At 37.5% G+C, this 72089-nt stretch overlaps 2 protein-coding genes and 4 pseudogenes across 2 annotated transcripts; 4 read left to right on the plus strand and 2 right to left on the minus strand.

Moving 5' to 3' along the window:
• Window positions 1-15144: 15144 nt before the first annotated feature.
• LOC113743879 (amino acid transporter AVT3B-like) lies at window positions 15145-16467 on the plus strand (annotated as a pseudogene).
• Window positions 16468-17428: 961 nt separating this feature from the next.
• LOC113743613 (large ribosomal subunit protein uL11m-like) lies at window positions 17429-17881 on the minus strand. The gene has a single exon (XM_027271662.1). It carries the CDS (start codon window positions 17879-17881, stop codon window positions 17429-17431), a length of 453 nt encoding a protein of 150 aa, XP_027127463.1.
• An 11579-nt stretch (window positions 17882-29460) lies between these two features.
• On the plus strand, window positions 29461-30621 carry LOC113689183 (uncharacterized). Its single transcript, XM_072049589.1, has 2 exons — window positions 29461-30275; window positions 30336-30621. The coding sequence occupies exons 1-2, from the start codon at window positions 29461-29463 to the stop codon at window positions 30619-30621; spliced, it is 1101 nt and encodes a 366-aa protein (XP_071905690.1).
• A 9837-nt stretch (window positions 30622-40458) lies between these two features.
• LOC113743878 (ATP-dependent zinc metalloprotease FTSH 12, chloroplastic-like) lies at window positions 40459-50212 on the plus strand (annotated as a pseudogene).
• Window positions 50213-50241: 29 nt separating this feature from the next.
• On the plus strand, window positions 50242-55772 carry LOC113743877 (amino acid transporter AVT3B-like; annotated as a pseudogene).
• A 949-nt stretch (window positions 55773-56721) lies between these two features.
• On the minus strand, window positions 56722-57189 carry LOC113687879 (large ribosomal subunit protein uL11m-like; annotated as a pseudogene).
• Between the last annotated feature and the right edge of the window lie 14900 nt (window positions 57190-72089).

Genomic DNA, 72089 nt, shown 5'->3' on the forward strand with positions numbered 1-72089 from the left:
CATCATTTCCACTATCTCAAGCATCACAAACCATACTTAGCTTTGCATAGGAACTTTCTTACCTCCAGATGAAGGTTGTATGATGACTAATGAACTCAACCCAACTCCAAGATGGATTCTTTATGCTTTAAGATGAAGATCTATAGCAGAAATTTGGTTGAACTTTGCAAAATTTCCCTTGGTGTTTCTTCTTCTCCCTCACGGCTTTCTCTCTCTCTCACTCTCTTGGTTTGTTTTGTTTTGTCCAACTAATGACTTAGTTATGGCCCTTGAGACTAATATGTGGTGCAAGACCACTTAGGAGAGATATTTATTAAGCTAACCAATCACACAAGAGTGCTTTATTTGCTTTTTAGCCCTTGCACTTCAACTTTGCATTTGATCAACTCTTGCCCTCAAACATTTGGAACTCTTTCAATTAACTCCATAGGTCATAACTTAATCTAGTCCAAAACATGTAATCACACTTAATTGCTTCACTAATCACCTTCCTATCTTAATCACCTATACTTAAACATACTTTATCCCACATAAAAGTAATTAAATAACAACCTTTTTGTCAAGGGTGAAATTAGGGTTTTAAACCCAACTTAAACTTCTAATACATCATCACACTAAAGGTTTTGCTAGCTTAGGGTTTTTGCTAACTTTTAAACTCACTTAACCTATATAAAATGGATCAAATCCTATACTTATCTATACTAAAACACACACTAACTTTAATCACTACTCGAACTTATGATTAATACAAAACTAGGGTTTCAATCCTAACCCCAACTTAGGGTTTTCGAATTAGTCCCAAAACCTAATGTTACCGTACAAATAATGAATATAACCTAATATCAAACTTAAGAACGGACTGGGGCCTCACAATACTTTTGTTACAGAGTATGATGTAAATGTATATGAGATGAATTTAAAGTGCGGGATTTAAAGTGCGGTATAGACTACAATGCATGCTTGAATTGTCCAAAGAGAGTGAATTTTGAGTGACTAGGGTTTTGGCTGAAAATTGGGATTTGTGGGGTGGTTGGCAGTTGGAGGAAGTTATGAGGGCTAATGGACGCGCAAAAGAAATGTAATGGTGTTGGACAGATCAATTTCTTGGGACTTGTTCAAAAGAGAGATGAATTTTTGAAATTTGAAAGTGGAAGAAGAGGAAGGGTTGCGTCTGAGACAACGGTTAAAAATGAACTGAATGAATGAGAGAACTGCTTTATAACACGCATCTTTAGAGTGTCCGACGGCCGAACGAAAAGAAGTGTCCGACACACCCATTCGAACCAAAATTTTTTTGGAAAAATGACCAAGAACACTGTGGAACGTCCGTTCTTATGCATCGGACGTCCGATAAAGTGTGACTAGAGAATTTTTTAGAGAATCTTTTCTAAGATGCCTAATTTTGTTCTCAAAAACACAAATTGGTCAAGTGATAAGATTTTTGTAAGAATATTAGCAATTTGATCTTTTGAGCAAACATATTGTACACAAATTTCACCCTTTTGGACAAGATCACGAATGAAATGATGTTTTATGTCTATATAATTTGTCCTAGAATGTTGAATGGGATTTTTTGTCAAATTTATGACACTTTTATTATCACAAAACACAGGCACATAGTCATATTCCAATCCAAAATCATTTAAGGTACTTTTTATCCACATCAATTGAGCACAACATGCACCGATGACAACATATTTCGCTTCGGCCGTAGACAAGGAGATAGCATTTTGTTGCTTACTAAGCCATGACACTAGACAATTACCAAGAAAGTGACATGTACCACTTGTACTTTTTCTATCTATCCTACATCCCCCAAAATCAGCATCCGAGAACCCACATAGAGGAAATTCACGACATCTTGGATACCAAAGACTATAATTTAAAGTTCCTTTCAATTATCTAAAGATTCTTTTCACAGCAATCAAGTGAGATTCTTTTGGACAAGATTAGAAACGGGTACACAAGTAAATAGAAAATATAATATCAGGTCTACTTGCGATTAAATAAAGTAAACTGCCTATCATATCTCTATACTTCTTTTCACCAACATTTATGCCTTCTTCACCTTTGTCAATCTTGGTAGATGTACACATTGGTGTTCCAACTTGCTTTGAATCCTTCATTTCAAACCTTTTGAGCAATTCCTTGGTGTATTTAGCTTGATTGAAGAACGTACCTTCTTGAGTTTGAACCACTTGTAACCCAAGGAAGAAATTCAATTCTCCCATCATACTCATCTCAAACTCTTTTTGTCTAATAGTGGAAAACTCCTTGCACAAACACTCATTAATAGCACCAAAGATAATATCATCAACATATATTTGTACAATTAGGAGATCATTAGAACTTTGTTTAGTGAAAAGAGTGATGCCCACAATGCCCCTTTTAAAACCATTCTCAATCAAAAAATCACTTAACCGTTCATACCAAACTTTTGGAGCTTGTTTTTATCTATACAAAACTTTTGAAAGTTTAAACACATGATTTGGAAATGTTTCATTCTCAAAACCGGGAAGTTGGTCAACATAAACCTCTTAATCAATAAAACCGTTTAAGAAAGTACTTTTAACATCCATTTACAATAATTTAAAATCCTTGAAACATGCAAATGGCAAAAGCATTCTAATTGACTCTAGCCTAGCTACGAGAGTAAATGTTTCATCAAAGTCTATTTTTTCTTCTTGAGCATACCCCTTAACTGCAAGTCTAGCCTTATTTCTCATAACTTCACCTTTGTCATTCATTTTATTTTTAAAAATTCATTTTGTGCCAATAATAGGATGATTTTGAGGTCTTCCAACTGGTGTCCAAACCTTACTCCTCTCAAATTGATTTAGTTCCTCTTCCATGGCCAAAATCTAGTTTTCATCTTTCAAGGCATCAACAATATTTTTGGGTTCAAAATGTGAGACAAGGTAAAATTATCCATCAATTGCTTAGTGAAGGAACGAGTTTTAACCTTCATGAATAGATTACCAATGATAAGCTCCTTGGGATGATTTTGAGCAAACTTTCAAACTCTTGGAAGATCCCTAGGTGTACCATCATTCTTGACATTTTCTTTCAAAGTTTGATCATCTTTTGAATTGTCTTTTGGTAGAGCATTGTCTTGATCATAAATTGTGAGTTTCTTGAGTCTCTCTTGAACACCTACATCATCATCCTCACAACAACGCTTGAAAATATCATCACTAGATTCATCAAATGTGACATATATGGCTTTCTCTATAACAAGAGTTCTTCTATTATAGATTTTAAAACCTCTTTTGTTTTCACAATAACCCAAGAAGATCCCTTCATCAGATTTCTCATCAAATTTTTCAAGGTGTTCCTTGATATTTAAAATAACATATATGCAACCAAAAACTTTGAAATATCCAATAATTGGCTTTTTATCAAACATTAACTCATAAGAGATTTTGTTCAAAATTGGTTTCAAAAGAACTTTATTCATAGAATAACAAGTTGTATTTACGGTTTCGGTCTAAAAATATTTTGACAAATTGCATTCACTTAACATAGTTCTTGCGGCTTCTTGAATAGTTCTATTTTTTCTTTCAACAACACCATTTTGTTGTGGAGTTCTTGCAATACAAAATTCATAAGTGATTCCATTATGATCACAAAATTTGGAAAAATCATAAAATTTAAATTTCGAGCCATTATCACTTCTAATTTTAACAATTTTCAACCCAATCAGATTTTGAATTTTTGCAAACAGGGAAACAAAATTTTTGAAAGTATCATCTTTCTGGGCAAGAAACATCACCCAAGTGTATCTAGAATAATCATCAACAATAACCAAACAATATCTCTTACCACCCAAACTAGTAATTTGAGTAGGACCAAACAAATCAAGATGTAAAAGTTCCAAGGATTTTAAAGTAGAAACATATTTTTTGATTTTAAAAAAACTTTTACTTGCTCACCAAACTGACAAGCATCATAAATTTTATCTTTTTCAAAATTAATTTTTGGCAAACCTCTAACAAGATCTTTTTTGAAAATTTCTTTTAACAAATCCATGTTGAAATGACAAAACTTTCTATGCCACAACCAAGGGTCTTCATTTTTAACTTTAAGACATTTAAAGTTAGAGGAATCAATATTTTCAAGAATAACTACATCGATGTCATTTATCTTTTTTCCCTTGAAGATAATATTAAATTTAGAGTCAAGAACAAGACATTTATGCTTTTGAATAATACTAATAGATTTCTATCACACAATTGACTAATACTTAATAAGTTATAGCTCAAATTATCAACTAGACGGACATTATGAACAAAGGTTTGGCCATTCTTACCAACATCTCCTATTCCAACTATTTTGGCTTTGTTATCATTCCCAAATGTTACTTTTACACTTGATTTTGACTTGAGTTTTATGAATTGTGATGGATCACCGGTCATGTGCCTTAAACATTCACTATCAATGAACCATTTTGATTCATTAATGATGTTCACCAAATTTACCTACACAAAAGTTCACAAGATAATATTTAACACCCTTTACTTTTTGGGCCCTTGAGAGTTAGTATTATGTCTAATTATCCACATGTATTTCATATCATTTCTCATAGCAATTACTCTTCATGTGACCAATTTGGCAACAAAAACTACACAGTCAACGAATTACTTGTATGAACAGGTTTAATGAATCTAACTTGTTTTTTTCCTATAAATGGTAAATTCGTTTGCACTAGAATTCAATCTTTTCTCATGAGATTTTGATTCGTTCCTTTGAAAATAGTTTTGTTTCTTGTGTTGAAGCAAATCATTTAGACAATCCATTCTTTTTTTTTAAGTCACTTTGTTCTTTTCAAACAAATCACAAAGTTTTGTTTTTCTATCAAGTTCAAAAAGTAAAACAGTTTCATTCTTTTTGAAGTGGTCATTTTCATCTTTCAGATTCTTGTTTTGTCGAAAAAGGTTTACATTGTCTTGAATAAGAAAATTGATCTTTTGTTTTAGTTGCTTGTTTCTAGCACAAGATTCTTTCAAACTATCATGCAGTCTCTCAATGAAGGAATTAACATCTTCATCAGATTCATCATCACTATTAAGTTGAGAGTTGCAAATAGTTACCTCATCATCACCAATGGTCATGAAAGCCATTTGAACAGATTCTTCTTCCTCTTCAACATCACTGTCCGAGTTGCAATCATTCTAGGTGATTTGAAAGTTGTTGAATCAAGGTTTTCGTTCAACATTTCCTTCTCTCTTCTTTTTCATTGGGCACTTATTCATGTAATGTCCTAGTTAGCCGCACTCAAAGTACTTGTCAGCTTGTTTCTTATTAGTCTCTTGCTTTTCTTTATTTCTTGCATTGTTGAACTGATTTGAAGATGAATTGGTGGGTCCTCCATTTCTGAATCTTCTCTTGTTGAGGATTCTTTTGAAACTTCTTGTGATAAGAGCAAGATCATTGTCGTTAACTTCGACATCATCTCCATTCAAGGAAGCTGAGTTTTCTTTATTTTGAGATGCTTTTAGAACAATGCTCATTCTCACATTTGCATCCTCTTCTTCTTGTACTTTGGTCTTAAGCTTCAGCTTATAAGAGATTAGAGAATTAATAAGAGATTCAATAGGTATAAAATTCAGATCTTTAGCCTCTTCAATAGCAGTCACCTTACTTTCCCAATCTTTGATCAAGACATTCAAGATTTTTCTGTTTTTCTCACCTAGAGAATATTCCTTTTCCAGAATTTCTAGGTCCTTAATGAGGTCATTGAATCTATAATACATCTTGTCGATGTTTTCATAAGGTTCCATCTTGAATGATTCATACTTGGTAACTAGGATAAACTTCTTTTGTTCTCTCATATTCTCACTCCATTCGTGGATTTATCTAAATTTATCCCAAATCTCTTTAGCAGACCTACACCCTTTGACTCTAATGGATTCATTTAAATTCAAAGCACTATACAACACATTCATAGCCTTGATATTCAAAGTAAGGTGGGTTCTATCATCACCAGTCAACTCATTTATGGTTTTTGGTCTTGATCTATGAGTAATTTCATCTATTATAGAGGCATCATATAGACGTTCATTAACAATACACCACAGTTCAATATCAATAGATTGCAAGAAAATAATCATTCTCTCTTTCCAACTCACATAATTGGATCCATTAAACATTGGAGTTCTAGTGATAGATTGACCTTCAAAAAACATGACATTGTTGGTTGTCATTTTTATTCTAAAGTCGATTGAGCTTAATCTCTAGGAGACCAAGCTCTGATATTAATTGTAAGGATCGAAGACAACCTAAAAGGGGGTGAATTAAGTTGATTAAAAACTAATCAAGTTATGAGACACTTTTTGGCTTGATATGAAATTTACCCTCCTTTCTAGATGACCACACAATGAATAATTGATTAAGAAAGAAAGATTGCTTAGGAGTAAAAGAGATAATCAATTTATGTTAGCAAGATAGTAAGTAAAAGGAAAAGAATAGCAAACCAAATATTTTTAAACTCCTCTTAAGTTTGAGTATCACTTTATAGAACAAGTCTCTTCAAGTTGATCTGTGAGAGCCCGTATTTCCCTAATATTTTTTTCCTAGGGTTTTCCCCTTTAATGGCATGTTTTCTGCATTTTCTGGCTAGAAATATTTTCTTGGGGAAATTTTATGAGCAATTATAGTTTTTAGATAATTTTTCTAGTATTGGAGAATTTTTAGAAAATTAAGAATATATATTGGATGTGGGACCCACTAGTGCGAAAAGTTCGGAAAAATTCGGCCAATAAGATTAAGTTTCGGATACTGTGAAAAATTTATCGGGTGTTAAGAGATAAGTAGTGTGTGTGAAGTGATTGAGGTAAGAGAGAAAAGAAAGATAAGAATGCATTTAATGAGGACAAGTGTCATCTTCTCATTAGTTGGACTTTAAGAAACACTATTCACTTTTTGACTTTTTTTTTTTTGACCAAAGGATTAAATATCAAAAAATTGCACAAAATGCACCATTTTTCTCTCCTTGTGGCCGGTTCTCCTTGAGCAAAGAAGGAAGGAAATTCTTCAACTTTCAAGCTTCCATATGCTTCAATCTTCTACAAACAAAAGCCTAGATTAGATTCTACTCCATAAAAACCTTTCTTCTAGTGATAGTAAGTGTATTAGTGAAGTTTGTTTGAAGCTCTAAGGTGGCCAACATCTCTCTCTCTCTTGTTACTTGGTAAGTGATGCTAGAACACTCTACTACACCTAATGATGTTTATGTTATGCTTAGAAGTAGCTTGAGTGATGGAATATGTGATTTATTTCTTGATTTGAAGAGTTTTGGTGAAGTTTTCCATTTTATGATGAATTTTCTGGTTTCATATGATTTTGATGTTGTGGACTAGTATGATGGTTGGTAATAAGGGGCTTTGGCTCTAGTGGGTGTGAATTGTTGATAAATGCAATCAATTTTGGGTTTGGAATGAAATGTGAAAAGTTAGGGTTCATGAACCCCTAATCTGTCCGAAATTTTAGGTCATAGATAGAGGCCGAATTGGACTTTGCTCAAAACATGAAAGTTGTAGGTATTGATGAGTATGAAGTGCCTGCAACATTTCAGGGCATTTGGAGTAGTATAGAGTGAGTTATGCCGTTTTTACTGTTGCTGTTTTTGGTGAACAGAATGTCCGAACTGCGATAGGAATTGTCTGTTTTGACTGGAATTGGTTTGGATTCTGTTGTTGGTGTCTTCTTATTAAATGTAGCTGGATATCTTAGCTTTCATGTGCCTTTGGAATCAATGCAATTGGACCTGTGTAGACTGAGATAGACGTATTACAGTTTTGTGTGATTTGGGAACCTGTAATTGCGGTTCTGGCTGGGTTTTCTGCATTTTTGACCTGGTTGTGCAAGGATTTGGACTGAGAGACCTTCTACATTGTTGTAGCCCTGTTTCATAGCTTCGAAATGGTGGGTCTTACACCCCCAACCGATAATTGTAGTGAGAGTTGTGCCATTACCGCATTATGACGTCAAAACCGGTTTTCTTATCAAGGCCTACATTAAAGCCCTTTCTTAATTTCTGGTTGCCTATGATGCTTATTTATGCATATGAAACCCTATTAGGGTTAAGATTGGTATGGCTTTATGACTCGTTATCGAGTCTCCATGTTTTTGTTTGCATGTTTAGGGCTCGCTCTCATTCCGGTCTTTTCCTAGCTAACTTTTGTACTTGTACTACTTTGAGCCTAGTGAGCGGCTTTTGGGAAATGAGATGACTTTTGTGTGAAATGTTGGGACTGATTGGAGGAAATAATGAAGCCTTAATGGCTGGAAAAGTAAGAATTTTAGGGACGGTGCTGCCCGATTTTCTAGGCCGTTTGGTTCCTTAAAGTAGATTTGCCTTTTGGTGGAAATGAAAGGCTTTTGGGTTGTTTGCGCCTAAGTCTTCATGTTACCTTTTTGTTTCCAAGAAAATCATGTTTTCCACCCTTGCATTAGTAATTATTTTGGCGAGGCATACGACTAGTAGTCGAGCCTCATGTGCATTGTGTTTACCCGATTCTGGAAGTAAAACCTTCAATTGGTTTATTTTGATTATTTTAGGGTTTCTTGGCGATTAAAGCCAATCTGAAGTGAAAACTTTTGAAGTTAAGCCGGTGAGTGTACCACTCCCCTCCATTGCTATTTAACTTGATTTCTGCTCTGAAATCTGTTTATTTGTTCGAGACGAGGGTGTACTTTATCACACTCGTTCTCTAGTCTGTTCATATGCCAATTTACTATGCAAAATTTGAATCTGTTATCTGTGTCTGCATCTGTTCGGATTTCTATGACCTATGAGCTCAATCCTGTGGTTAAGTTATTCAAGTCGGGCCGGCAAGGGCCTGGACGATTAGATAACGAACCACGGTAGTCTGTTTTGGGATCTTTGGGTATTGAGACCCTTGATTCCGGGTATACTCGAGTATTACCATTTCTGTTCGATTACGGTGAGCGGGCCCGGTAAAGGGGTGTTTGGTGGACGGAATTCGGTGTAAAGAGGGGTCTACGGACGCGTTGGTTCTATATACGTTGACGGAGAGTCAACCGGTTTGGATCAAGTACTGCGCTGGGAAAATTTGGCTCCTGAGAGCCACCCGTATCCTTCTGATTTGAATTATTGGTTCTTTTGTTTTACCTCTGACATGTGTACCTGATTTGTTAAATGTGAAATGCCATGCTTTTAATGCTATCTGTTTGGTATCTCATTGAGCGCAAGCTCACCCCTTTCTGTTCCTTTTGTTTTCCTTACAGGAAAATAAACCCCTTTTGGTCTGGCTTTGACAAATGGCTGCCAAATTGAGCTAGTTGAACATATCTTTTGTATAGCTCATGTATTAAAAACCTAAGTGTACTTTTGGGGCGTTTTCTCTTTTGATTTGGCAAATTTGAAAACTTTTGTATGTCATTTTGATTTGTAAACGCTAAAGTTCAGATGTGAATGTTTGTTGGCTATTTCGGTTGGGTTCTGACGGGTCGGTTGCTATCATGGCCGACTCCGGATGTCATTTTCTTATTTTGGGTTATGTTGCCATTTTGACTTGGTTGCGCGCATTGGTAAGTTCCGGAACGTATTAGATTGACGTAAACGGATCTGTAGTCCTGGCGAGAGCTGGGCAGGCAGTCCGCTAACCCCTTTGGTTCGCCTTAGGGGAAGGTGGGGCTGTTACAGGTGGTATCAGAGCCTGCTTCGCGTGGTCTCTGCGCGGAGTGAGCTTGGGCCAAGTGGTGTATGGTCCTGATTTCATGAATATGTCTAAGTGCTCGTTTGAGCGTAAGTTATGAACCGGGCATGTGATAAGTGTGCGAATCATTATCATGGGACTTGAGGAAACTAGGTATGTATGTCGGGTAGGAATCTTTAATAAGGATGGTTTACTCTTGGGACCGGCCGGCTCGAGTTGTGAATTATCTTAGATGGGATTCTTGCGCCCGGATACGAAAGATGTGAGGGCCTAGGTTAGAAAGGATTTGGTGAACTAGAAAGGCCTTTCCTCGGTGGATCGTCTATGTTTGTACTTGACTTAACTGGCTGTATGTATGTGTGCGGCCTAATTTTGACTGGCTTGTGTATATATGCTTTGATCTTGTTTGGAATGTATACATGTGTGTTATCATAAAAGTTTTGAGTGTTACTTACATGCATCGTGCTTATTTTGGTTTAGTATTATTGCCTAGACCAAGTAAAACTCATGGAAGGTACACGGAGTGGACGGGGCCGTGGGCATGGAAATAGGCAACCTACACCTGAAAGGGGTACTGGGGAAACCTCATCTGGACCAAACCCTGAACTTAGGGTTGATCCCAATGTCCAAATAGCTGCTGCCATATAGCAAATGACTGCTTTGCTAGCCCAAGTGGTGCACCAACAAGGTCAAAACCCTAACCCTAGCCCTAGGAATCCTGGTAATCACATGGAGGGCGAGGATAGAGCCCTTCAGAGATTTCAGAAGTTCTCCCCACCCAAATTTCTTGGAGGGCCTGATCCTGACGTAGCTGAGAAATGGCTGGAGAAGATGATCGATATTTTCGCTGCCTTACACTATACCGAGGAGAGACAGGTGACATTTGCTGTCTTTCAACTAGAGGGAGCCGCCCGTTCCTGGTGGAATGTTATTCGAATGAAATGGGAAAGAGAACAAACCCCGAGGATGTGGGCGAACTTTATGAGAGAATTTAATGCCAAGTTTTTCCCTCCTCTCATTCAAGAAAAGAAGGAAGATGAATTCATTCGGCTTCGCCAGGGAACACAAATCGTAGCCGAGTATGAGAGTCAATTCACTCGGTTGTCTAAGTTTGCGCCTGAACTGATCATAACCGAACAAAGACGGATAAGGCATTTTATTCAGGGGCTAAACGTTGAGATTCAAAAGGATTTGGCTGTAGCTCAACTTAGTACCTTTAGTGACGCTGTGGAGAAAGCTCAATGGGTTGAAGATGCGAGGCTACAAGTTAGAAACTTCCAAACCAAGAAAAGGGGCTTTCCTGGGAGCAGCTCGGAACAAGAAGATAAGAGCACACCCCCTAAGAGTGGAAAAGGGAACGGGGGAGTACGACAACCGGGGGTGGCCAGTGGTGTCTCACCGGGAGGATTGGTCACTGCTACTCGAGGTCCCTGTGGATATTGCGGAGGGCCAAAGCACACGGAGGCAAATTGTTGGAAGAAAGAAGGAAAATGCCTGCGCTGTGGTAGCGCCGAACATCGAATTGCTAATTGTCCAGCACGACTGCGCGAAGGGAGAGGGACTCCGCCACCAACCAAGACTAATTCTCAGCAACCAGCTAAGACCAACCCTGGACAGTCGAAAGGAGAAGGGACTGGAGCGAAAGTACCGGCTCGAGTATATTCCCTGGAGCATCATCAGGTCCCTGACTCGTCTGAGGACGTAGAAGGTACGATGCGTTGGGTACCTTAGATTCGATGGATTCCGCTGATAAGAAAATTTCGAGGACGAAATTTCTTTAAGGGGGAGAGAGTGTGAGAGCCCGTATTTCCCTAATATTTTTTTCCTAGGGTTTTCCCCTTTAATGGCATGTTTTCTGCATTTTCTGGCTAGAAATATTTTCTTGGGGAAATTTTATGAGCAATTATAGTTTTTAGATAATTTTTCTAGTATTGGAGAATTTTTAGAAAATTAAGAATATATATTGGATGTGGGACCCACTAGTGCGAAAAGTTCGGAAAAATTCGGCCAATAAGATTAAGTTTCGGATACTGTGAAAAATTTATCGGGTGTTAAGAGATAAGTAGTGTGTGTGAAGTGATTGAGGTAAGAGAGAAAAGAAAGATAATAATGCATTTAATGAGGACAAGTGTCATCTTCTCATTAGTTGGACTTTAAGAAACACTATTCACTTTCTTGACTTTTTTTTTTTTGACCAAAGGATTAAATATCAAAAAATTGCACAAAATGCACCATTTTTCTCTCCTTGTGGCCGGTTCTCCTTGAGCAAAGAAGGAAGGAAATTCTTCAACTTTCAAGCTTCCATATGCTTCAATCTTCTACAAACAAAAGCCTAGATTAGATTCTACTCCATAAAAACCTTTCTTCTAGTGATAGTAAGTGTATTAGTGAAGTTTGTTTGAAGCTCTAAGGTGGCCAACATCTCTCTCTCTCTTGTTACTTGGTAAGTGATGCTAGAACACTCTACTACACCTAATGATGTTTATGTTATGCTTAGAAGTAGCTTGAGTGATGGAATATGTGATTTATTTCTTGATTTGAAGAGTTTTGGTGAAGTTTTCCATTTTATGATGAATTTTCTGGTTTCATATGATTTTGATGTTGTGGACTAGTATGATGGTTGGTAATAAGGGGCTTTGGCTCTAGTGGGTGTGAATTGTTGATAAATGCAATCAATTTTGGGTTTGGAATGAAATGTGAAAAGTTAGGGTTCATGAACCCCTAATCTGTCCGAAATTTTAGGTCATAGATAGAGGCCGAATTGGACTTTGCTCAAAACATGAAAGTTGTAGGTATTGATGAGTATGAAGTGCCTGCAACATTTCAGGGCATTTGGAGTAGTATAGAGTGAGTTATGCCGTTTTTACTGTTGCTGTTTTTGGTGAACAGAATGTCCGAACTGCGATAGGAATTGTCTGTTTTGACTGGAATTGGTTTGGATTCTGTTGTTGGTGTCTTCTTATTAAATGTAGCTGGATATCTTAGCTTTCATGTGCCTTTGGAATCAATGCAATTGGACCTGTGTAGACTGAGATAGACGTATTACAGTTTTGTGTGATTTGGGAACCTGTAATTGCGGTTCTGGCTGGGTTTTCTGCATTTTTGACCTGGTTGTGCAAGGATTTGGACTGAGAGACCTTCTACATTGTTGTAGCCCTGTTTCATAGCTTCGAAATGGTGGGTCTTACACCCCCAACCGATAATTGTAGTGAGAGTTGTGCCATTACCGCATTATGACGTCAAAACCGGTTTTCTTATCAAGGCCTACATTAAAGCCCTTTCTTAATTTCTGGTTGCCTATGATGCTTATTTATGCATATGAAACCCTATTAGGGTTAAGATTGGTATGGCTTTATGACTCGTTATCGAGTCTCCATGTTTTTGTTTGCATGTTTAGGGCTCGCTCTCATTCCGGTCTTTTCCTAGCTAACTTTTGTACTTGTACTACTTTGAGCCTAGTGAGCGGCTTTTGGGAAATGAGATGACTTTTGTGTGAAATGTTGGGACTGATTGGAGGAAATAATGAAGCCTTAATGGCTGGAAAAGTAAGAATTTTAGGGACGGTGCTGCCCGATTTTCTAGGCCGTTTGGTTCCTTAAAGTAGATTTGCCTTTTGGTGGAAATGAAAGGCTTTTGGGTTGTTTGCGCCTAAGTCTTCACGTTACCTTTTTGTTTCCAAGAAAATCGTGTTTTCCACCCTTGCATTAGTAATTATTTTGGCGAGGCATACGACTAGTAGTCGAGCCTCATGTGCATTGTGTTTACCCGATTCTGGAAGTAAAACCTTCAATTGGTTTATTTTGATTATTTTAGGGTTTCTTGGCGATTAAGGCCAATCTGAAGTGAAAACTTTTGAAGTTAAGCCGGTGAGTGTACCACTCCCCTCCATTGCTGTTTAACTTGATTTCTGCTCTGAAATCTGTTTATTTGTTCGAGACGAGGGTGTACTTTATCACACTCGTTCTCTAGTCTGTTCATATGCCAATTTACTATGCAAAATTTGAATCTGTTATCTGTGTCTGCATCTTTTCGGATTTCTATGACCTATGAGCTCAATCCTGTGGTTAAGTTATTCAAGTCGGGCCGGCAAGGGCCTGGACGATTAGATAACGAACCACGGTAGTCTGTTTTGGGATCTTTGGGTATTGAGACCCTTGATTCCGGGTATACTCGAGTATTACCATTTCTGTTCGGTTACGGTGAGCGGGCCCGGTAAAGGGGTGTTTGGTGGACGGAATTCGGTGTAAAGAGGGGTCTACGGACGCGTTGGTTCTATATACGTTGACGGAGAGTCAACCGGTTTGGATCAAGTACTGCGCTGGGAAAATTTGGCTCCTGAGAGCCACCCGTATCCTTCTGATTTGAATTATTGGTTCTTTTGTTTTACCTCTGACATGTGTACCTGATTTGTTAAATGTGAAATGCCATGCTTTTAATGCTATCTGTTTGGTATCTCATTGAGCGCAAGCTCACCCCTTTCTGTTCCTTTTGTTTTCCTTACAGGAAAATAAACCCCTTTTGGTCTGGCTTTGACAAATGGCTGCCAAATTGAGCTAGTTGAACATATCTTTTGTATAGCTCATGTATTAAAAACCTAAGTGTACTTTTGGGGCGTTTTCTCTTTTGATTTGGCAAATTTGAAAACTTTTGTATGTCATTTTGATTTGTAAACGCTAAAGTTCAGATGTGAATGTTTGTTGGCTATTTCGGTTGGGTTCTGACGGGTCGGTTGCTATCATGGCCGACTCCGGATGTCATTTTCTTATTTTGGGTTATGTTGCCATTTTGACTTGGTTGCGCGCATTGGTAAGTTCCGGAACGTATTAGATTGACGTAAACGGATCTGTAGTCCTGGCGAGAGCTGGGCAGGCAGTCCGCTAACCCCTTTGGTTCGCCTTAGGGGAAGGTGGGGCTGTTACATGATCAAATACAACCAATCTTTGTGTATAAAGGAATGATCACTTTCTCTTTGTCTCAAGTTACACTTGGTCAAGTTAGAAAGTTTTACTATCACTTGGATAACCCTCACAAAGTTACACTATTGAAGTATTTTTCTCACACAAGAAGAGCTTACACGAAATTCACACAAACAAGAGTATAAATCTTTTTTGAAGAGTTTTTTCACTAAAATCACTCTAGATTTTTTGTAATCTCAATGTGCAAAAGTTGTCTAGAAGTGTTTGACCATACTCTATTTATATGAGACTAAAAAATTCATCTATTAATGCTTCCAATGGATAGAAGGCAATTGAAGAGTCAACTAACCGTTGGTAGTGTCCGACTTTCGATAGACCTGTTTCTTGCATCCGACAGCAGGCAGTGAGATCAAGAAATTTTCTTCAATTTTTTCAGACCTCCGGTCCCTTCAATGTTTGCGTCTGAAAGTAGATAGTGAAACTGAGAATTCCTCTTCAATCCTTTCGGACGTCCGGTGCCTCCAATGCTTTGCGTCCGAAGTGTCGTAATGTCTGTCAGACGTCCGGTGCTCTAATGTTGTTCGTCCGATCGAAGTTAGTGAGCTTAGAAGGAATGACTTAATTTCTTAGGACGTCCGGTGGTGGAGTTCATCATGCGTCCGAAAATTGCACAATGATTATCGAACATCCGATCCAATCTTCACGAGTGTCCGACAGTTTTTATCACTTTTTGTCTCTTTCAATTGTACTTAATCTTTGAACCTGATTTGCTTCATTGTTGAAAAGATCTTTGAGGAGATATTAGTAACATCCATTTGTTTTGTAAACATCAAAAGTTAGGGACTACGATTAATAGAATCCAGTCTTAAGTCTCCAAAGATCTCATTTTTTGGTGATCTTAGATTTGTTGTGTGTGGTCTTATCGGCAGGTTTGCCATCAATGCTATGATTGTTCTTTCTCAAGCTGGTTTCTACGTAAATTGCTTGATATTTATAGCCAATACTTGAGCTTATATATTCAATTACACTCCCACTAACCCTAACCTGAACCCTAAGATCTTGGGAATTTTTACCCCCAAGTCTATGTACATATGGAGCTATTTCCTGTTCCAACTAGGGTTGAATTCAATTGCCATGCTAACCCATTTGGCCCCCTTGAGCATATTTGTTGACTTAGTTGATATTGATGCCATGGGGCTGGTGATAGTCGAAGATGTTATGATTTTTCTTAGAAACAGGCGTACCTTAGAAGCCTTCAGTGGGTTCAATGTGTTTTTTTATGGGCTTGAGGTGGCAGTTTATGCTTTTGAAGGGATCGGAATGGTATTGCAGTTGGAGTCAAAAATGAAGGAGAAGCGGTAGTTTGGGAGAATCCTGGGCTAGGTCATGGCTTTCATCTCCTCAATGTACGGAGGATTTGGAATTTTGGGGTATTTTGCTTTCGATGAAGAGACCAAAGATATAATCACGACCAATTTTGGGCAGGTACTGTTGAGCAGCCTTGTTCAGTTGGGTTTGTGCATTAACCTATTCTTTACTTTCCCATTGATGATGAACCTTGTTTATGAGGTGGCGGAGAGGAGATTCTAAGAAGCCAAGTATTGCTTGTGGATGAGATGGGTTACGGCTTTGGGAGTGACGTTGATGGCTCTCCCGGTGCTAAATTTTGCTGATTTCTTGTCTCTAGTTGTGAGCAGTGTATGCATCATTTTGGGTTTGTTTTACCAGCTTTGTTTTACTTGATTGTGCACAAGGAAGAATTGAGGTGGCAGGGATTGGCTCTGGACGTGGCAATTGTAGCACTGGGTTTAGCATTTGCAGTCTACAGAACATGGACTTCCTTGATAGAGATTACGACAACCAAGGCTTGAGAAACAAAGCAGAGAATAGACCTGTATGCATAATTTTTTTGTTAATTTTTAATTTTTAAAATTTTACCATGCTTAGTACACTTTTTCCTTGCGCTTTCCAATTTTCAGTTTTTTGGTATTGCTACATGGATGGGTGTGTTTGGCACTTGTTACCATTTCAGCCCAATCAGAAGAAAGTCCAATAGCCACCCAAGAGAAGTACTAGGAAGAAGCATGTGCTTTCCATAATCAAGGTGGATATGTCATAAAGAGGCCAAATTTGTTAGTAGTAGCATAAAGGCGTTTTGTCATAGATATGTAATGGAAAAATACCCAGTGGACATGTAATACCAAAATACATTGGTTGTTGAACCACGGGTCTCGGATTTGTCTTTTGGTGATGCAAATTGGAAACAAAAAGTTTATGATGTGTGTTTGTTAATAATAACATAAGCAAGCAAATATTCATTTGTGCTAAATACTAATAGTACTACAAAAGCTGCGTTACATTGGTTGGCATTACATGAGCAATATTAAATTAAATCGCCCACAACGCAATGCAACACATATTTGGAAACTAATAATTGCACTTCACACTTCAAGACTCGAGCATCCCAAAGAAAAATAAATAAATAAAACCATTCCATCAAAGAGCATGAAAATTTCTATAGTAGCAAAATCTAACATTTCGCTCCATTCACCATGACAAAATTGCTGTGAAAATGGTACTATTGGTGGTACTGTACTTAATTTGACACCAACAGTACTCTCTCAACCACCAAATTGTTAAACACACCCAAAAAAATAGTCATAGTAGTTGAAGAAACACAACAAAGGAAAGAGGGAGAGAAAGCGAAAGAAAAAAAAGAAAAAGAAAAAGGTAATGATGAAGCAGCAATGGAATGGCACGAAACTAAGACATCACATCAACAGCAGCATAAAAAAATAACCAAAAAAAAGAAAAAAAATCAAATAAAGCTCCCTAGACTTTAATCCCCATGGCATTAGCAGTTCCGATTATAGACTTACAAATGGACTCTAGAGGCATATACTGGCAATAGGGATCCTGTTGCTTCACCTTGGCAATCTCGTACACGTGCTTCAAGGTCAAGGAGAAAGCCATCATGTGACCGGGGCGCCCACTCCCCTTCTCCAACCCTGCCGCCTTCTTTAGGTACCACGTGACTGACGGCGACCTGATGGTGAACTCGAAGGTGTTGTCCTTGAAGGCTATGATGGCATCGGCCATAGGAGTGTCGGGCTTGTACTTTTGGATCTTGGCTTTGAAACCCTTGCAGAAGGCCATCAGATTGAGCTTGTATTGACCCAACGCCGGCCTTACCGGAGGTGCCCGCCGAGCTCCCCTGGCTGGAACTGTTAAGCGGATCGTCGCCGCCACTGACCGACGGGTCAGGATCTCCTTCAACGTCAACATTTTTTTATGGGGAATTTCCAGATGCACTAGTACCAATCTTTGAAAACAAGAATTCACAAAGTAAATGAGGTCCTTGGTTTCATAAAATACATACTGATCCGTTTGGATTAGCTATATTCCAAGAGGACAAATTATCTGACAAGTTTGTCTATTTATCAACTATTCACATAAATATGGAAATAGAAGTACAACTACTGTAATCCAAGACAACAAGAACAAAATCTAACTTGATTGATAAGTTATAGATTTCTTCCCATCCCAAGATACAAATGACTCCACAAAATTACGAGACATTTCACAAATAAGTTCCAATATACCATATTGATATTAAAGTATAAAAGCATATAGGTCACACTTTAGCTCAAAACTGTAGCAAAGAAAAAATTTAATGTAACATTTGGAGATGAATAATCATGCTCCATAAAGTCAGATTCGACCAAGCGTTGAGGCTTGATCGCTTTTTAAAATCATTTCATTTCAAATTATTAGGTAATGTGCATGTGCATGTTCAAGTTATCCTTTATAGTTGAAATGCGATTTTAACTTTTTAGTATGCATATTTTGTGTGACGGTCCCACCTCCCCCTAGGGTGTACCCCAGGGTTTGGCGGACCGCCTGCCCAACTCTCGCTAGGACTCGTTCACTCTTAACAAATAAAATAAGATATAACCTCAGGAATAAGTGAAATAACAGTTCCCAAACTTGAACATGTACTTACATTCATATCTTTCCCAAACATTCATACAATCCCAAATATAACAAAAGTTGTGAATTCCAGATACATTCAACCCTAACCGAGCACTAGGGCGAGTACAATCACAAAATTTCAAAAATTAGACTATACTAGCCTGTACCATCTCACGCCTCGCTCGTACTCCCTGTAAGGAAAACAAATGGCATGGAATGAGCTAAAAGTCCAGTGAGGTTCCAAATAGCAAGTTGACTATTATTTAAAAGTACAAGTATCAACGTAGCAAAATAGCGAGCAGAACAAGTTCATAAAAATGACCGATAACACTTCAAATAGCAAATCTCAAAATGAGCGAGTGTATAGTTTTTCAAAAGAAACAATAACCTGATAAGTAATAATCATTTCAAAGTATAAGGATACGGATGGCTCTCAAGAGCCAAGTTCCCATTGCTTCACCAGAGCTTGATCAAGTATTAGTTGACACTCCATCAACTTTCAAGTAAAGTAATCAATTCAGTAGTACTTCGCTTAACTCCAATCTGTCCACCATTCAACCCCCTTACCGAGCCCGAACACCAACTAAACACTGATAGTAATACTCGAGTATACCAATTAGTCGAGGAGATAACACTCCACTCGACAACACTAGATACTCATGGTTCGTTATCTAATAGACCAACCCCTTGCCGGCTCGACTCGATTAACTAGCCAATGGGGCTTGGGTCCCCAAGAAGTCGATGAGATAACATCTCCAATCGACTGAATCAAAATAAAAGTACGGAGATGGGAAGGAGAGGCACAATCCACTCACATTGAGTGTGGTACATGCTGCCGCTCAGCACTTACAAGTTAAATACAAGTATATCAAGTCAATTGCAACAATAAACAAGTATATATCATATTAGGGCAAGTACGATAAAGTACACTCTTGCCCGATCCAACAAATTACATATCATTCAATCACATAGGTCAAATATTGGAAATAAGTGTCCAGTTCAAACAGATATTTGAAAGTACTCACCAAAGGTCTAGTGCCTCTCAAAAGTCGTGTTCAGGTCCAACTCCTTAGTTGGAGTCTAAATCTGCGATAAAATATCATTTACGAATGTAAAACTCTCTAAAGTTCGAAACATAGGAGTTTCGCTTCAAGAAAATGAAGTAAATACAACTCGTTTAAGTAGTATTCAAGATACTTATCAAAGTCCAAAAAATTCATGCTCGCTCATTTAGTTATGATCAAGAAGTGGTTTCGATTTTAGAAGTTACACTTAGTATCAAAATTCGGAAAAAAATCATATTTTGAAAGGGTCGCTACTTTCACTTTTCAAGGGTACGAGTTCCGGTAAAATTTTAGTTTATATACCCTGACTAAAAAAAACTCGAATACCATAGGTGATCCAAGTCCAACTTGACCTCAAATCCTTACTCAAGTCGCAACTATATCTACCTATCCCTTAAGTGAAAATTTGGGCAGTACGCCCTTTGTGTTTACTTATTTTTCAGTCATTTATGGCTTCATTGTTTTTCTTAATTCAGCCCCAAAACACATACAAATAATTAATCTCATCATAATAGCCGTTCAATGGCTCAAAATCATCCAAGTACAACACAAGTATAATAATCCAATCGGAAATCAAGTTTTGAAAACAAAAGGCTAAATGGCAGATTCGACATGTTATAACATTTTAGTCACAAATAGAGTTACATTTATCGGATTGGTGTGAACTCTATACCATTTCGAAGCTAAGACAAATGGCTACAACTTTCATGGAGACCACTCAATCCAGTTCACAATTGATCTAGGTCAAAAGTACAGAGTACAGAACTAGAAGGTCCTTGTCAGTACGGTTGTCAGTACTAAATTCAAATGACAATAACTCAGGCTATTCCGTTTGAGGTGTTTTCAGATGTTTTAGAAAGCTGAAATATAGGGCTAAAAGTTTCATGTTTTGGCCAAAGGCTGATTTGATACGGATCAAGATGAAAAAACGCAGCCAGAATGATGAAATGTCAAAACTGTCCGCAAAACTATACCTATAGCAGTCAAGGGTATTTTTATCATTTCACATGCTACAGTATTCAGATTGAGCTGAAATTTTACAATAAGCTATAAAACATCATTTCCTACAACTTTCATGTTTTAATCTAAGTCCAATTCGGCCTCTATCATACACGAATATGACTGGTCAGAACAGAGCATTTGAAATCCTTAAATCTGGAATTTAATGCATTCAAGGTATAAACTTCACATTTCTAACTTGAACCACTACTTCAACTCCTTATCTAAGCTTATTCACATCATATTCTATCTAAAAAAGAAGAAATACAGCTGAACAATTCAACACCCTAACCTAACTCACAAATTCACCATAATCATCAAAACTACTTACATAGCTATCATTAACCAAGAATATGTGTTGCTACACAACTTAAGCAAGATGAAGGGAAAGAAATAGGATGGACAGCCATAATACCTCACTAAGATGCTTGCAAGAGATATCCACCATCTCTCCTTGTAAACTTTTAGCACACCAAGCTTCCCAAGTGCTCAAAGAAAGGATTAATTGGTTTAGATTCTTGATTTTTCACTCAAAGAAGCTAAAATCCCAAGATGAAATGAGGTTCTCTCCTCTTGTTTTTCTCCCCTAAAATTTTGGCCAAGCTTAAGAAAAATGGAAGAAAATAGAGCCAAGAAGAAGATAAAAAGGAAAGAAACTCATTTGGTCAAAGTTCTATGGATTGCCAACAAGTGTCAACTCAAGATGGCTTCTTATTTTTTTTTTCCCTTTTCGTTAGTCCAAAATTTTGGCTGCTTTAGGAGATATTTTAGGGCTGATTTTTCTCAATTAATAATAAGGAGATTAAGTTAATAAAGTAGTGTTCAAGTGGTGCACTCATTCGGTAACAAACAGTGCACGTCGGTTCAAACCGATTTTCCTTAAATCGCGGGTACTAGGGTTTTAACTTATGATTCACTAACTTATTATTATCATTTCTAATCACACACTTTCTCTTATCTAAAACTCACTCTTAATCACCAAATTGAGTACACACTCCACACCGATTAATCACACTACCAAAAGACGTAAAAATCCTAGTTTACCTTAACGATGAAAGAAAAGGGAAAACTCTTGGTTCTATGATTAATTGTAACTATTGAGGAAGTGAATAAGTAGTAAAACTATTATAAAATAATGGATTCCAAATAAAAGAGAATTTTTAAGAAAATATGAGGAATTTTACAAGTCCTCACAATCACACTACCAAAATGCACACAAAAATACACAACAAAACCCTAGTATGCACAAAAAACCCTAACTTATGCCCTTCCTTTAGAAAAATCGTAACTTGAGTTATAAGTATAAAAAATTTATACAGCTTGGCTTGCTAAAAACTAGACTTCAAATACTAAGAATCTTTAGAAGACATCTCAAAGAGATTTAGTTCATAAGTTGGTCCAAATTGAGCCATAAGCTACTACAACATTCCTATGTTTACTTGTGCAGGGCAGAATTTTTAGTCAACTTTGCCAATTTTCTAGAATTTATAGACATTGAATCAAACTCTGAATTTTACAACATAGGAAACCCTCTAAGTCTAGTTTCAAATGCAACAAACGAACTCAATTCTGACTTTCTTATACGAAGTTATAGCCAATTTCCCAAAACTGCGCAGAGCCTCCTGCGAAAATTCTAGATTTTCTAACAACTTGAGATTATGAAACTTTTCTTAACAAAATTCACTCTCTTGACTCAAATTCAACCATTAAAGCAACCAAGAATCAAACGTAAGTGAGTTCACATAAAGGTTATAAAGAAAAGTAAAATTTCGGGGTCTCACATTCTGCACCATTTAATCTAATTAGTATGAATTCTCTTCTCTTATTTTTTATACTTACTGCCACATTTCCGTATTTCAACTCATCACATTTCCCGATTACATGCGTTATTTACAATTTTATTCCAATTAAAACTTCTATAAGACCATAATAAGAGATAACAAATATAACATCTTTTCATGTCTTTTTGTGACAGCCCCACCTTCCCCTAAGGCGAACCAAAGGGTTAGCGGACTGCCTGCCCAGCTCTCGCCAGGACTAACGGTGCAGTTTAGAGCGGTCTATCGCGTTCCGGAACTTATAACACGCGTAAACAAGTCACAATGGTAAAATAACCCAAAATAAAAAAAAATGAAATCCGAAGTCGGCCATGAATAGTAACCGACCCGTCAGAACCCAACCATACATCAAAGATACATATACAACATCAAATTCAGCGTTTACAAGCCAAAATGGAATATGAAAGGTACTCAAAAATTAATACATGTACGGTTGCCATAATAAAAGTGAAAACGGCCCCAAAGGCACTTGTAGGGTTTCAACTCATAAACTATACAAAAGGGATATTCATTTAGTACATTCGGCAAACAATTATCAAAATTCATTCCATAAGCAGTCAGATTCCTGTAAGGAAAACAAAAGGAACGGGGTGAGCTAATTGCCCAGTGAGATAGTACCACTCAAGCAACCGAGTTCATAGATGCATCAAGCTTTTCAGTCCAATTCATCAAAAGTAAATACAGACACACATCAATAATGACGATAAAAGGATACGGGCGGCTCTCAAGAGCCCTTTTCCTCGTTTGCATTCTTGATCGGATCTCATTGACTCTCCGTCAATGTTTAAAAGTAACCAACCGTAGACTTCACTTCACTCCCATTCCTTCCACCTAACATCCCCCTACCGGGCCCGAACTCCAAACACTTGCACTGTGGTATTACTTGAGTATACCGGAATCGAGATTCTCTCATACTACAAGATTCCTTATAACTTTACCCAAGGCTCATTAATTGTCACGACCAAGCCCTTGCCGGCTCGATTCAATCAATTTCCAATGGGGTTGAACTCAATGGTAACAAGCATGGTCGTTGGATACTCGTCCAAACGCCACCAAGTCAAGTACTTTTCATTTCATGTAACATTTCTTGTAACATTCCAATAACATGAGAAATAGGTGAGAGTGATAAAGTACACCCTCACTTCAATCAATATCAATGGTACAATAAGCATTTAACTCATCAAGTTCAAGTATTAAAGCCATATAGTAACACACAAGTGAGTAGTACACTCACCAGGGTCAGTGCAGATACCTCCCAAAAGAGAGCTTTAATTACCAAGAAACCCTAAAATAATCCAAGGAAAACAATTGAAGGTTCCACTTTCAAGATCGAGTATACAGAATGCACATGTGAGGCTCGACTACCAGTCGTATGCCTCGCCAAATAATTACTAAAGCAAGGGTGCAAAACATGATTTTGGTAACGAAAAGGTAACATGAAGACCTAGGCTCAAACAACCCAAAAGCCCTTCGTTCAAATCACAAGTAAATCCAACTAGCCTTCAAGAAAAATTTCGGCAGCATATCCCTTGTGTTTACCTATTTTTCAGCCATCATGGCTTCATTATTTCCTCAAATTAGTCCCAACAGTTCGTACAAAATAATCTCATTCCCAAAAGCCGTTCACTAGGCTTAATGGCATTCAAGTACAAAATTTAGCTAGGAAATGACCGGATATGAAAGTCAAGCCCTAAACTATTCAAATAAACACAATAAGACTCAATTACAAGTCATAAAACAATTCTACATACCACCAAAACAGGGTTCCCTAAGCATACACAAGCAATAGAGGAAACCAAAAAATCCGGAAATAGAATTAGCTTTAGCCCTGAAAAAAACAGTTTTTGACCTCATTTTGTGGTAATGGAACCAAAGGCACTACGATTATCGGATGAAGGTACAAGACCCACCATTTCGAAGCTAAGAGATAGGGATACAATATTGTAGAAGGTCACTCAACCCAGTTTCGAGTGTAACCAGGTCAAAAATGCAAGATACTACACCAGAACCGTAAAAACAGATTCACAGAATGCATTCTTGTGAAAACATCATAACTCAGCCTACCTAAGTCCAAATCCAGAAATTCCAAAACCAACTGAAATCTAAGAAACAGGGATACATTTCATCAGAAGACTTCAACAACCAATTCCGAAGCAATTCCAACCAAAACAACCAATTACAGGCGCAATTCTCACATTCGGGTAAAACCAGGACAGCAAGGGTAATTTCGACTTTTATCATTCTACGCTACTCCGATTGACCTGAAATTTTGTAGGCACCTCTAAAATATCATTCCTTAAAACTTTCATGTTTTAAGCCAAGGCCAATTCGGCCTCTAACTATGAGATTAAAAACCGGGCAGAATGTACCTTAATCAAACCCTAATTTTCCAAAATTGCTTCCAAAACAGAAATTGGTTGTAATTACCCATTTTTCCACCTCATAGAGTCCTTAAACATCATTTCCAATCATTATATATAGCCACACAATCATGTTCATATTAAAACAGAAAATTCCCAAAAAATTATAAAAGTTCATCAATTCAACCAAACATCACAATATAATCCATAAAGTGGCACCTTATACCACCACTAAGCATCAATTAAGCATCATTAGAGGGAGAAGAGTGGTTCTTCATAACTCACCTTAGAAACAAGAGAGAGAGAGCAATAGGTCCTCTTAGCTTTCCAAATAACTCCACAAATCAACTCACTAACACTAAGTGAAGAGGTTTTATGGAGAAATTGCAAGATTAAATGGTTGGTTTGATGATTTGGAGCAAGATGGAATCAAGAACTTGGAGAGTTTCTTTCTTTCTTTTCTCCTTGAAGTGGTCGGCCAAGAGAGCTTGAAATGGAGCAATTTTTTGGTAAATTTTGAGTTTATTAAGTCAAATGGTAAGACATGAAATAGTAGTCAAAAGTCCCATCCAATCTCCAAGTGACACATGTCACTTTATTTAATGCAACTCTATCTCTTTGTTCCCTCTCACACCAATCCAAATAGCAACCTCTATTTATCTCCTAACACCCGGTAAATTAAATCCAGTATCCAAAACTTAACCTAGTTGGCCGAATTTTTTCGAACTTTTCGCACTAGTGGGTCCCACATCCGGTATACGCTCTTAATTTCTCAAAACCTATTCGATACTAGAAAAATCATCTAAAAATTATATCTGCTCTTTAAAAATATCTAGAATTTTTTTCCTACTCACAAAAATGCAGAAAACAAGCCATGAAAAATAATAAAACCTAGAAAATGGGAAAAAAAATACGGGTTCTCACACTTTTTAATTTAAATAAGTAAGGGAAAATATTATTTATAGTCCCATTTTTTGTTATTCACACTTTTATAATCATTTTAATCGTATAGTTTTCATTAATTAGACTATATGATAAAACAAATGATAAGAGTGTAAGTAATAAAAAATGGAGTGCAAATAAAATTTTTCTAAGCAAGAGTGGCTTTAATACCTTTTAATTTAAATAAGTAAGAGGTGGCTCCACTTGGAGTACGAAGTGGCTTTCATGCCTTTTAATTTGGGTAAGTAAAGAGAAAATATTACCAAACTTCTTAAAAGTAAAAAAATAAATGACAATATTTTATCTTTATCTTTTTTCTTAGTAATCCTAACTAAAAGGGCCAACTTATATAGAAAATAAAAAGGAAATAATATTCATTGGTTGTGGATTTAAAAAATAAAGAATGGTATCATTTATGAAATCTAAGTTACGAAATCGCTAAATACAAAACAATGTACTATTGGCCTTTTAATGTGGGTATTTTTATATGAAACATTCATTTTTGATAAAAATAATGATAATAACAACACCAGTTCTATAAAAAATTTTAAAAAAGTAACATTACCGTTTAAGAGATGAGAGAAAGGATGATGATTTTTAATAATTTTGAAAACTCTAAAAACACATATTACAGAGGTTTTTTTTAATTTATGTTAAAGTTTATGAAAAATACTAATCTAGATGCAGTCAACAATTTTAGGGACACAAGAAACTAATCTAGCATTTTAACATGTGCTATGCACGTGTTTATATTTCAAATTGAAATAATATTGTATATAGGAGAAAGAATTTTTTTTCTAAAAATCAAAGAAAATAAATTGGTTATAATTTATTTTTTTATATTATAAGTTTTGATACATGGGTATAACATAATATTTTTTGTCAAATTTTTTTTTAGAAAATTTTTCTGACCTTACTACCCAACCTACCCTCTCCTTAAATGCATTAACAATTCCTCTATTATGTAAATCATTATAATTATTTTATTCAAATTGCTTCAGATATTGATAGACAATAAGTAAGCAAGTTTTGGCTTCGAGTTATTTAAGATTTAAAAATTAAATAAGTCCATTTTTTGCTCATAAAGTAAATATTTATACACTTCTTTAAAATTTTGTCTTTATATATATATTATTTTGTACCAAAATATATAAATATATACAATATAATTTTGATTTGAAATATAAACCTTATACACGATTTAAAATGCTAGTCATATCACATCATATAACTTAACTATATAAAAAGCGTCGGTTTAGCTGCAGAAGTATGGACCGGTTATAGACTAATTTTTAGTCTATAAATGTGGCTTTTACAATGTGACATTCGAAGAAGTTCAGGGCAATATTATCACTCTGTTGATATAGTTGACCAGAAGTAGGCAGTGGGGCGGAAATTCTGCTCGTTCCATAACCCACCATTCTGCTCCCCTCACCGATTATCCAATTATCCACCAAACGGAATAGCTCGTATTCAAAGGAGAAGGGAAAAAGCAGTTCCCTCCAAAAGTGAGTTTCTCTCTCTAGGTAAGAGTGCAAGTCTCTCAACCTTGAGAGTTTCAAACCTTTTCAAAATTTTCAAAATCTCCGCAAAAACTCACACACAATCCTAAGATTTAGACATCAATTAGAATCTTTAATGTTTTGATGAAGTTAAGAAGATTGAACTGAAAAGAGTGAAACAACAAAAACCGAGCACTTTGAGAGAATCTAGTTCCACTTTCAGTGGAAAAGCTCACATCTAAGTTTTAGCAACAATGTCGGAAAATGATTGCATGCAGTAGTGATCTTAGCTAATCTGGTCCAAGGAAACAGACTCCATGGAAGACGTAAGGGTGCTGGCAGGTATCTTCATAGCCATTATTTCCATTGTTCTTTCGTGTATTTTTCACTTTTGTTAAATGGGTTTGGGGCTTGTCTTCTTCAGTCTCTTGTTTTTTAGAAGAAAACAAGGAAAAAAGACCTTAAAAAAGGAAAAAAATATTTGCTGAAAAAACGTTTAAAAACAGGGAGGGGGGTTCTTCTTCTTTTTGAGCATCCAAGTCTGCCTAGGTAGATCTCTTTTCTGCTTTTTTGGACCTATGTTTGACTTGTCTTAGCCTCAGTAGTGATAGTAGGAGGTAGCTTTAGAATTTGTATAGACCCCATGGCGGAGGAACTAGCAGATGCGATAAGAAAGTTTGCTCTTTCAGATAAAGAACTGGAAAGTACTAATCTTGGAGGGGAAGAGATAGACAGAGGTATCCAAGAATGTCAGTTAAGCTTAGTGGGGAGAATTAAAGGGGAGAAAGTGGTTAACTTTGTTGGAGTTAAGAACTTTGTGAACTCAGCTTGGGGGTATCTAAGGAACTTGAGGATCATAGAGTTGGGTCCAAATATGTTTCAGTTTTATGTTCCAAATAAGGAGGACAGAGATAGGATAGTAGGAGGTGGACCTTGGGTCATGGACAACCAAATTCTGGTAATGAAACACTGGTTTGAAGGTATATAGGATGACACATCTGCTTTGACCTGGCACCCCTTTGGGTTCAAGTTTGGAATCTACCTGTGCACTGGATAACAAAAGAAGTGGGGTGGAAAATTGGTATTGTGTTTCAGGCAGTAAAGGATGTTCTGGTGCCTCAAGTAGGAGGGAAGGAAGGTAGACACTTAAAGCTTTTAGTGGTACTAGATACCTCTCTACCTCTACTCAGGAGAACGACAGTTAAAGTTAATGGAGTTTTGAAATGGTTGAACTTCAGATATGAGAGATGTCCAGATTTTTGTTACAAGCGTGGAGTAGTAGGTCATGGAGAAAAGTCATGCAAGGAGGTAATACAGATAAGCAAAGGGAAGCAGGAACATCAGTACGGTCCATGGATAAGAGCCAACACAGGAAAAACATCACCCCAAAAAGAACAACAGAATAAGTACAACTCTGAGAAGAATCATTGGGGATTAAAAGATGGAGAGATGGTACTGTTAAATCCTAAGGCAAAGGAGAATATGGAGCATAGTCATAAGGACTTTATGTCAGAGAGAAAGAAAGATTTTAGGAAGGGTAATGAAGAGAAACAGACAGACAAGAAGAGGTCCAAAGAGGTTGGAGGTTATGAGGTACAGAAACAAAGAGGTGAAGTAAGCTGCAGTGAAGTGAAAATGCAAAGTTTAGTTTCAAATAGCAGCAAGAGCCAGAAGGAAAGCTGTATCAGAGAAGCTACAGAAACTTTCATTGGGGGAAAAGTAACTGTGTTTCAGAAGAAGGAAGGATGAGTATCTCAGTGGAGGTAGAGAAACGTGGGAAGAACAAGGGTGAATTGGAGACCCAATGGACTTGAGCAAATAGCACAGGAGCTAATGCAAGTTATAGTAGTGGAGGAAGATTCTGGCAGCCCTGAAACAACTTTAATGCAAATTGATCCAGGATCTTCTGAATTGGGTGCAACGGGTGCCCAGAAACATAATAGGAAAATGAAGAAAAGTTTGAGATCTCCCAAAATCTCCAGACAGCCATTGAGAGAACTGAGTGGGAACAGGACTTTGACATCTCAACAAGGGAAAAGGAGAACTGAATTTGGCGGATGAAGATATGGTGGAAGTGCAGGTGAATCAGATTGTCCCCAATAGAAACAAAATGGGAAATGGGAAGGGTAATCTGAGAGAGAAACAGGAGGGGGTAGGGGCCAACCGCAACTGGCCCCTCAAGTTACAATGAAGGTTTTGGTATGGAACTGCCAAGGAGCAGGGAGCCCCTTGACAGTTCCCCAGTTGAGGGAGGCTAATAACTTCCTCTCCCTAAACATAATCTTCATGAGTGAAACCAAAAACAGGTTCAGCTACATGAAAAAGGTTCAAAAAATTCTGAGATTTAAGAAAAGTGTGATTGTGGAAGCTATGGATAGGAAAGAAGGCATGGCCTTGTTTTGGAATAATGATATAGAGGTTAGGAAAGTGGTTACAACTGCCCTCATTATAGAGGCTCTGGTGATTGACCCGGACACTCAGATTGAGTGGTGGTTTATTGGTGTGTACATGCGCTGTGATGCTTATATTAGGAAACAACAGTGGAAAGTCTTGACTGTGAGAAAGCAACTGTGGGGTGATAAATGGCTTTTAGCTGGTGATTTCAATGACATTCTCTCTAATGAAGAGAAGTGGGGAGGGAGAGCAAGAGATGAGAGAAGTGTCAAGGATTTTAACAGCTTTATTGAGAATAACAGCCTTATGGATCTAGGATTTACTGGTAACCCCTGGACATGGAGCAACAATTGCGAAAATAGGAGGGAGATAAGGCAAAGACTGGACAGAGGACTAAGCACCATAAACTGGTGCCAAAATTTTGACAAGGCTAAATGTGAACATGTGGAAACTTTGGGATCAGACCATAGCATGCTGCTCATAGACAATTGGCCTAGAATAGAGAAAAGAAGATCAAGATTTTTCTTGGATAAGAGATGGCTCAAAAGGAATGACATCAATCAAGTGGTTGAGCAAGCTTGGACACAACCAGTAGAAGGAAATAGTATGTATAGGATTACAAGATAGGTTGCTAATTGCAGAGTGACTCTACTCATGTGGAAAAACAGATTCACAGGAAACTCATTGCTAAGAATCAATCAACTAAAGCAACAGATTAAGGAGATTAAGGACTCTAAGGATTCAGGATTTAAGGATAAGATTGCAGAATTAAAGACTCAGTTGAAAAAGGCTTACTCTAAAGAGGAGCAGTTTTGGGCTCAGAAAGCAAGGGTTGATTGGTTGAGCGAAGGGGATAAGAACACCAAATTTTTCCATGCTTGTGTGAAGGGAAGGAAAAGGAAAAACAGAATGCTTAACATTCAAAGGGAGGATGGAACCTGGACAAAAAGTTAGGAGGAGTTGGGAAAGGAAGTAGCTAACTACTATAGAGTCCTATTCTCTAGTTCTGGTAGTGAGGGTCTTGCAGAGATTCTTAATGGTATACCTCTAACAATCACTACTGAGATGAATGATAAGTTAACTAGAGAGGTAGATGAAATGGAAATTAAATCTGCTCTTTTTTCCATGAATCCTAATAAGACTCCAGGTCAAGATAGTATGTCTCTCTTGTTCTTTCAAAAATTTTGGCATGTTGTTAAACCAGATTTAATTGCTGCCATTCAGCATTTTTTCCAATCAAGCAACGTGCCCAAGTCTTGGAATCATACTGTCATTTCCCTCATCCCCAAAATACAGAATCCTACTAACTTGAAGAGCTATAGGCCAATTAGCCTCTGTAATGTTGTGTACAAAGTGATTTCAAAAATATTGGCCAATAGACTCAAAAATGTTTTAAGTCACTGCATTAACAAAAATCAGTCAGCTTTTATCCCAGGCAGGCAAATTCTTGACAATGTCATTCTATCTCATGAATACTTGCATTATATGAAAAATAAGAAACAAGGACAGAATGGTCTCATGGCTGTGAAGTTGGACATGTCAATGGCCTACGACAGAGTGGAGTGGAAATTCCTTGATGCTATGATGGATAAGATGGGCTACTGTACAGTCTAGAGGAAATGGATATGGAGCTGCTTCTCTTCAGTTACATACTCCTTCAATATTAATGGAGTTCCAAAAGAGTTTGTAATCCCAGAGAGAGGTATAAGACAAAGTGATCCACTGTCACCTTATCTTTTCCTTTTATATTCAGAAAGTTTCTCCAGTTTATTAAAGCAGGCTGAAGGAGATAAAAGGATCTCAGGGATGAAGATATGTAGGAATGGACCAAGCATGACTCATTTATTTTTTACTGATGATTCATTGATCTTCTATAAAACTGACAGAGAGGAAGCCAGTGAACTCATTCAAATTTTGAGGAAGTATGAGAATGGGTCTGGTCAATCTATAAATCTGGAAAAGTCCATATTGTTCTTCAGTAGCAATGTGAGTCATCTGAGAAAAGGGGAAGTGATACAAAGCTTAGGCACAATTCAGGTGGCTACTCAAGGGAAATATTTGGGGCTCCCTATGGTTAACAAGATCTAAACAACAAGTTTTTGGCTACATTAAGGACAGTATCAGTAGACGAATGAATAGCTGGAAGAACAAGTTGCTTAGCCAAGGAGGGAAAGAAGTATTATTGAAGGTAGTTTCCATGGCAATGCCAGTTTATACAATGTCCTACTTTAAACTCCCTAACAAACTATGTAAAGAATTGACCTCCACTTTTGCTAACTACTTGTGGGGAGAAGCAGAAGGAAGAAATAAGATGCACTGGTGCTCATGGGGAAGACTGGCTAAAGAGAAAAAGGAGGAAAGATTGGGCTTCAAGGATTTGTAGAACTTCAACAAAGTCTTGCTTGCTAAACAGGTATGGAGGTTGATTTCCAAACCAAATCTATTAGTCAGCGAGGTCTGGAGGGCAAAGTACTTTCATAGGGACTCACTATTTAAGTGCAAAGTCCCTAAATGTGCTTCCCGGATTTGGCAAAGTCTGATGAATGTGAGAGATTTTCTGCGAAATGGAACTAGAAAGAAGATAGGCAATGGCAAGGCAACAAACATTTGGGAGGATAACTGGATCCCTGAAAATAAGGATGGAAAAATCACATCTGTGATGCCTCAGAATTGCCACATCAGAAGAGTTGATGAGTTGATCAGTGGCTATAGATGGAGAAAACCATTGGTACTTAGAACTTTCAACAGGAAGGATACTGAGGAAATCCTGGATATTCCTATCAGTATCTCAGGAAGGGAAGACAACAATTACTGGTTATATAGTGGCAATGGCATCTACACGGTCAACTCAAGATACAAGGCATTGCGCAGAGAAATAACTCAACATTCAGGTAGAAGAGGTGGTGAGGCTGAAACGAGCTCAGCAAACTCCAATGGAAAGCAATGGAAATGGTTGTGGAAGCTGAAGGTCAAAAGCAAAATAAAACACTTCATTTGGAGGAGTCTAAATGGTCTATTACCAGTTAATGGCCTGGTGCTTAATAGAACACACCATGGAGACCCAATATGTGATGGTTGTGGAGAACAAGAAGAGTCAATCGAACATATGTTTTTTCAATGTAGCAGAGCTCAAGATGTATGGAAGATGGCTCCAATATAGTGGGATGGATTAACTGAACAGACAGGGAATTTTATAGTTTGGTGGAATGCAATGTTGGAAGCTTCAAGTAGGACAGAGAGCAGGGAACATATAGAGCTTACTACGAATATCCTCTGGCCAATCTGGAAAAGGAGAAATAAATGGAAGTTCAATGCTAAACGAAGGCACCCTTGGAAAACAGTTAAAAAGGCTCAACAAGAATGGTAAGAGCAAGCATTAGCTTGGAGTAAAGAGAAAATGATCCCTGAGGGAGCCGAAAGAGATGGAGAGGTAGTAGAACAAGAGGAGGTATGAAGTGATGAAACCAGATCAGACTATCAACTCGTGTGCAGAAACAAACCAATAGAGTTGGTACTGGGATTATAGCAACTAACTCCAACCATCAGGTGGTGACAGCCTAGGCACTAATTGATAGGAAAACTGTGAATCAATTGCAGAATATCGCAGAAGCTGTGAAGATGGCCATCATAAAGGTCAGACAATAGCAATGGCAGAAAATTACAATCCATAGTCCCAGCCCTCAGCTGTTGAAAGGAATAAAGGAAGGGATGGCCAAGGATATCAAAATGTCTACTTTGACTGATGATATTAACAACTTCAGAGCTTTATTCCAGAAATGCTCCTTTTGTTTAGATAGGAGATTGGATTATAGATGTGATCTGATTAGTGATTATGCTTTAGGCATATTTCAAGATAAGGAATGGATCAATCCTCAGTGTGTAACATTTTTGTATAGAACTACTTGAGCCTTTGCTCATATAAGTGTACATATTTTGCCAATCAATACAAAATCTACCATCGTGGAAAAAAAAAAGAATAGCTCGTATTCACAGCTTTCTATCTCACAGGTTTTTTTTTGGAGGAAACTACTTATTGATCTCATTTCTGAAAATATTTGGAATTCAGAGACCTTATTCACTGGCTGAGGTATTCTTTTAAACCTTTGCCGCTTTTTTGCATGCTTTTTTCCCTCAAAGATTTTGTGGTACTTGCATGATTAGGAAATTAGACTATACTTGGATGAAAAATTACATGAGGCTTTGACCCACAGAATGTCGAAATCGCAAGCAATTGATAGATAGTATTCAATTTCTGGTTTCTTTATATGTTTGGCTTGCAGATTTTTCTTGCTTAGTAGACCAAGAATTATTGTACTTGTGCTTCAAACTTCACTGTTGTTGCAGTTAATTAATGGTAATTTATGTGAATAATCACTTTAATTTTTAGAGGATTACTAATTGATTCCATTCTTGGGACTCTGGCCTTTTGTTGTGGTCCTATAGTTCGACATATTAGTTTTTAGAGAGAAACAACAATTCTCAAAAGATTTGTATTTAATTGTAATTTTAAGGGATAGCTGGATAATCCTTCTTCTTATCTTAAAACTCATTAAAACAAAAGAAAAAGAAGAATAAGAAGAAGAAGATGCAAATGATTGCTAGTTGTTCTGTAACAGCCCCACCTTCCCCTAAGGCGAACCAAAGGGGTTAGCGGACTGCCTGCCCAGCTCTCGCCAGGACTAACGAGCAGTTAAACGCGATCTAAAACGTTTCGGGAAAGTAAATGTGCGCTCGAACAAGCCACAAGTACCAAAAGAACAAAATAAAAAAAAACGAAAACAATGAATAGTGCCTGGACAGTGTAATCCATCCAAACATAAACCAAACATAAATACATTGAAATTCAACATTTACAAGCCAAAGCGGCATACCAAAATATCCAATAAGTTCATACATGTGCAATTAGTCAATTACAACCAACCATTGGTTGAAACAAAACACTTAGGGTTTTCACCCTCAAGGAGCTAATCAAAATAGTCATTTGTATGAGCTCAACTTAACAACCAACTAGCACAACCTTTCTCAAAATAGTCATTTTTCCTGTAAGGAAAACAAATGGAACGGAGTGAGCTAAAGCTCAGCGAGCAACTATCACATAATCAACAAAGATCACTTAACCTTAAACTTCCATCTCAAGTACGCAATTAAGAAATAAGACAAGTCGGTAAAAGGATACGGACGGCTCTCAAGAGCCCATGTCCACGCTTACATTCTTGATCCAACCTCATTGACCCTCCGTCAATGTTTAAGAATACCCGACCGTAGAACCCACTTCACTCCCATCCCTTCCACCAAACATACCCCAACCGGGCCCGCACTCCAATCAGTAGCTTTTGGTAATACTCGAGTATACCGGAACCAAGAGTCTCATTACTACAAGATTCCCCAGTACAGTCCCCGTGGCATGTCAATTTTCACGACCAAGCCCTCGCCGGCTCGATTCAATTGACTACCTACGGGGTTGAGCTCAGTAATACAGTAAGGCCGTTGGATATTCGTCCAAACGACACCAAATCAGTTTTCCATGAATGGAATTCAATATCTCATATAGCAAGTGCAGTATTTCAGTAAAACGGTAATCAGTCATTAACGGTATCACAAGGGGTGAGGGCGGTCAAGTACACCCTCACCTCAATCAATTCCAATAGCCAAATAAACCTTCAAGGCATCAAAATCACATATAGCAAAGCCACATTGTAACATTCAAGTGAGTAGTATACTCACCACTCAAGTAGGTGATGTTTCAAGCACCGTCGTTAAACGAACGTCGTGCACCACCGTCACTTCCTAGAACATGCAAACAAGTGTAATGAGACTCGATAACGAGTCATAAAGCAATGCCAATCACAATCCTAATAAGGTTTCATATGCATATATAAGCATTATAGCAAACCAGAAAATCAGGAAATGTAACTCATTTGGCCCTAACAACAAAAACAGTTTTGGCCTCATTATGCGGTAATGGCACAAATTGCGCTACGCTTATCGGATGAGGGTACAAGACCCACCATCTCGAAGCTAAAAGACAGGGCTACAACAATGTAGAAGGCCACTCAGTCCAAATCCTAACACAACTAGGTCAAATATGCAAAATACCAAACCAGAACCTTAATTGCAGGTTTACAAATAGCACTATACTGTAATCAGTACAACTCAGTCTATACAGGTCCAAATGCAGAAATTCCAAAGGCATATGGGAGCTAGGACATCAAGTTACATTTCATCAGAAGACCTAAACAACCAAATCCAAAGCAATTCCAGTCAAAACAGCCGATTACAGGCGCAGTTCGGCCATCCTGATGAACCCAGAACAACAACAGTAAAAATGACATTTCTCACTCTAAACTACTCCAAATGACCTGAAGTTTACAGGCACCTCAAAAACATCAATACCTACAACTTTCATGTTTTAAGCAAAGGCCAATTCGGCCTCTAACCATATGATACAAAACCGGACAGAAAGGGGGTTATGAAACCCTAACTTTTCACATATCCTTCCAAATCCAAAATTGGTTGCAATTACCAATCATTTACATCCACTAGAGTCATAACCCCTCATTACCAACCATCATAAATAACCACAACATCATGATCACATTAAACCAGAAAATTCCTCAATAAAATAAAAACTTCACCAATTCATCTCAAACCAAGAAACAAACCACAAATTTCAGCACTTTAGCCACCACTAGGCACAAATTAAGCATCATTAAGTGTAGGAGGAAGTGTAATCACCACTTACCTAGTAAACAAGAGAGAAGGAGTTGTAGAACACCTTAGCTTTCTTAAAAACTTCACCAAACAACTTACTAGCACCTAATGGAGGGATTTTATGGAGTAGAAACTAGTTTATGTGATTGTTTTTGGAAGATTGAGCTAAATGGAAGCTAAAATGTTGAAGAGTTTCTTTCTTCTTTGCTCAAGAGAGAACCGGCCATGGAGGAGAAGAAAAGAGTGAATTTTAGTGATTTTTGTGACATATTTAACTAAATGGCAAAAAGTCAAAAAGGGTGAATAGTTGTCTTAGGCTTCAACCACTCACAAAGTGACACGTGTCACTTCATTAAATGCATTTCTATCCTTTTGTTTCCTCTCACATCAATCACATCTCATCCTCCACTTATCTCTTAACACCCGATAAATTTCACCCAGTATCCGAAACTTAACCTTATTGGCCGAATTTTTCCGAACTTATCGCACTAGTGGGGCCCACATCCATAATATATCCGTAATTTTTCAAAAACTACCCAATGCTAGAAAAATCATCTAAAAACTAGAATTACTCATAGCATCCACCAAGAAAATTTTCCTAAGCCAGAAAATGCAGAAAACATGCAATTAAAGGGGAAAAACCCTAGGAAAATTATTAGGGAAAATACGGGTTCTCACATGTTCTCATGGTAGTTAAATACAAAATAGAGAAGCAACTGATCACTGATTAGTTCTCTAGTTTAGGCTCATTCTTGTAGAGTTTAGATTGTTAGCTGGAGTTTTTTTGGTGTATTTTACTGTTAAATGCACTGGGATTTGATGCTTGTTGTTAAGCGGCACATTAAAAAGCATAAACTTAGAGCATGGACTGGTACATATTTCTTTTGGTACATCAAATTTGTACTTATTGGTTTTCTTGAGTTTTTGTTCAACAAAGGAATTGGCTTTGCTGAGTAAGAAGGCAGCCTCTATGGTGGAGTACAACTTAAAGGTACTTTCCATTTGCAGGTTACTGCATATTTCTAATTGTATTTCAGCTCTTTTTTTTTCAAAAAAAAAAAAACTACGGTTATCCATTATGTCCTTAGTCTAGATGGTTATGACTGGGCTTAGTTTATCTAATGAAGCTGGAATGAGCTACAAAGCCGAATCACCGTTTTATCTTCAACCCATATCGCCAATTTCTATTCCCAATATCAGAGCTTACAACTCTCAACTTCTCACCACCGCCGCCGCCTTCTCCTCTTCCTTACCTTTCAAACTCTCAATTTCTATTCCCAATATCCCCTCTTGATCAGGTTAGTCTTTTGCTGAAAAAAGTTTTAACAACAAATTATTTTTTCGGCTAAGGTCATTTATGCTATTTGTTTGACAGGATCAAAATATAGTTTTAGGGACAAGAAGGACAAGAAATCTACTTGTTTATGGGTTCCATGAAATCAGTCCTCTCATGAAAGTATGAAAAATTATAAGAAACTTGCTCATCTGGTTGTAATTTATAAGCAGTTCTTGGCTCATGTGGTTTTCCAACTACCTGCTTTATAAGAAGTTCTTGGTTGTCAATCATATATAATAATTTGTTTTGTCCTTTTTCCCATTGTCTATTTTTGAATTTTTTTCCTGAGCCTTGTTTTAGTTTAGGAAATTATGCATATGAGAAATGTTTATAGGCAATTAAAATTTGATGGTCAGTTTTTAATGACGGCGAAGTGATGATAATACTATTCTTTGTAACATTTAGAGCACCTAGAGCTAAATATGAGGACTATGGCCACTCTCACTTGAAAGATTGTGAGTTTCAATATTTTATTTTATTTTTTATTGTCAATTTGATTTATGAATTTTGGATTTCTTTACTGATTTTGAAATTTTGGAGTGAATATCTAATGGGATAGTTATGCAATTGGGCATTACCTAATGCCAGCTTATTTGAATTTGTGCTTTTGTGTTGCATGGAATAAAATCTCTAACATGATAATAACAATTCAACTTACATGCAATTTCTAATTGTTTAATAGAGTTCAGCTCAAATTGGATAACTGCATAACCTATGAAGTAGATGATGATTACATGTACTACAGCAGTACTTATTGTGGTTTGTTGAGCTATCATTTTCTGTTAATGCGACTTTAGAACTGTAAAATATGTAGTAATTAATAGTACTGTTGGAGTATCTTCTTCAATGGTGGGGCTTTTCATCTGGAAAATTTGGCTTTGAAGCTTTGTTACAAAATACGTGTGTTACCGGAGTGTTTTTAATTATAATTTTTCTTAAATTAGTGGGGTGCTGAATGCTGAGTTATTAGATAGTGCTGCTTTGGTAAATGAGAAGTCACCAAACACCCTGAAGTTTGAACATGAAAGTGAGCTTCAAATCAACTAATCATCTTCAAATTGGAGGGCTCTAGGTGTGAAACTTCAAGGAAGAAATCAACTAATAATTGCTATTTGAGGCCTAAGAGTGCTGGTGTAAGTGAAACCCTTCATCCCATTCCACCTTATTTTAGCATCCATTTTAACGACTGTTATGATTGTCACTTGAAACCATGGCTGATGGATGTGGCTGTTCCTTGGGAATATGAATCTTTGTTTCAAGAAATTGAAGCAATTATCTTGTAGCAGTACGTTTGCATCTTTTGCTCTTTTATGATAGTGTTAATTTTTACTTTTATTATTTTAAAGCTCTCTTAAACTGCTTGCTTCGTCTAGTAAAGGCTTTCTCTTAAATAAGCTATCTTTCTTTGTAAAAGTTACTTTTTATAGCTACTGCGTTTGACGGATCCTTTAGTGTAGTCTATACACAAAATCAACAAATGCTCAAAACTAATACACAATAAGATTGAACCATGCATGGGCAGGGCCACGCAAAGTGTGGCACTATACACTAGTATATATATAAAGACTAAAAATTTTAAAGAAATGTATGCTTAACATGTTGAAAAAAAATTTACAATATGAGCACCAATTTCAGCTTCCTTTTCTTCTTCTTCTGATTCTACTGGTAATGATAACCCTCTTGACCACTCCGCTTCCGATGCTGCTGCTGGCTTCTCTTGGCTCCATCTTTCTCGAAGCTTCTTTACAAATTTCAAGCAACAAACTGGTATTGATTTTCAACATGACGCTATTGCTACACTGGCTCGGCTTGCTGTTGCATTTCGTCACTCCTAGAGGTGGCAAAATGGGCAGGATGGACGGGATTTGCTTGGGTTTGGGCTCGAAATAGAACCGAATCATATGGGTTTGAGTCCAACCTTATCCATATGTGTTTTGGAATTAAGTTGGGCGAAATCACTTTGAAATGGGTTTAGATATCCCGTCCAATACCCAAATCTATTTTTTATAATTTTTTCCTTTAATTCTTTTTATTTTTTTGTAGAACTTTAATGTTTTTATTTATTAAATTTCTTTTGATCTTATTGTGAATTTATATTTTTCTGAATTCATTTACACTCTAGAACGATCAATAGTTACTTTAAAAAGACATAACATTTTGGTAAGAATGAACATATCTTCTCCCTGGATTAAACCAAAAATTGGATTAATTAAGAAATAAAGGAAAAGATAGATATATAGCCATATTCCAATCTTACCCATAATGTTGTCTGACACAAAGACTAGAAACAAGATTTTTTTAACACCAAATTCATTCTTACTGACATTCTTAAAATTTCCAAAATTTGATACAAAAGAAATTCACATTAAATGCTAAATAAAGTTAGCACAGAAACGAAGAAGCTGATTAAAAATTGATAACAGGGTTACATATAAAAATCTATGTACATAGTTCAACAATTAGCATAAAATCAACATAAATTAACATAAAGGGTGCCAACCGTTGTTAGTAAAGCATTGATTCTTGTAGACACCAAAATTTTACCAATTTATTTTATTTTTATTGTTATCTTTATTTTTTTTAAAGTTATTTAAATGAAATATTTTTTACTTAATTGGTTTTCTTTTGTAGGAAAGTAAAGAGAGGAAAAGAAAGAAAAAGAAAGTGAAAAAAATCAGATTTTTGAAAAAAAAAGAGATGAATTTTTGGATAAATGAAATTTTTTGCGAAAATATTTGGGCCCAATGGGTACCCAACATTTCCCATCAACTAATGGATACAATTGGGATGCATCCCATTTTAAATCCAATATCAAATTACAATACTCATTCCATCCAAAGTTCTTTTGGACATGGATAATCCATTGGAACTTGGGACAAACTGCCACCTCTAGTCGCTCCGTCCAGTTGCCTCACTCTGCGCTGGAAAGGTTTAGGTCCCACTTACTTCCCGATTTCGTCAACTGGAATAAATTGGATCACTGGAAGGTAATTTTAAACAACACACACAACTGTGTGTATTTCCGTTTTTGCAATTCATTTTTTTTGGGAGTTATGAAATAATAATAATAAATGCATGGATTGATTCTGTTGCTCTGCATACTTGGCACCATTGAATTATTAGCATAATCTTTTTTCTTTTTGGTTTTTTTTTTAAAGTTCTTGATTGATGGCCCCTCTCAGTGTGAATCTCAACTAAGGTAATGTGCTTGTTTTCTTGTTTGGGTTTTCAGGACGTAAAGAATTGGGAAGCCAAGAGAATTGGTGTTCTAATTCTTTATGCTCTTGTTATGGTGGTTTCTTGTCGAGGAATTTACAAGGCAATTCAAGCAACTGTTATTGATCGAGGAAGAAGAGAGCTGGCTGAGGCATATATGGAGGCTCTCATTCCTGAGCCTACTCCCACAAATGTCAGAAAGTGTGGGCTACTTTTCCTATCTCACCTGATTTTAGTTTGGAAGAGTACGATTTCAGCTCTCACCGAGGAGCACATGAATTGAACAGTTACTATGATACGAATCTTCTGATTGGGCTGTGGTTTTCCTTAGGTAGTGTGTGTGTTATTTGCGGTTGTTTGGATAAGGAAAAAAATGGAGTGGTTAAAAGTCGTTGGTGAGCTTTTGGCAAGAGTCTTGGTGTTTCCCCTTCCCCATTTCCTCTATCCCACATCGATTGTGAGTGGTATGTGAGTGTACTACTTAAGCTTCTCAGTGTAGCCTGAAAGTCAGCATGCCTTTTGGATTGGGCTGTGGGTTTCCTTAGATAGTGTATGTGTGTTATTTGCGGTTGTTTGGTACTATGACAGGAATCTTCTGCATATTTACTTTTATATACACGTTCCAATGTTACCTGATGGCATACTTATGACTTCCTTGATAATGTTTGTCATTTGACTGTCTCAATACCCGCCGCCATGAATTTTTTCTTTTGTTTTTTAAAGTGTCTTTTGATTGCACTCGTTATCTCAGATTCTTTAATGCAGGTTCAAAAAGGGTTTGTGGAGGAAGACAACTCCAAAGGGACTAAAACTCAAAAAGTTTATTGAAGAACCTGATGGAACGCTTGTTCATGATAGTTCTTTTGTTGGGGAAGATGCATATGATGATGATGATGATCCCCGGGAGAGTGTAAAAGAAATTATAGACCAAGATGTGAAATTGAACAAAGAAGAGAAGAAGGTTTTGAAAGAAGATTTAACAATTTTGGGTGAGTTTGCAAGTCTGTTTTTCTTCCCTCAAGTTAGTGGGCATGCTCCTTTTACGGACCATTTTGTGACACTACCCGTGAAAATAAGAAAAGGGAAAAAGATTAATGTTTTTAAATCTTCATTTAAAAAGGTTCCTGGGTACATTAATTTTTGACTTGATGCGTGTTTTTTTTTATTGTTTTTATTACGGACCTGGCACTGGATATTGAGTTGTTTTCTATGTTTTAAGTTAATTAAATTTTAGCTGATTTGGTAATTTAATGTCCTATGTAGAGTTAGTTTATAGAAAAATAAGGATGGAATGTTTTATCAGCAAATATTTTTTTATACAATGTTTCCATTATGTCCTGGTGGAATTCCCAGCTTTAACTATTTTCTTTGACTAGTTGTATACATGTGATTGTGTTGTAAGTAAAAATAATGGACTTCAACAGACTAGTGAAGATGCAAGAGGATACAAGTGTGGAAATGCTGTTGTTTGGTTTGTTATGTCTCTTTAACATACCTGACGGACAAAACAAAATCGGCATTATTTTGATAAAAAATTGGAGCAGCAAACTTGGATTTGGCATGAATCTGATTTTTTTTTTTGTGAGCATTACAAAGTGGAAATTTGATGATGGTCAAGATGCTGTTAGGTGCCAGCTGCCTCCTTAAGTGCCCCATGATCTGCGTGATGGCCTGTTAATGTGGTTAAATAGCTTTTTTAACAACCTTCTTTTGCAGGAGAAAGTCAGGAGAGTCGAGGAACTTGGCGTGAAAGGCTTCAAGCATGGAATGAAATCCTTCAGAAGGATAAGTTAGCTAAACAATTAGATTCATTGAATGCCAGATATGTAGTCGAGTTCGATATGAAAGAAGTTGAGAATAGCCTGCGCACAGATGTTCTTGAAAAGGTCAAGGACAACCACGGAAACCGAGCGCTATGGATTTCTAAATGATTGTGGCGCTACTGCCCTAAACTTCCCTACATATATTTTCTTCAAAAACTTGATTCTTCTGAGGTAATGATTCTAGTAGTTCATCCTTCTGTGTCTGTCTTCGTCTTGCCATTTAGGAAATTGGAGAATCTTTCCTCACGCATTTCTGCACTGATGAATGAGGGAACTTGTAAAAGTTCACCTACATGAAAAGATACTTGGTAAAAAAAATGATGCAGATGGAGCAATGTGATTTATGTCATGCTTGTGTATGCATGAAACTTGAACTGTGCAACGCTTTCTTGACTGGTTGGCTTCCATTAGTGGGAGTGTGAGATGTTAGATTTCATTGGTGAACTCCAGTGGGAGTGTGAGATATGAGATGTTAGATTTCTTTGATATCCCTAATTTGATGCTAGGTGCAAAAAATTGTTGGGGTCAACTGTAGAAATCAGGTTATGATTTATGTTTAATTTTTGCAGGTCGCTGCTATTGTTTTCACAGAAGACCTAAAAAGGTTGTATGTGACAATGAAAGAAGGGTTCCCAATGGAGTATATTGTGAGCTTTGTAGCTCTTGGTTATGGTTCAGCTGAAATTGTATTCTTTTTCATTTGAAATTGCTTATTGATGCATTGTACTTTCTCAGGTAGATATTCCACTTGATCCTTATTTGTTTGAGATGATATCAAGTTCTGGAGCTGAAGTTGATCTCCTCCAAAAGCGGCAGATTCTTTACTTTCTTAAAGTTGTCTTTGCTTTGCTGCCTGGAATACTGATATTGGGGTTCATAAGAGAATCTCTGATGCTTCTTCACATCACTTCAAGTCATTTCCTTTATAAGAAGTACAATCAACTCTTCGATATGGCTTATGCTGAAAATTTCATTTTGGTAAATTTTATTTTCTCTCAATTTGTAGTTTCCTCGTCTTGAGTTTATTTTTGATCTCTTATTCCGCCACTTTCTCAGCCAGTAGGGGAAGTTGGGGAAACAAAGTCTGTGTACAAAGAAATAGTACCGGGAGGAGATGTCTGGGATCTACTAGATGAGTTGATGATATACATGGGAAATCCCATGCATTATTATGAAAAAGAAGTGAAGTTTGTGCGGGTGAACTTCATATGTTGATAATTAAACAGTGGATAAAATATGCCAAGAATTAAAGAGTTGTAATTTTTTCGTGTCATGTTATTTGCTTGACAGGGTGTGCTTCTCTCTGGACCTCCTGGAACAGGCAAAACACTTTTTGCCCAAACTCTTGCAAAGGAAAGTGGGTTGCCTTTCGTTTTCGCTTCTGGTGCAGAGTTTACAGACAGTGAAAAAAATGGTGCTGCAAGAATAAATGAAATGTTTTCTATGGCTAGGAGGAATGTAAGTTTGGCCAGTTTGAAAACCTTGTTCGATATCTTATAATGTAGATGGTGATGTAGGCTTGTGGTTAAGCTTCTTTTTTCCTTGTGTTAGAACAAAAGTTTGATTCGGACCATCTCCATTCTCCTCTCCTCTTCATTCCTTTCTCCCACCCTCTGCTTCTGAAACATCTTGATACAAAGACTGCTGTGTCTTCTAAATTTCCCTTTTGCGTGTTTAATGTTTCCATGCTTTATGTTTAATAGTTCCCCATTATTTTTGTGTTGATCATGTTCTTATACATGAAATTTACTAAAGATCATCAGGCAAGAATTCTCTGCCTTTGGAGCTTTTGGAAAAACACATTCTGATTTTCATTAGTTTTGTTTTAGGTTTTTTTGTCTTTAAATTTTTTCCCCCCAAAAAACTTTCAATGCCTTCGTGCTATGTCTAGGAAGAACAAAATTTAATCTTCCTTCTTTATGCAGGCTCCTGCTTTTGTTTTTGTTGATGAGATTGATGCTATTGCCGGGAGGCATGCCCGAAAGGATCCACAAAGAAGATCAACATTTGAAGCTCTTATTGCTCAGCTTGATGGAGAGTTAGTGTCTTCCTTATGCCACGACTATATTGCTTCTGCGTATCTAAGTATTGATCTGGCAGGTTTATCTTTTTAAGATTTAGGATGTTATTTCCCAGAATCCCCAAAATTTTGACCACAGCACTTTGTTTGCTCGAGATTCTGTTTTTGTGAATCCAGGAGGAATTGTCCACATCCAAGTGATAGTGAGGGAAATTCATAGTGATGATTTGATGTGTGTGGTGTTTCATGTTGTTCCATCTTGGTCTCTTAGTGAAGGATGTTTAGTAGCATGGTAAACTTTTTAAATCTATAGGGTTGTGTGCTCAATCAGAATTCAACTGTAAGAGAGAGTTCCTATTTTTGTTACAAAGATCATATTACAAGACTATGTATGTGATGTAAGACTTAAAATGACAGACTTGCTAAACTGAATAATACATCATACTGCTTTCATGTGATTAATAGATGGTGAACGTTTATGCATTTTGATGTATTGTTGCCATTCACTAGGGAAGAAATAGTGGAGCTAGTTATGGCTTCTCTATTTATTAGTAGTATCAAGTTAGAGTTTCTGACTATTGTTGTCATAACTTCACTAACATTAGTGTTTCCACATTGCATATTGTTGTACTTCTGATTGGATGTATATCAATCATGGGAACATGTTGTAATCAAATAAAGATTGGCAAGGAGAAGGAAGGGGTGGGAGTAGAAAGAGAGAGATAGATGTAGGGATAGAGTCAATTTCAGAATTTTATAATTGTCCATATTGAAATTTGCAGCTGCTGTTTAGTAATTTCAAGTTTAATATTACCACTTACAAAGGGATTGCTGTTGCTCCCAGGAAAGAAAGAACAGGTGTTGACAGGTTCTCATTGAAGCAAGCTGTCATATTCATCTGTGCTACTAATAGGCCAGATAAATTGGACCTAGAATTTGTTCGGCCTGGACGTATTGACCGTCGTTTATGTATTGGATTACCTGATGCAAAGCAACGTGTACAAATTTTTGGTGTGCACAATGCTGGTAAACGACTTGCAGAGGATGTTGATTTTGAGAAGGTATAATGTGTCTAATTGCTGAACTCTTGTATCACTCTTCACTGATTTTACAACTCCTCCGAGGTATCATATGGAGGGTTTTTTCAACCTCTTTTATGCTGGTTGTGGTCCCCTTCCATTTCATGTATCAGTGGAAGGAGAGTCTTGTTTTCTTTTGCCTGCTACTATTTAATTAAAAATTTACTCTCCCGCCCTCTCTTTCTGTTAAATATTTTACCTCCATTGGGCTTTGGAGTAAAGGGGCTTTTGACTAAAACGTCTGGAGAATGGTTTGTTATGACAATCTTGTCTCTTTACTTGTACAGCTTGTATTTCGGACTGTTGGATATTCAGGAGCAGATATTAGAAACCTAGTGAATGAAGCTGGAATAATGTCGGTAAGTTAGTCATCTCTGTGCTTTACAAGCTATATTTCTGATCTACTGTGTACATATTCTGGTGACCTCTATTTTAATGGATGGAATGGAATAATGAACGTGGAAATGTTTTATTGTTCAAGAGAAAGCTTGGAGAATTTAAAAGTTTTTATCACCATGTTTTGCGGATTACTTGTTGGCAGGTCTCTTATCCTTTTGCATTTGAATTCTTAAATCCTGATTATTGAGATCAAGGGCTTAATCCTCTGATATTATTTGTGTAATGGATAAATTAAATATCTTGAGTTTCAAAATGTATAGCCTTCCTAAACTGCAGCTGATGTTTAAAAGTCTATCTCAAGATATATATTTGGTTAAACATGAGAACTTAAGATGCAACTCGGATATAATATTTACTTCCCAACCCTCCCTCCCTTTTTTGTGAGCGCAACGTATTAAATCCATGTAGAAAGATCTTCAAGATGTTGTGGCTTACTCAACAGTTGGAACTTTTCATGACCTTTGGCTCTAGATATGATTGTTGTCTTCTATTTCACTTGTATTGTATACATACAGATGATGAACAAATTACTCTTAACAGGCTTTTTCACTACTTGTACAGGTGAGAAAAAGGCATACTAAGATCTACCAGCAAGACATTGTAGATGTATTGGACAAGAAACTGCTTGAGGGTATGGGTGTGCTTCTCACGGAGGAAGAGCAGCAGAAGTGTGAACAAAATGTAAGCATTTTATGCATGCAAACTAATAAGAGTATCGCTGCAAACATTTTCAGATCCTTCTAGATGTTCTTTTCATCACATGTTTAATGTGTTCACATAATAGGTGTCTTTTGAAAAGAAAAGACTTCTGGCAGTACATGAAGCTGGACACATAGTCTTGGCACACTTGTTCCCTCGTTTTGATTGGCATGCATTTTCTCAGCTTCTACCTGGTGGCAAGGTACAGCTCCTGTTGTGAACATTTATAGCGCTTAATCTTGCCCAAGTTGTCTCCAACACTGTTCCTTGTTCTATTGAAAAGAAAACTGCCATGTCTGTGTTTTATCCTCGAGAAGATATGGTTGATCAAGGTTATACAACCTTTGGCTACATGAAAATGCAAATGGTAGTTGCTCATGGTAGGCGATGTGCTGAACGCATTGTATTTGGGGATGATATTACCAATGGTGGACAAGATGATTTGGAAAAGATTACAAAGGTAAGTAAATAGTTTCAGATCTATTTCTGAAAGCAGATAAGAAGCTGCTTCACTGATCGGCGAGTTTTGAAGTATCTAGTTTGGAGTTAAATGGGGACCTATCTCTTCTGCTTGGCAATAATTTCCATTTTCCCTTTAGATTGCTCGAGAAATGGTGATAAGCCCCGGAAATCCTAGGTTGGGGCTTACAGCTTTGACAAGAAGACTTGGACTGGTTGAGAGACCAGATAATCCTGATCGTGAGCTTATTACATATAAGGTAGTTCTTTTTTTTCAGAATTTTAAGCTTCATTGTAGGAATTCCTTTTGCTTAAGCATGATCACATCCTTAATTTTTCTGAGGAACTAATTATGCTACTTCAACTTGTTATGGTGATATAGTGGGACAATCCTCATGTTATTCCTGCTGATATGACAGTTGAAGTTTCTGAACTATTTACCAGGGAGTTGGCAAGAGTAAGTGAAGTATCCCTTTGTGATGGTTTCATGTTTCTTGAAGGACATATCCCTTTGTGATGGTCTCATGGTTATTGCTTTGCTCATATAAAGGTTATTCTGGTTTGAGATAAGTGAAGATTATAATTCAGTTACTTCTCACATCCAAACCACTTTAGATTTATAGACCTTGGCAGAAGGAAGATATGGGAGACTTGAACATCCTTGTCTGCTACTAAAATCAAACATGTTTCCAGGACTATTAAGGAAAGGAGAATCGAGTTCAAGTTTGTGTTATTGTTACTACCTTCAGCTTTCTTTTAAGCTAAACTTTTCTAGATATAAAGAAACTATGTAACCACAAAAGGATAACTTTGTGAGAATAATTTTCATGACTAGATATTTTTTCTGTTCATAGCAAAATGAGAGCGAAACCCATAACATCACTAAGGTGAAATAATTTTATAGATTTACTTTGTGGAATCAGATTATACTGCCAAGCAAAAGAGATATGAGAAGGAGCGTCTCCAATGCACTTTTTTCTCTATATATCGGCAAATTCAGTGAAAACTATAATTTCTTATGTTGCAGTACATTGAAGAAACAGAAGAATTTGCAATGAAGAAATTAATGGAGAACAGGCACATACTAGACATGATTGCAAAGGAACTTCTTGAACACTCAAGGATAACTGGATTGGTGAGTCATTATTTACGTTTCATTCTTCTCGTCTGTGGATTTGAGACATATAACAAATATTATCCTTATTGGCTAATTTTTGTTCTTTTTGTCTCTCCCATTTGTGTTATTCTGATGAATAAATACGTTTGGAGCTGCATGAATAGATCATTTACTTTATAAGAGTCTGATTAACTGCCTCATGGATTCATGATTTAATATAAGTCCTCTTGCAGGAAGCTTTGTTGTCAACATGAACTCTTGGTATTGCTTGAAAGATGCTGTCTTGGAGTCTATGCATAGATCTATGTATGAACGTATGTATGTTTGTTTGTATGTGTGTATAAATGTCGAATAATAGCTTTTGTTTAGAAAAGGATTTATATTAATGTTTCCTAGATTTTTTTCTATTTCCTTCTTGACTATTGCATTGGGCTAGTCAGCGTACTATACCCCCAAGAAAGAACAATGTGTTAGGAAAATAAGTTTGACTAGACCTAGCAAAGATTTTCTAGGAAAGTCAGCTATGTATACACCTCTGCATCTACATCAACTTGCTTTTCTGGATGGAAGTTTATAAGAAGAGGCTGAGGTAGTATTCCTTTCTGTATTTCCTCATTATATTGATAGAGCCAATGGTACTATGTGAAGCTTTAGTCACTAAAGCGTTTGTTATCTTTGTGATAAATATTATGATAATATTATAGCTCAGGAAAATGCATCTGATCTTCTAACATGCGGCTCTGTTTCTCTGTCTCTTTGTCTCTGATTTGTGCCTTGCCTTTTATTTAAATGTCACATCAATGCCCAAAGATATAACCAGTTGAACAATCTTTATTCATCTCCATCCAATCTTTTGTTGAGCAATGTAGGTTTGGTGATTGAGCGCAAATAAACTTGTTGACTTGGAACATCTTGCACTTTTGTTACCATGGAGAATGTTTTCTGGATACATTATTTTGGAAATTGATTCAGCAGCTTTTCATTGTGGTGACAAAACTACAAAATTGTGTTGCATTGACTTATTTGACGTACTTGATATCTTTGGTTTTTTTTTATTTTTTAATTATTGAAGTCTCGTGTTCCTGATTACTATAAAGTTATTTTTTCTTCCTGTTAGGCCAAGGTGTAGCCTGTACGTGTGTTAAGTGAGATCCTTGTGATTTGTGAGAGCAGCATATGTTGCTGGTGTTTTATGTCTGCATTCCTTCTGCCTAGATATAGATACTGTTTGTATGTGTTTATTTGGGTCTACTGGACATCCTTTCTTGCCATGTTTTTTAGTGTCAGCTAAAGTACATCACTAGTCCAGCTCTCAAGTCACAGAAGGTTGTTATTTATCAAGTTAAAGGCTAAATTGTTATTTTGAACTGTGAGAGTATATCCTTTACTTCGATTTCAAAATTTGCATACCATTGGCCTTCTAATTTCTCTAAAGTGCAAAGTGATGCAGTGTTTGAAGGATGAATTTGCTATTCTGACAGCCTTGTACTAGTACACATTCCGCATATTTTTCTTAGTTTTCATTTTAACGTTAGATTATCATATGTAATTTATTAAATCCTTTATGTTGAATTCTGCCAGGATGGACCATTGCCTCACAATGACTGTGTGCGTTATCAACCGCTGGACATCTATTCTGCACCACTTCATAGATGCTAGGTAGGGGTTCATCCTCCCAAATGTGTGATTGGTCTTGAATTAAGAAAAAAAAAATTATGGGATTGAAGAAGGACAAAGCAAGCTCATCCTCGTATGTCTTGAATGTTCCTAGAGAAGATACTGCCCTAGTCGCCTCTAATGGCTATCATCTCTCTTCCCAGAAAAAGACTTTTGCTAATGTCTTCATAGCTATAGTGGGAGCAGATGTCCTTGGCCTACCCTACATATTCAAGAGAACAGGGTAGGCGATGGGCGTCCTTAAGCTCTCCTCGGTAGCCTTCCTCACGTACCACTATATGATGCTCTTAGTCCACATGCAGAGAAGACTTGAATCCAGTCTTAAGTCTCCAAAGATCAAAGATATAATCACGACCAATTTTGGGCAGGGACTATTGAGCAGCCTTTGTTTAGTTGGGTTTGTGCATTAACCTATTCTTTACTTTCCCACTGATGATGAACCCTATTTATGAGGTGGTGGGGAGGAGATCCTGTGAAGCCAGATATTGCTTGTGGATGAGATGGGTTACGATTTTGGGAGTGACGGTGGTGGCTCTCCTAGTGTCAAATTTTGCTGATTTCTTGTCTCTAGTTGGGAGCAGTGTATGCATTGTTCTGGGTTTTGTTTGTCGGCTTTGTTTCACTTGATGGTGCGCAAGGAAGAATAGGGGTGGCAAGGTTTGGCTCTAGAAGTGGTAATTGTAGCGCTGGGTTTAGCATTTGTCATTTGCGAAACATAGACTTCCTTGAAAGTAGCGCATGATAGAATTTTCAATGTTTAGAATTTTATTAGAATTATTGTTAAATAAAATTTCACAAAATAGTAGCTTTACTCTAGAATCTTTTAATATAAATTACGCAAAATTCTAAAATGAAATTAAGTAATAAAAAGGGTGAAAAAAAATAGGTCACTCATGAATTCTGCCAGCCAATGTATTCTTATAATCATAGTTATTACATCCAACCCGGAAAGGAACCCGGAGAAGGAGGTGGGTCAACGGGTTACTGGTTCTACTGGTGGGTGAGTGGTTGAACCGGTGGGTCACTAAAAATATTTAAATATTATATTTCATAATTTTTATATAAGATAGATGATATAAATTGTAATAAATAATGTCATAGCAAAAGCTCATTTAATTTAATTTGCTATAAAATAATTAATTCATATAAGAATCTGTGACGACCCCACCTCCCCCTAAGGCGAACCAAAGGGTTCGGCGGGCCGCCTGCCCGGCTCTCGCCGGGACTCAGTCGTTCACTAAAGTCCTCAAATGAATTACAAGAATAAACCTCAAAGATACAACACATGGTCCACAAATATACATCCAAGTCTCCAATAATTACATGTCACAATTGCAGCGGAAACAATTCCCAACTATACATAAAATGATTCCAAATCCAAATTGTACAACATAAAGGCCATCCATTCACGTGAATAAGCACAACAAGTCCTGCCTTCGCCTTGAGCCCTGTGGAGGGGAATAAAATATTTTTGGGGTGAGCTAGAAGCTCAGCGAGTAACCAGAAAATCAGTAATCCAATCGGTTTAACAATATTTCTTTTCAATGATGTCATAAATCACATGATAAGTCCAGAAACGATTACAACATTTACAAAATATTAAATATGGAGTATCAATAATTCAAGAAACATGTACAATGAAAAGCGATAGTAACATTCATGAAAAGGATACGTTCATTTTTTATAAATAATCCCTCGTTCATCTTTTTATTCGTTCATCTTTTTTTTTTCCAGACGTTGGCCGGTCTCCACCCATCCGGACGTAGCCGGACTCCACCCATCCGGACGTAGCCGGACTACAAGGTAATACTCGAGTATACCAAATTCACCCAGGGTCACCATATCGCCCGACCGAGTCCGCTTCTGGCTCGAGTCGATCGGTAACGAAGGGCAGTGGCCAGTTCAGCGAAACGGCTTACATTCATGCGCAACTAGCATTTAATCATTAATCATTGAAAGTTTCATATTTATTTAGGTCGAGTGCGATAAAGTACACACTCGACTAGAAAACTTGTTTTAACAATCATTGAAAGCACTTAACACATTATCAATCAATAATAACAAGCCAATAAGTCAAGGAAATATAGCAAACAAGGAACACTCACATGTAAGCACGCATGATATGCAAGAAAACATTTCAAAAGTAACTTTGGAAACAGTTCAAAAGTAAATAAGACAAGAAAACAGTTCAAAAGTAACTTTGAAAACAGTTCAAAAGTAAATAATGCAGGAAACAGTTCATAAATAACTTTAGAAATAGTTTGAGGTCACTCACCTCTATGGCTCAGAAATCATCCATCATATAACATTGCCTTACTCAAATCCAAGTTTTAGATCACAAATTCAATGCAAACAAATCCTTTAAAAGTTCGGACAGCACTTCCCCTAAATTTGCTTACTTTTCCAGCCGTCATGGCTTCATGATTTCCTCATTCCAACCCAAAGGTACACACACAACAACAAGTTCATCCAATAGCCATTCAGTAAACTCCAAGTAGTACTAGTACAAGTCAAGCTAGGGAAAAGTCCGGAAATGAAAGTTTAGCTCAAAACCAGAAAAACAGTTTTGACGTCATTTTGCGGTAATGGTACCAAAGGCGCTACGATTGTCGGATGAAGGTTCAAGACCCACCGTTTCGAAGCTAAGAGACAGGGCTACAACATCACAGAAGGTCACTCAACCCAGTTTTGAGTGAAAACAGGTCGAAAATGCAAGATACTACATCAAAAACGTAAAACAGATTCACCAAAACGCATTCTAGCGGAAACATCATAACTCAGGCTATACAAGTCCAAATCCAGAAATTCCAAAACCAGCTGAAAGATAAGAAACAGGAATAAATTTCATCAGAAGGACTCAACAACCAATTTGGAAGAAATTCCAGCCAAAACAACCAATTACAGTCGCTAATCCCAATTTCGGGTAAACCAGAACAGCAATAGTAATTTCGACTTTTCTCACTCTATGCTACTCCGATTGACCTGAAATTTTGTAGAAACCTCTAAAATGTCATTCCATACAACTTTTATGTTTTAAGCCAAGGCCAATTCGGCCTCTATCTATGATCTAAAAATTCGGACAGATTGAAGAACATTGAAACCTAGTTTTCCACTTTTCCTTCCAAAACAGAAATTGATTGTAATTAATCACTTTTTCCACCTCCTAGAATCATTAAACATCATTTCCAATCATCATACATAACCACATAATCATACTCATATTAAAACAGAAAAATCCCCAAAAATAATAAAAGTTCATCCATCCAACCACAACTCAAAATATAATCCATCAAACCATCTCTTTAGCCATCACAAGTCTCTAATTTAGCATAATCAAGAACAAAGAAAGGATGGCTAGACATGATACCTTCAAATATCAAGAAAGGTGATGACTTAGGGATTTTTCTTCCAAAACAACTCCACCAAGAGCTTCAATCTTCCTTAGCTAGCAAGTTTTATGGAGTGATTTGCAATTTAATCGGTTGGAACTCAAGATTTGGACAAGAAATTGAACTGCAAGATGATGGATTTTCTCTCTCTTTTTCTCTCAAAATTTCGTCTAAGACAAGCTAAAATGGAGAGAAATTGGGTCCAAATTGGTTTTAGTAAAGTTAGAAAAGTCTTGGTCAAAAGTCAAGGTCCAATGGTTTTGTGACAAATGGTCCTTTAGGGTTTTAATCTTATCTTTTTGTCTCTCCAATACAAATATCTTAACACATTGTAAAATAATATCACTTAATACAAAATTCCAACAAGTTGTCAAAAATATAATGCATTTACCGCACTTGCGGGTCCCACGTCCAAAATACGCTTTTAATTTCTCAAAAACTAACCGATACTAGAAAAATCATTTTAAAACTATCTTTGCTCATAACTTTATCTGGGAAATTTTTCTAATCAAGAAAATGTAGAAAAGGCGGGCGTTTAAAAAAATAAACCCTAGAAAATTAGAAAATTTACGGGTTCTCAAACTCATTTTTTTTCGGGGCGTCACAGAATCAATCAAATATAAAGTTATTTAGTAATATACCAAACTTCAAGTGTAAAATTTTATCTATATTTAGTGTAATTATCTAGCTTATTTATGAATTTTAAGTGTAAAAAATTATTAAAAATAATATGTCTTTAAAATGAATTATGTAATATGTTATTTTTGAAATCCATTTTATAACTTATAGAGTTTGGAGGGTAATAAATTTTTATTAAAAGATTCCAATATATTTGTTTTAGAGAAAAAAAAAGATAAAATTGAAAAAACATTTATATATTATAATAAAGCCATTGTATTAGCGAATTTCAAAGCAGCCTAGTGGTAAGTATGTTGTAGTGTTGGGTAGAGGTCCAAGGATCAAACTCCAACAAAGGCAGGAAAAATGGTTCGTGGACAAAACTAGTTCAGTTTCCGGTTTAATCCGATCGGACCGCCGGGTCGTTGACTAGTCAACGGTCCCCTTGTCCAAACGATCTGATTTGAAACCCGGTCCGATCCAATGGCCGGTTCACCGGTTTTGATTGCCGGATCGGATTCGGTTTAATAACTATGCTTATAATTACTTGAGACAATGGCAACACTATCAAAATTGTAACACATCATTTCTAGGGCTTGATTTGATTTACGAAAAAAGGACAAAAATTAAAATTTTGGAATTCATAATGAAACATACAGGAGAGGGAGAGACGGTTTATCGCCTAGTGGATGACAAATTTGATTTTTCTAGACATTGATGACTAGGACAGGCTATGACACTGTAGCTTATCAATTTTATTACCAAAGTTACTATATTATCAACTGATATTACTTTTTTATTTGTTTTTAGAATTCAAGTTCAACGTCGACATTTTTTGTTTTTGTTTTCCTTTTTTATTTGGGAATAGTTTGACAGATGGATGGATGGATATCCAAATGAGGACGGGTCAACAGTATGTCCTAGTGAATGTATTTTTTTGTGTTGGGCCTTTTTTCGGATTACTTTGTATTGGCCTATTTGGGTGGTGGTTTATGCTTTTGAAGGGATCGAAATGGTGTTGCTGCTGGAGTCAGAGACTAAGGGGAAGCAGCAGTTTGGGAGAATCCTAGGCTGGGCAGTGGCTTCATCTCCTTAATGTATGGAGGAATTGGAATTTTGAGGTATTTTGTTTTCGGTGAAGAGACCAAAGATATAATCACGACCAATTTTGGGCAGGGACTATTGAGCAGCCTTGTTCAGTTGGGTTTGCTCATTAACCCATTCTTTACTTTCCTACTGATGATGAACCTTGTTTATGAGGTGGCAGAGAGGAGATTCTGTGGAGCTAGGTATTGCTTCGTGAATGAGATGGGTCGCGGTTTTGGGAGTGACGTTGGAGGCTCTCCTGGTGCCAAATTTTGCTGATTTCGTCTCTAGTTAGGAGCAGCGTATGCATCGTTCTGGGTTTTGTTTTGCCGGCTTTGTTTCACTTGATCGTGCACAAGGAAGAATTGGGGTGGTAGGATTTGGCTCTGGATGTGGCAATTGTAGCGCCGGCTTTAGTATATGCTATCTACGGAACATGGACTTCCTTGATAGAGATTATGGCAGCCAATGCTTGAGAAACAAAGTAGAGAATGGACCTGTATGCAGAATTTTTATTAATTTTTAAAATTTTGCCATGCTTAGTACACTTATTTCTTGTACTTTCTAGTTTTTAGTTTTTTGGTAGTGTTGTATTGTTGCTATGTGGACGAGTGTGTTTGGCACTTGTTACCGTTTCAACCCAATCAGAAAAATGCCCATAGCCATTTGAGGGAGGTAGCAAGAAGAAGTATGTGCTTTCCAGAATCAAGGTGGATATGTCAAAAAGGGGCCAAATTTGTTGTTAGTAGCATAAAGGCGTTTCGTTACAAATATGTAATGGGAAAATATCTAGTGGACATGTAATACCAAAATAGATTGGTAGTTGAAACAAGTCTAGGACCTGTCTTTTGGTGATGCAAATTGGAAATAAAAAGTTTATGATGCGCGTTTGTTAATGATAATATAAGCAAGCAAATGTTCATTTGTGCCAAATAATAATAGTACTACGAAAGCTACATTATATTGGTTGGTTTGACACAAGCAACGTTAAATTAAATCTCCCATAACACAATGCAAACACGGACTTGGAAACTAATAATTGCACTTGACATTTCAAGACTTGAGCATCCCAAAGAAAATAAATAAATAAAACCATTCCATCAAAGAGTATGAAAAATTTTATAGTAGTAAAATCTAACATTCCACTCCATCCACCGTGAATAAATTGCTGTAAAAATGGTACTATTGGTAGTATTGTACTTAATTTGAGCCCAACAGTACTCTCTCAACCACCAAATTCTTAAATGCAACAAAAAAAAACTCATAGTAGTTGAAAAAACACAACAAAAGAAAGAGGGAGAGAAAGCGGAAGAAAAAAAAAGAAAAAGAAAAAGAAAAAGGTAACAATGAAGCAGCAACGGAACGGCACGAAACTAAGACATCAGCAGCAACAGCAAAAGGAACCAATAAAAGAAAAAGAAAAATCTAATCAAGGTCCTTCTAGACTTTAATCCCTATGGAAATAGCAGTTTCGATGATAGACTTACAAATGGACTCTAGAAGCATATACTGGAAATAGGGGTCCTACTGCTTCACCTTGGCAATCTCGTACACGTGCTTCAAGGTCAAGGAGGAAGCCGTCATGTTACCGGGGTGCCTGCTCCCCTTCTCCAACCACGCCACCTTCTTTAGGTACCACGAGACCGACGGCGACCTGATGGTGAACCCAAAGGTGTTGTCCTTGAGGGCTGTGATGACAACGGCCATGGGAGTGTCGGGCTTGTACTTTTGGATCCTGGCGTCAAAATCCTTGCAGAAGGCCATCAGATTGAGCCTGTATTGACCCAATGCCGGTCTCACCAGAGATGCTGGCCGAGCTTCCCCGGCTGGAACTGTGAAGCGGATTGTCGCTGCCATTGGCCGACTGGTCAGGATCTCCTTCAACATCGACATTTTTTTATGGGGAATTTCCAAATGCACCATTACCAGTCTTTGAAAAAAGAATTCGCAAAGTAAATTAGGTCCTTGGTTTCATAAAATACATACAGCTTTTCATCTTCTACAAGATCAACATATAGCTATATTCCAAGAAGACAAATTATCTGACAAGTTTGTCTATATATCAACTATTCACATAAATATGGAAGTAGAAGTACAACTATTGTAATCCAAGACAACAAGAACAAAATCTAACTTGGTGAGTTATAGATTTCTTCCCATCCCAAGATACAAATGACTCCACAACATTATGACACATCACACAAATAAGTTCCAATATGCCATATTAATATTAAATTATAAAAGCGTACATGTCACACTTTAGCTCAAAACTGTAGCAAAGAAAAAAAAATTTAATGTAACATTTGGAGATGAATAATCATACACCATAAAGTCAGATTTGACCAATCATTGAGGCTCTTCAAAACTAGTTTATATGCAATTCAAAGAGACAAAAAGTTATATATGAAACATGCTAGGATGTAACTGGACAGAAAAGCCAAGAGAAAAATTGTAATATCCAGAATCTTGTGCATCTCACTTTCTCCTTGCAGGTAATTCTACCAATAGTTCTGGTTTCTCCCGTTCCTCTACAAGTTAACGAGCAAGTTTAGCTGACAAAAGGGAATATGCATAAAACGTCCTATTTTTTTGATAAGAAATAACCTTTGATTAAATATTTAATAACATCACAAACCATCCAAGTTGAACATTATGAGAAGATGCTCCAGTATGTCACCTATGCAATATACATATTTTTTGAAAGCAATCTTTTTTATTATTTTTTAAGCTAAAAACTGGGAGTGCTCCTCCCTTACATGCACACGTTGAATTCCTGCGTAGATGGCATTGTCCAAGTTAACCAGTAGTTTAATATGATGAGGCAATATAGAGAAGGAGTCAAACATTCCTTGTCCCCCATCCGAGAGGCCCGCCAGAGCATTAGCAACCGCATTGGCCTCTCTATAAATGTGATGCACCTGCCCAGTTTAGCTTGCTAACAAGGTCCTTATATGTTGAATGATATTGCAAAGGGGCCAAGTAGCTGGTCTATTTGATATCACCAACTAATAAAGCGTCTTTGAATCCAGTTTGGTCTCTACCCGACAAATCCTACACTGCGGCATCTCTCCAAGCCATAGAGCAGAGCCCGACACTCAACCTCGAACACCTGCATATCTCCGAACTCTTTGTAAAAGGCCATGATAACCTTCCCCTAATGGTCACGAAGAACTCCGCCTCCTCCCACCATCCCATTCTTGACACTGGCATCAGTGTTGAATTTCACAAAAGTAAGCTTTGGCACTGTCCAAACGGCTATACACACTTTCTTTTGCTTCTGCTTGAAACGAAAAAATAGTGCGATAACTGAGTCCCAATCACCCAGCATCTGTTTCTTATCGATTATATTGGCATCCCTAAAAGCTTTAAAAAACACATCACCTCACTAATGATGTATCTAGCATCCATCGTAACCCCTTCAAACCGTACTGTATTCCTCCTACACCAAACAAACCAAACAACAAGTAACGGTACAATACCTCTGATATGGTGTAGATGACCACTAGGAGTCAACATTACCCAGTGCATAATAACCACAATAAGACAAGAGTGCTGTAAAAAAAGGTATCCCAAACAAGAAGTGGAAATATCGCCACACCTCAGTGGCCACTGCATTCTCAAAAAAAACATGGTGAGTAGTCTCTATGTGACGCCCCGCGGCAGAAGAAAAGGGAAAAATTTCTGGTGAATAGAGTTTTGTGGAGAATCCGGCCAGAAGCCGTGCAAATTCCTTATATTTTTCTTAAAAATTCCCTTTTCTTTGACAAATATCACTTTATAATGGCCCTACTACTCAATCACCCCACAATAAGTGCCAATGAACTTAGAAAGTAGGGTTTCACTTTTGGTTTCAAGATTGGAGCAAAATTAGGGTTTTCGCGATTTTCGCTGGATGAATTTTTGGTACGAAGCAAGGATCAAATTTGGTGATTAAAAATGACTTTTAAGTGAGAAATAATATGTGATTAGAAGCAATGATACAAGATTAGTGAATAAGAAGTGAAAACCCTAGTACGTGTGTTTTTAAGAAAAACGGCGCGAACCGGCGCGAACCGGCGGGTACCGCGCACTAGCGATTGAATGCACCACTTGACCACTACTTTCTTACCATACAAGCTCATTACTAATTGAGAAAAATATCTTCCCCCTCATAGCTATCTCTTGACCGAAATATGTGGCCAAAATGCAAGGAGAAGAAAGAGAAAATTTTGTGGTGGAGGGTGAGCCAAGTGTTGGCAAAGCTTGTGGTCAAGATTCATCCTAATGCACCCCACAATAAGCTTGTGGCAAAGCTTGTTGGCAAAGCCTTAATTAACACCATGAGCAGCCTTTCTTCTTCATTTTTTTTCTGCTCCTTGGCCGAGAATAGAGAGAGAGAAAGAGAGAGCAAGAGTTGCACCATTTTCTTCTTGATTTACATCAGCCAAGTGAAGAATCAAAATTCTAAACCGATTAAAGTGCGGGTTGTGAGTTGGGAAGCTTGGGGAACTAAGAAATTCCAAAGGAGGTGAAGTATCACTCTTTCAAGCTTTGTTTTTGAGGTATAAAGTCTGATTTATGGCTTTGATTCTTTTATTTTGGTTTAAGATGCTATCTAGTTCATGTTTTGGCTTGATTACAAGATATGCAAGTTGTTGTGATGAACTTTGGATGATTTAAGCAAGTTAGGGTTTGATTAATTTCTGCCTAAACTTGTTGTATGGTTGATAGATGTTATATATAAGATTATATAAGGGGCTTTGGTAGAGTTTGGAACAAGGAATTGAAGAGAGTTTCATTGGAAACCAAAAATTTCAGATTTCTGGAATTTCCTAATTCAGTTCTGCCCGGTTTTGGAACTCATATTTAGAAGCCAAATTAGGCTTGGCCTAAAACATGAAAGTTGTATAGAATGGTATTTTATAGGTGGCTACAAAATTTCAGCTCAGTCAGAGCCATGTATCTTGTGAAAAGATGAAAATACCCTCGCTGTTCTAGGGTACATTCCAACAGTTTAGTCTATTTGGTTGTGTTTATTCACTATAATCCGTTGGGATTTAGCCTTTTGACAAAACATGAAAGTTTTATTATTCTGTCTTAACTTTTGAACGCCTCCAAGAACACCTTAATCGGACCTTGGTAAACTGAGATATGACCATTCAAGTACAATACGGTTAATTAGCCGACTAGTTGGATTTTGGTTCTGTAAATTGGGAATTTGACTAGGTTGCATTGGAAACTGGACTAAGTGATCTTCATGAAAATTGTAGCCCTGTGTCTTAGCTTCGAACCGGTATAAGTTACGCCTCAATCCGTTAAGCGTAGCCTCGGATGTGTTCTTTCCGCAACCACACGTCAAATCTGTCTTTTGCTAGGTTACATTTCCACACTTGTTATCACTTTGATTTTTGTTCTTATGTTGTTATGAGCCTATGGAACGGCTATTTACTTGAATCTATGATATGTATGACTTTGGGATTGGCTGAGGAAAAATAATGAGGCCATAAATGGCTGGAAAATTAGGTAAACACAAGGGGCATGCTGCCAAATTTTCACGAGAAAGATAAACTAGCCTTTGGAGTTCTAGTTCTATATTTGGCAAATTTGACTTGGATATACTGAAAACTAGGTTGAGGTGTCTTCATGAAAGTTGTAATTCTTTGTCTAAGCTTCGAGACACTGCCTAGTACATTTTGATCTGATAATCACAGCTCCAGTTATGGGCAAAATCGTGTAAACCGTTTTGTACCATTTTCATTTCCGCGCACGCCCGATGCATTCCTTTACTATTTTTCCGCTTTGATCGTTTTAGTCCTTATTTCCATTTGTGATCTAGGGCTTGGACTTGAGCAAGACAATAATAAATGATGGATGAGGTTCGTGAGTCGTGGTTGGTGAGTGATCCCTCAACTGTTTCCAAAGTTACTTTTGAACTAATTCTTGCATTTATTACTCCATTGCATATCATTTGGGTTTGGGTGTGTGCCATGACATAATTTGGCTCCAATGAGATCCTGGAAAGTCTTGTGCTTAGAACCAATGTCTCCACTACTGTTTACACATTCTTTGGAGCACGATGGCTCCTTACTTCTGCTTCCTGGTTACCTGATCTAAACGAGCGTTGGATATTTAAGCACAAGAACTTCACTGGCTCACATGAGCAATAAATGAACATTTGATTACTACATCATGACATCATATCAATGCTTTATTGTGAAATATACTTGGCTGTTGATTTTACTGGTCACTCACTGAGCTTCTAGCTCACCCCCTATTATCTTCTTCTCCCCACAGGGATCGAAGTAAAGGAAGAACTTGTATTTGGATCTTTGTGTGGCTGGATGGCATACATCTTGTATAGTTTAGATTTGGTTTTGGTTTATGTACTTTTGGACCTGTATAAATATTTGGAATTGACTCGGATGTATATCTACATTCGACGCTTAGACCTAGTTTCCGCTTCGCTTATGATATGTAATTTTTAGAGAATTGGATGTATTATTCGAGTTGTACCTTGTAATTTACTTGAGGAATGTAGTAGTGAGTGAGTCCCGGCGAGAGCTGGGCAGGCGGTCTGTGACACCCCGAAAAGTATAAGTGTGAGAACCCGTACTTTTCCCATTTTCTAGGGTTTTATTTATTTAATGGCTTGTTTTCTGCGTTTTCTTTAGTAGGGAAATTTTCTAGATATTTCTAAGGAGCAGATATAGTTTTTGGATGATTTTTCTAGTATCAAATAGGTTTTGAGAAATTAATAGTGTATACCGGATGTGGGACCCACTAGGGCGAAAAGTTCAGAAAAATTCGACCAATTAGGTTAAGTTCCGGATACTGGGTGAAATTTATCGGGTGTTAAGAGATAAATAGAGGAGGTGAAGTGATTGATGTGAGAGGGAAAAAGAAGGATAGGAATGCATTAATGAAGGTGACAAGTGTCACCATTATATTGGATATGACTTATGACAACTATTCACCTTTTGGACTTATTTGACCCATTGATTAAATATCTCAAAATTACCACAAAAATCACCATTTCTTACCTCCTTCGTGGCCGGCCCTCTCTAGCAAAGAAGGAAGAGAAACTCTTCAAAATCTTGGCAACTATCTAGCTCAAATCCTCCAAAACACTTGCTTGATCTTGTTTCTACTCCATAAAATCTCTCCATTTGGTGTTAGTGGTTAGTTTGGTGAAGTTTTTGGAGAAGCTAAGGTGTCCTACAACTCTCCCTCTCTTGTTTACTAGGTGAGTGGTGAATGAACTTCCTCCTACACTTAATGAAGCTTAAGTTGTGCTTAATGGTAGCTAAAGTGATGAATTTGTGGTTTATTTCTTGGTTTGAGAGGAATTGGTGAAGTTTTCAATTTATTGATGAATTTTCTGGTTTAATATGAATGTGATGTTGTGGCTATCCTTGATGATGGGAATTGATGTTTAAGGACTATAGTAGGTGTACATGATTGGTAATTGTAACCAATTTTGGGTTTGGAAGGAATTTGAGAAAGTTAGGGTTTCATAACCCCCTTTCTGTCCGGTTTTGTATCATATGGTTAGAGGCTGAATTGTCCTTGGCTCAAAACATGAAAGTTGTAGGTATTGATATTCTAAGGGTGTCTGTAAAATTTCAGGTCAATTGGAGTAGTGTAGAATGAGATAAGTCGAAATTACTATTGCTGTTCTGGGTTCATCAGGATGTTAGAACTGTGTCTGAAAGGGGTTGTTTTGACTGGAATTGCTTTGGATTTGGTGGTTGAGGTCTTCTGTTGTAATGTAGCTTGATGTCCTAGCTACCATATGCCTTTGGAATTTCTGCATTTGGACCTGTTTAGACTGAGTTGTACTGATTACAGCATAGTGTAATTTGTAAACCTGCAATTACGGTTCTGGTTTGTTATTTGGCATATTTGACCTAGTTGTATTGGGATTTGGACTGAGTGACCTTCTACATTGTTGTAGCCCTGGTTCTTAGCTTCGAAACGGTGGGTCTTGGACCTCCATCCGATACTCGTAGTACCTTTGGTGCCATTACCGCAAAAGGACGTCAAAACTGTTTTTCCGGTTTTGAGCTTAACTTTCATTTCCGGACTTTTCCCTAGTTTGACTTGTACTAGTACTACTTGGAACTTGCTGAATGGCTATTGGATGAACTTGTTGTTGTGTGTGTACCTTTGGGACTGGCTGAGGATATAATGAAGCCATGATGGCTGGAAAAGTAAGCAAATTCAGGGGAAGTGCTATCCAAACTTTGAAGGAACTTGTTTGCATTGAGTTTGTGATTTAAGACTTGGATTTGAGCAAGGCAATGATATTTAATGGATGATTTCTGAGCCATGGAGGTGAGTGACCTCAAACTATTTCTAAAATTATTTATGAACCGTTTCTTGCATTATTTACTTTTGAACTGTTTCCAAATTTAATGTTGGAACTGTTTTCTTATATATCATGCGTGCTTGCATATCAGTGTCTTGTTATTATTGATTTTGCTTTCAATGATTGTTAAAACGAGTTTTCTAGGCGAGTGTGTACTTTATCGCACTCGACCTAAATAAATATGAAATTTTCAATGATTAATGTTTAAATGCTACTTGCGCATGAATGTAAGCCTTTTGGGCTGAACTGGCCATTGCCCCTTGTTACCGGTCGTCTCGAGCCAGAAGCGGACTTGGTCGGGCGACTAGGAACTTGGGTGAACGTTTCGGTATACTCGAGTATTACCTTGTAGGTTGGTGGAGCCTGGCCAAAAGCCAGGGACGGGGTGATTGAATGCACGAATGAAACCAAAAATGCAATGAAATGACAGGAGAACGAACGTATCCTTTTCATGAATGTTTCTTGAATTATTGATACTCCATATTTAATGTTTTGTAAACGTTGTAATTGTTTCTAGACTTATCCTTTGATTTACAACATCATTGAAATGAACCATTGTTAAACAGATTTGATAACTGATTTTATTGGTTACTCGCTGAGCTTCTAGCTCACCCCAAAAATGTTTTATTCCCCTCCACAGGGCTCAAGGCGAAGGAAGGGCTTTTAGTGTTTATTCATGGATTATCTCATGTAAGGATTGAACTTGGATTTCCTTTTGTGTAATCATTCATATTGGGATTGTATTGAACGTTTAGAATTGATTGGATGTGTAATAGTCTAGTTTTGGACTTCCTCCTGTATACTAATTGTGATCAAGGATCAGAGTGGCGCAGTGGAAGCGTGGACGCTTCGCTTTTGATATGTAAAGTTTGGGAACCTTTGATGTATATTTGATATATATATCTTGAAATTCAATTGAGGATTGTAGTGAACGACTGAGTCCCGGCGAGAGCTGGGCAGGCGGCCCGCCGAACCCTTTGGTTCGCCTCAGGGGGAGGTGGGGCTGTGACACGGTCCGCTAAACCCTTTGGTTCGCCTTAGGGGGAGGTGGGGCCGTCACACTCTATAGCAGAGAAACATTGACACTTAGATGCCAAGGCAATCCAATGCTGCGGCAAAGTACAATCCAGTGGTAATGAATTGTTCAACACTCGCCAAGCCACAAAGGATATCTTCAATGGTACCATTGGATTCCAAACCGTCTGCAATACCCGCGAGGAGCAACATTTCTTCCGAACCAATTCATAAGCCAATTTAGTTGAGAATTCCCCTGAAGAAGAGGCGTTCCATACTAAAGTGTCCTTACAGGAAGGCTAAAACCGCACTGCAAGAATTGCATTAAGCACAGATGAAGGCACCCATTCTTCCAACCTTCTATATCCCACTCCCTTCTGTGAAAGAAAACCGCAACAAGCTGCTGAGGGTAATTTTCCATGCCACAAATTTGGGTCAAAGACGTCTTCAAAGCCCACCTATGCCTCTAGAAGTCAATTTTTCCCTTACCAACTTGCCAAAAAATCTGTTTATCAGTGATCTCCCTTATAGAGCAAATTCTCTGCCAGGTACTAGAGCCTCTCGTCCCATCCGCCAGGATTAGGTGCGCGTGTTTAAAATACTTCTGTCATATGAACTGTGCCCATAGTGTGAGGATTCGCAAATTTCTTATATTTTTCTCAAAAATGTCTTTTTATTTAGAAATTATTCTTTTATTATAGCCCTACCACCTAATCATTCCACAATAAGTGCAAATAAACCTAGAAAGTAGGGTTTCACTTTGGTTTCAAAATTGGGGCAAAATTAGGGTTTTCGCGATTTTTCGAAGGATGATTTTTCGGTACGGAGCAAGGATCAAATTTGGTGATTAAGAGTGACTTTTAGGTGAGAAATAATATGTGATTAGGAGCAATGATAAAAAGTTAGCGATTGGGAAGAAAAAAACCCTAGTACGTGTGATTTAAGGAAACGGTGCGAACCGACGTGTACCGCGCACTACTGATTGAACGCACCACTGGACCACCACTTTCTTACCACATGAGCTCATTGATATTTGAGCAAAATATCCCCTCATTTCCAGCTGCCTTTGACCGAAATTTGTGGCCAAAAATGCAAGGGAGAGAGAGAAAAATTTGCATGGCTTTGGTGGTGCCAAGTGTCACCACCTCATGGCTCCTTGATTAATTTTTTTTTCTTGCCTTTTTATCCTTCATTTCAGCCATCTTTCTTCTTCATTTTTTTCTGGTCTTGGCTGAGAGAGAGAGAGAGAGAAAAACCCCAAGAGAGAGTTCACCATTTCTTCTTGAAATCTAGTCACCAAGTGAGGAAGAAAGAAAACTAAACCGATTAAAGTTATCCTTGAGTGTTAGTTTAGTGAAGTGTTGGTTAATTTTTGAAGGGGAAAGCTAGGGTTGCTCTTGGAAGACACTAAGCAAGGTAAGGATGATGGTTTCCCCAAATTTTACTCTTAATCTTGTTCCAATTAGCTTAGCAACTCAAAATTGTGGTGTATAATGGTTGTTATCATGCCTTGGGTGTTGTTTTTCCTTGTGGGTACATGAGTTAGGGTTTGATGAATTTCTGCCCAAACTTGGTGTATGGTTAATATATGGGGTATCCAAGATTATTTAGGGGGTTTTGGTAGCAAGTGAAGCAAGAAATGAAGAGAGTATCATTGAAACCAAAAAAATTTCAGATTTCTGGAAAATTTTCCCCTCTTTCTGTCCGGTTTTATTGCACCATGTTAGAGGCCGAATTAGGCTTGGTATAAAACATGAAAGTTGTATATAATGGTATTTTATAGGTGCCTACAAAATTTTAGCTCAATCGGAGTAACGTATCCTGAGAAAAGACCAAATTACCCCTGCTGCCCTGTTTCTACCCGAATTTGAGAATTGCTTCTGTAATGGGTTATTTTGGTTGGGAATACTTCTGAATTGGTTGTTGGGGTATTCTGAAGAAATGTAGCCTGATGTCGGATCTTTCTAATGGCTTTGGAATCACTTGATTTGGACTTAGGTAGCCTGACTTACAGTTTATTAACCAGAATGCGGTTTGTTCACCTGTTTTTACGGTTCTGGTTTAGTATCCTACATTTTTGCCTAGTTGCACTAGAAACTGGACTGAGTGGCCTTATTCAACATTGTAGCTCTATCTCTTAGCTTCGAAACGGTGTGTATTACACCTCCATCCGATAATCGTACTACCAATGGTGCCAAAACCGCAAAATGATGTCAAAACTGTCTTTTGTAAACTTCATTTCCGCACTTGATATTAGCTTAATTTTGTTCTTGTATTGTTTTGAGCATATGGAATGGCTATTGAACTGAAATTGTGTTATGGATAACCTTGGGTTTGATTGAGTAAAAGGATGAAGCCATAAATGGCTGAAAAATAGGAAAATACAAAGGGCATGCTGCCCCAAATTTTCGCTCGAGGACTAAGTTTCTATTTGAACTGGTATACTTACGTTTGGTCTATGAAACCCTAGTTATTTTGTCCACGGGTCCAAATGTCCTCATTTCACTTTAAAGTCTTTTTGTACATTCTACTTAATAATTGTCGAGTTTCTTTGATTGCACCTAATTGTTGTGCTAGATGATCTGTAATATTCTTTCTCGTTTAATTTAGGTTTTATCGGTGACTGAGGATAATATCCGGAAGGATATGTTACCCGTTGTTTTGCGTACATAGGTGAGTGTTTCTTGTTTGTTATATTCTCCATGACTTCATGACTTGTTGTTGTTGTTTGATGATGTGTTAAGTGTTTTCAATGATTTCCAAAACGAATTTTCTAGGCGAGCGTGTACTTTATCGCGCTCGACCTAAATGAAATGTGAAATTTTTAATGATTTAATGATTGAAACATTAGTTGCGCATGATGTAAGCCTTTTGGCTGAATTGGGCCCTGCCCTTCGTTACCGATCGACTCGAGCCAGAAACTGACTTGGTCGGGCGATATAGTGACCCTGGCTGAATTTGGTATACTCGAGTATTACCTTGTAGTCCGGCCATGTCCGGATGGATGGAGTCCGGCCAACGTCCGGATGGGTGGAGTCCGGTCAACGTCCGGAAGGGGATGAATGAACGAACGAAGGCACGAGGGTTTTACTTCTCAAAAAGGAAATTTTTAAATAATTGGAGGAATAAGGAAAAATGTCAGGGGAACGAACGAACGAACGAATAGCTCCATGTGAGCTCGTATCCTTTTAATGAATGTGTTACTATCGCTTTCCATTGTAAATGTTTCTTGAATTATTGATACTCCATGTTTAATGTCTTGAATTGATTATTTGATTATGTGTTCGGAACCTCACTGAGCTTTTAGCTCACCCCTTTAGTTTTGTTTTCCTTAACAGGGGACGGCGAGCAGGATGAGAGCATAGACTAGCCAGTCTAGTTCTTTTGTTTCTTTTGTAGTGGTTCTCGCCTAGTGCTTGGCACGGGTTGGACGTATGAAGGATGGAGAACTTTTGTATATTCGATCTTTATACTTCCTTTTGGAGATGACAATGTATATAAGTTCCGCTTTAAGTTTTGGATCGTTGCCCTATTTATTCTTGTGATTTATTTCGATTTTAATTGAGGACTGTAGTGAACGACTGAGTCCCGGGGAGAGTTGGGCAGGCGATCCGCCGAACCCTGGGGTACGCCCTAGTGGGATGTGGGGCCGTCACAGGTGGTATCAGAGTTTAGGCTTCAGATCTCTATAGTGTATCCTAGGCTTGAAGTTTAGGATGCTGGATTGTGGGATTCGATTTGACCTGAAAGTTAAGCGATTGAGGGATAAAACCTATAGCTACTTTGCGTGGTCTCTGCGCGGAGTGACCCTGGACTAAGTGGTGAATAAGTATGAGGGACTAAGTGAAGCTATGAATTGCGAATGTTATAGGCCTTAAATCTTTCTCATGGTATCTGAGGACCATAGATAGGTTTGTCAGGTAGGAATTCCGATTGTAGATAGTTTACTCTTGGGACTGCAGCTCGAGATGTGAATTATCTTATTTCGGATTCTCGTGCCTGAGTACTCTAGAGTTACGGCGCTGCTAAGGACTTGAGACTTGCATTTTGGGAACATGAACAGGCTTTGTCTGACTAGAATAAGCACAAGAGGTCAGGGACATCTAGTTTGGATAGTAAGTGACGTGAGAGACCGGACGGGCTGATACTGGGACGACTTCACCTTTTCCTTTTGATTTACCTGTATATTGTTACTACATGACGTTAGTATACCTGTATACCTGTGTGTACATGGTTATCTGTCCGACTTGATATGTATTTGTGTATTTGCTTATCCGTCTTCCTGATATGGCGTGTTATGTGCGCATATATTCATTTGTGTATTTGGAATGCTAGAATTTGTTACTGTAGTCAATTTACTGTGTTTATTTACTAAATTACCTTTTGGGGAAAAAGAAAAGAAAAGAGAGAGGAAAAACATATATATGGACGGGAGACGTAGTCGTGGACGTGGAGCTAGTCGTGGCCGTGGAGCTAGACAAGCTCAAGAACCGAGAGAAGAAAGAGAAACAGTGGCCGAGCAAGAACGTGGACCGAGGGTTGAGGCTGGAGATCAAATGGCGACGGCGATGCAACAAATGACAAATATCCTGGCACGACTGGTAGATCAACAGGGTCAAATGCCAGTGAATCAACCCCGGAATCCTGAGATCGGAGAGGATAAGTCTCTTGAGAGGTTCCAAAAGTTTCTACCTCCGAAATTTCAAGGAGGGCCTGATCCGGATATAGCTGAGCAGTGGTTGGAGGCAATGATTAATATCTTCGTGGCTTTGAATTACACGGAGCAAAGACAAGTAAATTTTGCTGTATTTCAATTCGAAGGACCAGCCCGCACGTGATGGAATGTAATTAAGGCCAAGTGGGAAAGAGAACAGACGGTATGGACATGGGCGAACTTTGTAAGGGAATTTAACGAAAAGTATCTCCCACCTTTAGCCCAAGAAAGGAGAGAGGACGAATTTATTGGGTTGCGTCAGGGAACCCTAAGTGTGGCCGAATATGAGACCAAATTTACTAGACTGTCTAAATTCGCTTTCGAATTGGTGGTTACGGAGCGACGGAGAATAAGACGATTTATACAAGGACTAAATTTGGAAATCCAGGAGGCATTAGCGGCAGTTCAAGTTAATACGTTTACAGAGGCTCTTGAGAAGGCCCAAAGAATTGAGGATGTGAAAACCCAACTAAAAGCCTTTCAAACGCGGAAAAGAGATACATCCAGCAGTATACCTGAGGAATCCGGAGAAAAGATAATGCTCTCCAAAGTGCAAAAAGTGAACCATTCATGTGACAGCCCCACCTCCCCTTAAGGCGAACCAGAGGGTTCGGCGGACCGCCTGCCCAGCTCTCGCCGGGACTCAGTCGTTCACTACAGTTCTCAAATGAATTACAATATAAATCTCAAATATACATCCAAGTCTCCAATAATTACATATCAAAAGCGGAGCGGAAACAATTCCCAACTATACATAAAATAATTCCAAATCCAAACTGTACAAGAGATACGCCATCCAGCTATACAAATAACGTAGTACAAGCCCTTCCTTCGCCACAAGCCCTGTGGAGGGGAATAAAATAGTTTTGGGGTGAGCTAGAAGCTCAGCGAGTAACCAGTAAAATCAGTAATCAAATCAGTTTCACAATAGTTCATTTCAATGATGTCATATATCAAACGATAAGTCAAGAAACAATTACCATATTTACAAGAAACCATACATGAAAAGGATACGTTCGTTCGTTCATTCGTTCGTTCGCTCATTCTCCTGTCATTTCCCTTTCCTTTATTCATTTGAAAATGCATTTTTCGTTTATACATAAAACCCCCGTTCGTTCGTTCATTCATTCATTTCATTCACCCTTTCCTAGACATTTGCCAGGCTCCACCAACCTCCAGCAACCTACAAGGTAATACTCGAGTATACCAAACGTTCACCCAGGTCACCATATCGCCCGACCGAGTCCGCTTCTGGCTCGAGTCGATCGGTAACAAGGGGCAGTGGCCAGTTCAGCCAAAAGGCTTACATTCATGCACAAGTAACATTTCAATGGTTCCATCTTTGAAAATTTCACATTTATCGAGGTCAAGTGCGATAAAGTACACACTCGCCTAGAAAACTCGTTTTGGAAATCATTGAAAGCACTTAACACGTTATCAAACAATAATACAAGTCATGAAGTCAAGAAAATACAACAAACAAGGAACACTCACATGCAAGCACGCATGATATGCAAGAAAACAGTTCTAAAGTAAATAATGCAAGAAAACAGTTCAAAAGTAAATAATGCAAGAAAACAGTTCAAAAGTAACTTTGGAAACAGTTAAGGGTCACTCACTTCCATGGCTCAGAAACCATCTGTAGACACCAAATTTTTGGTGTTTTATTATTTATTTATTTACTATTCATTATTTATTTGTTCTATTTTTATTTGTCACAATTAGTTTTATTTACTTTTAGTTTTAGTTATTTTAGCCATTTTAGCGTAGAATTTCTCAAAGGAAAAAGAAAAATGTTCAAAAAAAATATGTTTTAGTTGTTTTGGATTTAGTTTCATTATTTAAATGAAAAGAAAAATAAAAATTGCCATTTTTGCTGTTTATTATTTCTAGTTTATTTATTTTTATCTGATGTTAATTAAATTGTTGATTTTTACTTACTTTTATTATCATTTTTGTTAAATTACTTTAAAAAGAAAAAGGAAAAAAAGAAGAAGAAAAAGAAAGAAAATTAGCATTTCGTTAGCATTTCTGCATTTATTTTTATTTATTTTTATTTATTAGTTATCTATATTAATTAGTTATTTAAAAAAAAAAAAAATGTCGCGGCATGCACGCTGCAATTTTTTGCAGCGTGCAAAGGACACTCACAGAAGACCATCGGAGGGCTAGATTTTACAGGAGTAACAAGCCCCTCATCCTCATCGTTGAGGTGAGGGTTTAAGGCTGGAGGCCCCTATAAAAGGGAGCAACAGCGGAGAGATAAGGGAGTTTTGGGCAGTGAACGGCTATAGAAAGAAACCAGCGAGAGAAAGGAGAGGTTTTTAGGGGGGCCGCAAAGAGCAGAGGGCTGAGAGATAGAGGGTGGACGGTTGGAAATCTGAAAAGAGAGACTGAAGTAGAGAGACTAGAGGCGGCTGGGCTGAAAAAGGAAAAGAGAGGAACTGGAGTTACGGCTGCAAATCAAAACCGCGACAGGGAAAGGAAGAAAGAAAAGGCAGCGAGAAAGTGAGTTTTGGGGAGAGAAAGGTGACGGCTGGAAATCTTAAGCTGGGGAGTGACGGATGAAAATCAGAGGGGAGCGAGTTTGGTCCTGAACAATTTGAAGAACAACACCGATACAGCCTTCAAACTTCGATCTAAAGCTCAAGTCTTCACTGTTCTTCACTAAAGTTGACGACTTGGGTTTTGACGCCTTGCAGATCTGGCTCATCCGTG

The sequence above is a fragment of the Coffea arabica genome, chromosome 5e, assembly GCF_036785885.1.
Source record: "Coffea arabica cultivar ET-39 chromosome 5e, Coffea Arabica ET-39 HiFi, whole genome shotgun sequence".
Taxonomy (NCBI): Eukaryota; Viridiplantae; Streptophyta; class Magnoliopsida; order Gentianales; family Rubiaceae; genus Coffea; species Coffea arabica.

Bases quoted from the DNA above. Each gene is read 5' to 3' on its own strand.
- LOC113743613 (XM_027271662.1), bottom strand. From the start codon at position 17,881: ATGTTGACGTTGAAGGAGATCCTGACCCGTCGGTCAGTGGCGGCGACG.
- LOC113689183 (XM_072049589.1), top strand. From the start codon at position 29,461: ATGAAGGTTTTGGTATGGAACTGCCAAGGAGCAGGGAGCCCCTTGACA. The intron at 30,276-30,335 runs GTATAGGATTAC...GTGGAAAAACAG, and splicing joins CCAGTAGAAGGAAATAGTAT to ATTCACAGGAAACTCATTGC.